The following is a 72,089-nucleotide window of genomic DNA, read 5'->3' as shown; positions in this document are numbered from 1 at the left end:
TGTTTCCGAACGGTTGACCCGAGAAGCTTTGACTGAGCGTTTGACCTAGGTGACTTTGACCAAAAATTACCAAACTTCACAAATTTCCATTTTCCAATATTTAGAAAATTGTCATATTTTTTGTTGGATTTATTGGAGATGTTTAGGAATAAGCTAGTTTTAATTAACGATACTTAATCGTTAATTAATAGTTAATTGGGTTGCATTGGGGTGTGTGCCTTATCCTCTTCCAAGCAATAAGTGCTGAGATAAGGTGTCACATGTTGGTTGTCAAGTTGCTAGGCTAGTGGACAAGAACAATGTAGTCATCCCTTACATCACCTACCCATTTACATCATCCCTTACATCACCTTCCACTACCCACTACCCCAAATTTTCCCTATAAATACCACCCCATTCCCATTCATTTTCTACACAAGCTAAAGAGCTAATTAGTTGCTGGGAATTTTAGAAGTATTCTCTCTTTCATCTCTACAAACACTCTCTACAAATACTTCTTCTCTAAAACCTCCTTTCTTATACATATATATTCATATATACAAGGTTTTAGTTATATAAGCTTAGTTCAACCAACCAAGCTCTCTCCCAACCCAACTAGCTCAACCACTAATATTTTAGGCCTCCCGTAGGGCTGCCCAAGTTCCGCCACAAAGCCAAAATCCGGCCGAACCTCCGGCGAATTTTTCCGGCGAACTTTCCGATCGTTTTGTAAGTGGTTATTATTTTTAGCTTCGATTCGAGTCTTAACCGACCATTATATATACAAGAGCTCTTTATTATTCTCGATCTATTCATCTTAAAGCTCTTCATCTTAAAACTCTTAGAAAAGAGATTTATTATTTCGAATTAATTTCAAACACGAACTAATAAGTCGTGTTATTCGAAATATAAATGTATACACGAACTATAGATTCGTTGTATATTTACACGAACTAAGATTCGTTATATTTGAGTTATATTACACAAGAACAAAGATTATATCATTCGAAATATTCAAACTCAAATATATATATAGATATATATAAACACAAACGCACTTTAATTTATATTCTTGTTTTTATTGTGTTTATAGACTTTCTCTCTCTTCGTTTTAAATTTGCTTCATCTAGTCCAAAAGACTACATCAAGAGAAGAGTTGTCTCAAGAAAAGTTAATAGCTAAAGAGCTAACCATATAGCTTTCTTGATTTTATTACTTCGATATTAGACATACAAACGAAGTAATAAATAATACTTGTCAAAAAGGACAAGTAACCAAGTCATAAGCCTTTGAGCCATAGACGACAATTTAAACTCCGAAGATCTTTAAAAAGCATTATCTAACTGGGAGTTTAAATTAACAAGTATTCGTGATTTGTAATATTACGAGAATACTTGAAAAAGTCTAAAGCGAAGCACGCTTATAAGGCTTTATTTACTCCAACCAAATACTTATCTTTAGTATTGGAGTAAGTTAAAAAGTATACTTATATTTTTCTATATCCTTAGGAAAGTATACTTTAAATATATATATATCATCAACATATATATATACCCACTATCGGCCTAGTTGTGTCTAGTCCAAAACCCTTTTTATAAACAAGGATTATTTGTAGTAGATATTGTTTTCTAAGTTTTGCAGTGAGGTGAAGTGAAGTGAGGTGATCTTCGTTCTAAGACCCAAGTCCTAGACGAGCTAACGGGGAGTTAGTCGTCTTTGCACCGTGAGGAAGAGGAAAGACCCAAGACCTAAGACCTAAGATCCAAGACCCGCAAAAGTTTAGAAGTTCAAAGACTACACCCGGAGTACAACGACTTTGAGGAGGTGACGGGGAGTTACGCTCCAAGAAGAGTCTTGTAAGTTTACATTTATAGTGAGGAGGTAACGGGAAGTTACGCTCCAAGATATATATTTGTAAAGGCTTCTCCGCCTACTGTAAAGGAGTTTCTTTATAGTAGAGAAAATCTCGAGTCCGGGGAGGAGCTCGGGGACTGGAGTAGGGGTGAGTGGACTCCAAGTGTTGAGTTAGCCACCGCGAACCAGGATAAAATCTCGTGTGTCGTATTACTCTTACATTGCTTCCACACACATAAACTGCCTATACTCTCGATAAAAGCTATTCAAAAGGGGGATAAATTTTATTACACCACATCAATTTTTAAATTGGTGATTAAGCTATTCAACCCCCCCTTCTAGCTTAAATTTCACTCTATCGGGACCTAACAATTGGTATCAGAGCAGTTGCTTTAAACGTGCTATTTGAATTTCAAGCACAAAGAAAAGTAGATCCCATATGGCTTATATAAATGCTATCGGTTGTAGTGAAGGTCTCTCAAATTCTAGACCTCCTCTATTTGATGGCACAAACTTTGCTACTTGGAAAACGAGATTTAGAATATATGCAAGATCTCAAGGAGTCAAAGTTTGGATGGCCATAGAAGATGGTACTATTATACCGACTAAAATGGTCGACGATACCATCATCGAAAAGAAAGTAAGTGAATACACTCACGAAGAAGAAGATAGAATGAATATTGCCGCAAAAGCGGAAATGGTTATCACAAGTGCACTTGCGGAAAAAGAATATAAACGAGTTAACAATTGCAAGTCGGCACAAGAAATGTGGAACAAATTAGTGGTAACCTATGAAGGTACTACCGACATAAAAGATTCTCGAATGGACACATTGATCCAAGAATACGAGAACTTTAAACTCCAAGATGGAGAAAATATCATCGATATGGAAACAAGATTTACTCGAATAATCGATGAACTATCTCAACTCGGAAAGAACTATACACAAAATGAAAAGAATCGAAGAGTTCTTAAATCTCTACCTCCGAGTTGGAAAGTGAAAGTCACTACTATTAAAGAGATGCATAATCTCAATGACTATCACATTGATAATTTATTCGGAAACCTTCGTGCTTACGAAGAAGATAATATTCCGGATGTTGTCATTCCCAAAGTGAAAGACAAGAAGAAAAATATGGCACTAAAGGCTATATTAATCGACGAAGATGAAAATGATGAAGAATTAAATGAAGAACTACAAAATCTCGATGAAAGCGAAATCGCTTTACTCACGAGACAACTTCGTCGTGTGCTTCAAAGCAAAGCACAAAGGTATGGAAAAGGCTTCCTAAAATCGAATAATCAACAAAGAGTTTTCAACTCAAATGGAAGGCCTAATTACTCTCAAAATTATTCTCCAAACTACAAGAGTAATTTTCCTACCAACTCGGGCTACAACAAAGGTAAAACCAATCAAAGCCCAAATGGTTATAATACCAATAATTACACTCCTCCAAAACAAAAAGAACAAACTCCGGAGGAAACACAAGAAGTGTGTTTCGAGTGTAAACAACCGGGTCACTATAAACGAGAATGTCCTAAACTTTCTAAAGGAAGGATTCTCGTGGCCGAAAACGGTTGGGATTTAAGTGAAGATGAGGAACCTCCCGAAACAAGTGAAGAAGTGGTTAATCTATGTTTGATGGCAATTGAAGATGCTCCTACATCAATGGATCCTTCCACTACTAACCAAGAGGTAAGTATTTCTTCACCAACTTTAGTTGATATTCCTCTTCTTAAACTCTCTAGTTTAAAATTGTCAAAAATGGAAAAGGATGAATTGATCAAGGTGCTAGTTGAAATGAATACTAGATATGATTATCTTGATCAATTATTTTTATCTACTTGGTCCGAGAAAGAAAAACTTGAAGACTTATATCAAACTCAACAAAAAGAGTTTTCTCGGATAAAGGAATCAAATATTAAACTTGAAGAAGAAATGGTATCTCTTCAAGATTCCTTTAATCTTGATAACAACAAGACCAAGAATGAAATTACAAAGTTGGAAATTGAAAATATTTCCTTGTTGTTGCAAACAAAAGAAATGGAAGATGAGAAGCTTAAATTAAATGAAAACATTGGAAAGCTTCATGTTGATTTACTAAATCTTAAAATATTAAATGAGTCAATGACTCAAGAAAAGTCAACTACGAGTTATCAAAAAGATAAACTCGAAAAAGAATTTGCTCATGTCCTTGAAGTAAAAGAAAAAGAGTTCAAAATAGAAACTCAAAAACTCAAGGATGCTCATTCCAACATCTTAGCACAATATATAGATCAAGAAAGAATTCTTAATGCTAAGATTGATGCCTTAATTAATAATAAAGAAGATCTTGAACGAACGATTCAAAGATTTACCAAAGGCAATGAAATGTTGGATAAAATGGTACATTCAAAAATATCCTACAACCGTGAAGGATTGGGATATGATAAAAATGCTCAAAGAAAGAGCAATGTTCAACCAAAAGTACAACCCTCAAAAATGGCTTCCAAATCACCTATGCTTAAATGCTCATATTGCAACAAAAATGGACATGAAGTTCAAAGTTGCAAATTCAAGAGTGGTGAATTTAAGGGGAAGCATATATGGGTTCGTAAAGGGTCAAATCAATACCCCAAGGTTGAAAAACATGTACCATACAACAAAGTTGTAAATGAGCAAAGGCAACCAAGGTTTAGTTTTCATCAACAATCTATTCCGTTTCAAAGAAGAAACATACGAAACAAGACCTTCTCTAATGGTCAAACTTCCAAAAATTATCATGTACCAAGTTATGATTTCTATTCTCAAAATACAATGCATTATCCAAGTAATAGAAATCATGTGTATCAATATGAAAATTCTCAAAGATATAATTCGAGAGATACACGGTATTATGATAACTCAAGGTATCAAAGTAGGAACAATGCACCTCAAAAGTATTATGCTTCAAGAAATGTGTTGCCTACTTCTAATCCTTATCTTTATTATGAAGTACTAACCCCAGGACCCTCAAGACAAAAGGGTACCTATAAATATACTTGATTTATCTTGTAGGAATCCTTTGTTGCTAAGCAAAACATGTGGTACCTCGATAGTGGATGTTCAAGGCATATGACCGGTAACAAGTCTCTCTTGAATGAAATTAAAAAGGTAACCGCTGGAGTCGTCACTTTTGGAGATAGCAGCAAAGGTAATATTATTGGCATTGGAAATATAGGGAATGAACATTTTAAAATTGCCAATGTACAATTAGTTACGGGATTGAAATACAATCTCCTCTCGATAAGTCAACTATGTGACAATGGCTACAAGGTAATTTTCTATCCATCACATTGCTCAATTCTAAATAAGGATGGAAAATTAGTGCTTACATGTCCTCGTAGCAAAAATGTCTATACTTGCGATATTAGCAAACATAATAATGTGTGCCTAATCACTACACAAGATGACCCATGGCTATGGCATCGAAGATTAGGACATGCTAATATGAAGTTGATTAAAACTATATCAACAAATGATCGTGTTAGAGGTATACCAAAATTGAACTATCAAAAAGATCATACTTGTGAGGCTTGTGAAATAGGCAAGCAAATAAGGGCATCTCACAAAGCTAAATTCATGGTATCAACCTCTAGACCTCTCGAGCTATTACATATGGACTTAATTGGTCCGGTGCCCGTACAAAGTCTCGGAGGATGTTCTTATACTTTGGTAATTGTTGATGACTTTTCACGCTATACGTGGACGGAATTTCTCAAAGCCAAAAGTGATGCTTTTGAGTCCTTCTCGTCATTGTGCAAAAAGATTCAAAATCAACAAAATAATACCATTGTTTATATAAGAACCGATCATGGTAAAGAATTTGAAAATTCTAACTTCACTCAGTTTTGTGAAGAAAATGGTATTACTCATAATTTTTCCGCTCCATATACACCTCAATCAAATGGAGTTGTTGAAAGGAAAAATAGAACATTACAAGAAATGGCAAACACGATGCTTAATGAGTATCGTCGTCCTAAGTATTTTTGGGCCGAAGCTATGTCAACGGCTTGCCATATACTAAATAGAGTTTTACTAAGACCAATTACACAAAAGACTCCATATGAGCTTTATTATGGTAAAACTCCAAAACTTAGTTACTTTAGAGTTTTTGGATGCAAATGTTTTATTCTAAACTCTAAAGATTACCTTACGAAATTTGATCCTAAATCAAGCGAAGGTATATTTCTCGGTTATTCCACAAATAGTAAGGCTTACCGAGTATTCAATCTCAAAACTCTTGTGGTGGAAGAATCTATGAATGTTGCATTTGACGAAACAAAACCACCCTCGAAGTATATTGATCTTGTTGATAAAGAAGATGCACAACAAGATGGGATTGAAGATATTATTCGACAATTCGAAAATATGGAAGTCGGGAATACCCCTCAAAATAATCCATTAGAATTGTTAAATACGGAAGATGAACTTCCTAAAGAAATTCCTACTATACGAAGTCACCCTTTAGATAACGTATTGGGTGATTTAAGTAAAGGAGTTCAAACGCGTTCACAAGTACAAAATGTTGTGAATCATCTTAGTTTTCTATCACAAATAGAACCTAAGACCGCTAAAGAGGCTTTACTTGACGAGGATTGGATCTCTGCAATGCAAGATGAATTAAACCAATTTACTCGAAGTAAAGTGTGGGAACTCGTTCCAAAACCCGATGATACATCCATAATTGGAACAAAATGGGTTTTTAGAAATAAATTAGATGAAAATGGAACGGTTGTTCGAAATAAAGCAAGATTAGTTGCTCAAGGATATACTCAAATGGAAGGAATAGATTTTGATGAAACCTATGCTCCCGTGGCACGAATTGAAGCAATTCGAATGCTATTAGCATTTGCTTGTCATAAAGGTTTCAAAGTATATCAAATGGATGTTAAATCCGCCTTCTTAAACGGGATTCTCGAAGAAGAAGTTTATGTAAAACAACCTCCCGGTTTTGAAGATCCTATTAATCCGGAATATGTATATAAATTACATAAAGCTCTATACGGATTAAAACAAGCTCCAAGAGCTTGGTATGAAAGGTTAAGCAAGTTCCTTCTAGAAAATAAATTTAAAATGGGAACTGCCGATAAAACCTTATTCACGAGACAAGAAAAAGACGATATATTACTTGTCCAAATATACGTAGATGATATCATTTTTGGATCAACAAATGATAATCTCTGCAAGGAATTCTCTGAACATATGAGTAAGGAATTCGAAATGAGTATGATGGGAGAATTAAATTTCTTTTTAGGTTTGCAAATTAAGCAATCCAATGAGGGCATTCATATTTCTCAATCAAAGTATTGTAAAGAAATGCTCAAGAAATTTGAAATGGAAAATGCTAAACCCATTTCAACTCCCATGTCACTCTCGGATAAATTAACGGAAGATCCTAAAGGAATACCCGTTGACACTAAGAAATATCGTGGTATGATCGGAAGTTTATTATATATTACCGCTAGCCGACCCGATATTCAATATAGTGTTTGCAAATGTGCAAGATTCCAAGTGGCCCCTAAGGAATCACATTTATCCGCTGTAAAAAGAATATTAAGATATTTAAAGGGCACTGTTGATCTAGGCCTTTGGTATCCAAAAGGCGTACCATTTAACCTAGTATGCTATTCTGATTCGGATTATGCCGGACATTTAGTAGACAGAAAAAGCACTAGTGGTACGTGTCAATTTCTCGGTGGATGCCTAGTTTCGTGGTTTTCAAAGAAACAAAATTCCGTATCTATTTCAACCACTGAAGCTGAATATATAGCTGCTGCTAAATGTTGTGCTCAAATTTTATGGATGAAACAAACATTGGCAGACTATAATATTAAATTTGATGTCATATCAATATTATGTGACAACACGAGCGCTATTGATTTAAGTAAAAATCCCGTGTTGCATTCACGATCCAAACACATAGATATACGACATCATTTTCTACGTGATCATGTCAATAAAGGCGACATAAAAATGACTCATATTGAAACTGAGTTCAATATCGCTGACATTTTTACTAAGCCGTTAAGTTCCGAAAGATTTGCCAAATTACGTTTGGATTTGGGAATGTTGGAACCGGCTAAATAATATTTTGGCATATACATTATAAAATAATAAATGAGTGTTAATCATTATTTTAGTTATTTCATGTACTTTAAATATCATTTTTAATTCGGTTCTCTCAAGTATACTCTAAAAATTCAGATTTGTCAATAAAGAAATTTATTGATCGGATTTTTCTGAGTCAAAATTTGGGAGTTCATAATTGATTATTATATTTATTGTACAAGCAAATATTGATGAGCTTTCAGAAATATTTGTGAAATTTCTAAATATGAGAGTCATTCACAACTTATTATGCCAAAATTAATTACAATGAATTACAAATATTATTGATCCCATAATATTATTCAAAGAAATTATCTAAATAATGGGAAATATGGTATTATATTATTCCATATTATTTGGAAAATTAATTTGGAATTATTCTATTTTACAAAATTGTCCAACAAAGCCATCATATTAAAATATTCATTTTTGGACAAAATTGTAACAAATTCCAAATATCATTTAAATTACTATTATTATATGTCTAAACTACTCCAAATATTTTAAAAATATTCAAAATTATCCAAATCGTATTTTAAATTATTTTTCAAAAAACTGGGTAATTTTATTTGATTTTTAAAATTATTTTTCAATATTTAAATGTTTATTTTACAAAACAGAAAAATCAAAAACTGATTTTTCGGTTTTAAAATGTTATTTTCGGGTTACAACCCATGGATCCAACCCGACCCGAAATAAAACCCTACGATCTCAGCCATTGATCAGTTTCCAAACAAAATCTGAGCCGCTCGTCTTTTTCATATAAAAACTCGAATATTAATATTATACTCATAATACAGCCGCTCCTTCTCTCTGTTTTCTCTCGAACTCTCTCTCGCCTCTCTCGTTTTCTCTCTGAAAACCCTAGTCGTTTCCGGTCAATTTCTCCGATTTCTCTACCGGAAATCACTGTATCTTTTCAAAAACATGATTCTTACATCGAGTTGCTCATTAGTTGTGAGTAGATTCGTGAATGCATGTCGGGTTTGGTATAAAGCGAATCGATTTATGTCGAAATCTTGATATCAAAGCAATTGATGTTGAGAATCGACTCAAAATCAACATTTACATACGGATTCGTATGTAATGCACTATGTTTTTGAGTTGATTTCGAAAAGCCCTAATTTGGGACTTTGATTTTTAAAACCCTAACTCAAAAACTATGTGTGTTTGATCGATTTAAAGGTATATCTAACAACGTTCTGCAGATTTGGGGCGATTTGAGTCGATTTGGACTCCAAATCGAGCTAGGGTTCTTGGCGGCGATTTCAGTCCGAAGTGGTTTGTGTCTAAATCTATCTAATTTGATGGCTAATCGACGCTACTCAGGTATGACTCGAGTGATTTAAGGCCTCGGGCTCAGGTATGGACAAAACCCTAATTTAATTTGGTTCGATTTTCACTATACTAACAATATTTGTCGAGTGTTTTTGCAGGTATGGCTCGGAACATGGAAGATGGAGCTGGAAAGAAGGGAAGCAGCTGGAATGAAGATTGGAGAGCGTTCTGTATTGTACTTTATGTACATGTTTGGCTGCGGAGGTAAGTCCCCAAGAGGCTTCAATGCCTTGGGGCTAGGTAAAATTCGAAAAATCCCTTATATATACTCTGTCTTTGTAAATTGAGGAGTTTGGGATTTGTTGGAGGCTTGTTGGCAGTTTGGTGGTCGTTGGATTGATTGTTGGTTTGGAATGCTTGACTGACTTGGTGGCAGTTTGTTGGATTTTTTTTGAATTTTTTTTTGATTTGTTTGTTGCTGATATATTTGAGATTTTTGAATCTGATATGTTTGAAGCATGAAAATTGGATAATTTGAATTTTGTGATGTTAATTGGTTTGAATGAATATATGAAATTGAGTTTTCTGGCATAAAACTAACCTGATTTTATTAATAATTGTTTTATCAGTTTAACTTGTTGACTTTGTATTTGATAAATGCTTGATTCATGATTCGACTCTACTGTTCATAACTGATATTTGATACTCTTGCTTATATATATATAATCTTGTTGTATGATAAGCTGTAAAATTCAAGTTGCAAAAAGTTGAGTTCAAATTGACTTCCTAGTCTGATTATTTGATTATAATATTAATATGACCACTGTTCTTCTGACTTATCATGTGATCTTTTCTGAATTTGTCTCCTGAGTGCATGCCTACACTTGACTTGTGTTATAAAATATTAACTGAAGTATGTGATACATGTTGATGAGGTGTCTACTTTTGTTTAATTAACCATGTGCTTAACTTTTGATGTGTCATCTGCTGGTTTATTCAAAAAACTATCTCTCATGAGGTGTCCTGTTTTGGTTAAGTATATGATATTAAGTGGTGAAATGGTGCACTGATGTTATGTACACATATCTCTTGTATTCTATTTGATTAAAAATGCCTACTTTTATATGTCTGAGGTATGTATGCTTATGAATTACTCTGTTATAGTGAAAAACACTTAAAAACACATAAAACTAGGACACACACACACACCTGCCCGTGCATTAAGACCTGGCTTGGGGGTCCTATGAGCCCCTGAGTATCTGGATCACTGGTGTAACCGGCCACTAGTGTTTAGGATTAGAAATTTAGACTTTTAGGAATCAGTTTCTGCAGTTAGTGACATGATATTTGCATAACTTTATACATATATGTGCTTATTGTCTGACTAAGTGATATATACATACTTACTTGCTCTTAAATGATGCTTGGAACCTTATGTGTGATATATGAAACTGGCTGCTCACATTAATTGGATGACTGGTTATCTGAAAAGTTTGTCATACATAGACATGCTTATTACTTGCCTATTCTGATAAGTTTCATCATCTAAATGAGCTTGACTTAATTAAATTGATTTGAAAACTCATACAAGCATGCTGAACTTCTACTCCCTCACATCTGATTACTCTGTGTTAACTGTCAGTGCATTAACTCCTTATACTCAAGGTATTTTTGTATGTATACACTGTTATCTGCACTAGTTCCACAATATACATGCTTAAACACTTAGCTGAGTTGCAGTTTACTACTTGCTTCATGACAGACATTAAATGCAAGCATGCTTGACCTGTTTATGTGATATATGGCTGCATAACACTTCCAAACTTCACTAAATGCATGTCTGATTACACACACACACTGCATACTTGCATACATATTTGCATATACATGTGCACAGCCTTTTATCTATAAATAGAACTATTTGCATGATTTCAAAAACACACCACCTTTTCAAAAACAAAGTATCTTCTGCATGGAGTTTCAAAAACTGCATTCCAACCCTTCTTCTAAACCTCTTCAAACCCTTCCCCTCTTGCATACTATGGAGAGGAAGTACCAAAATGAAAACCACCCTACTGATTTTCAAACTTATAAGCACAAATCTTTCTACAAAAAGCAAAAATACATGCATCACAACCCCTCTTCTCACAACTCTAGACAGCAAAGTCATCACACACCATCACAAAACACTCATGTTCCTAGGCAGATCAACACTCCATATGCTAAGCCTACTGTCACTGCACCTAAGAGCATCTTAGTTGATTTGTCCAACTTAGGAAAACTTGATAACATGCTGCTTAACTTGCAACCTGGCATGATGATTTGTGTTCCACAAAATGGTGTAGTTCATAATCTGTTTTTGGCTGCTAAGTGGGAAAATATGGTGTTCTATAGGGGTCAGAACTACTTTGTGCATCTCATTGGTGAGTTTTATGCTAATATGATAGTGCAGAAGGGTTTGGATGATGTGCTTAAGATTAGTACTGTGGTGCATAATAAGAATATGCTTGTTGATGTGAATACCTTGAATAGATGTCTTAAACTAGGAGAACATGTTCCACATCAACCATGCATTAACATTTATGAGAAATTTGTCTTTAATAAAAAGGAGTTTGAGTTGTTTGTTGGCCATTTCTGTGATGCTGATGTGCCTCTAGGTTTATGTGAAGAGAACTGTGCTATAGAATATCATCATTTTACCCCTCTTTACCAACAAGTTGCTATTATTGTGAGGTCTAATCTGTTGCCTAAGCCTAAGAATGCTCATTACTTTGATTTTGTGGATCTTAAAGTGATGTTTCAGTTGGTAACAAATCAAATTGAGTTTAACATTAACTATGTTATCTTGCTTAACATGATTATGGCTTTTGAGGTTGAATACTTGCCTTATGGATTGCTACTGACCTCCCTATTTGAACTTTATCACATAGCAATGCCTAGAATCTTAGCTGAGAAAATTGAATATTGTGATATTATTAACTTGGTTAAGCCTCAAGTTCCCTTAAGAAACTGTAAGCCCTTTGCTGTTAGTCCTGTGTGCATTTCCCCTACTGTGATGATAACTGGAAATACTCATGCTTCAGTTAAAAATGGTGCTGAGATTAATAAGTTAAAGGGTGAAATAGAAATTCTTAAGGAAATGACTACTAGTATTGTGGCTAGGCTTGATCTATTAGAAGGCAAGAATAAAGATGATTCTACAGTTGGTAATGTGGAGGGAATTGATGAGAAAATGGATAGATTATTTTCTGAGGAAATGGTTAATGAAATGGTTGATAAGAATGATAAGATGGCTATTGATGAGGCTGAAAAATCTGATAAAGAAATGCTTCCTGGTATGATTGACTTGACTGATGATATGGGATTTGTTTCTGTTGATGGGCCTGAGAAGGCTTAGATCTGTGTTCTGACTGCTGTTGGTTGGGAATGTTGGCTGCTTGGTCCTATTTAAGCTGGTTCTTATGTGTTTTGCTGGTTTTTCTGGCTGCTGTTGTAGCTCTGTTGCTGGCTGGTTTCCATTTTGCTGGTTCTATAACCACTGTTAGTGGTTCTGTGTTGCTTTAATCTGTTTTGTGAATGCTGGTATGATCTCAGTCTGCTGAGATATGTATGTTAGTAAGGTTCTTGTAAGGTTGCAGGTTTTAGTCCATGTTCTGGACTAATTTTGGTATATCTATATAAATCTGCAAATTATATATATCTTTGTTATAATTTAGTTTGCTTTCTTATCATGCCTATACTAAAATTTAAAATCCTATGCATGCTGGTGTTAGTTTTATTTGATCAATGAGACTTCCCTTACTTTGCTGATACATTTTTTTAAAACCATAAAACTCTTAGTGAACTTGTATTTTGCCATGATCTTTATGTTTATATACTCTTCAGTTAGTCTACAAGGATTCGACTTTAAACTCAGTCATTATCTAATGTCTTTCTAATGTTTTTCTTGTACTTGTTCAAATCATATAGTTTAATAGACTTGTATGTATTAAAAGAACTGAAACTGAGTTTTGTTTCTCACTTGGAAAATATTATGCTTTTAAGTATTAATTGAATATGATCTTGTAATATGATATTATATATGATTTGGACTAATTCGATTTGCAGGCTCTATGTACCTTTTTGCATTTCAAATTCTGTACTTTGTAAATTCGAATTGTACAAACTTGAAAGGATTAATGAAAGTTTGTCTTTGAGATTTTATTTCAGCATTTGTATTGCACTTGTCTCAAATAAATGATCTTAAGAATCTATCTCAAGGATCATTGAATCTCTCGTTTCTGGATACAATATTCAAGCACATATCTGCAGTTATCCTCAAAAACGAAAAACAATTATCACTTATAAATTTAAAAGCCAAATGCTTTGAAGTGATAAAAATCGAAAAATATGAATATGACTATCATTTCGATTTAAAATGCGACTCAGTTCCAAAAACATTACAAGAATTATACGAGCTTTCCAAGTTTATTCAGTTCTCAATTCAAAGAAATCCTGTTATACACACTTGATAAAACAAAAATAAATTCAATACCTCTGTTAATCGATTCAAGCAAACTGACTCGAATAATTAAAAGAATTACTCGACGTAAGAGTTCAAAGACAAGAAGAGCTCAAAGAAAAACATGGGCTTTATAACTCTAAACTTGACAAACGTCTTGAAGAAATTACTTCATTACCAAAAGGAAGAATTACCTCTATTTCTTTAAAAAAAGGATATTTTATATTCTTGACCAAAATATTTCAAGAAACACTTATAAATTGGTCAACTATTAAGGGGAAGCAAATCAAAGAAAGTTATATCTTTCTTACAAAAAGACAATATAATGGGAAGAAACGTACTTTTTGTAAGTCAAAGTACAATATTTTACGAAACAAACGTACCTATCTAAAAGGGAAATTTTTTTGGTTTTATCAACCAAAAGGGGAAGAGACGTGCAATACATCAAAATTTAAAATTTTGATTGCACGATCAAAAATTAAAATACATCAAAATTTAAAATTTTGATTGCACGATCAAAAATTAAAATTTTCCAAAGATAGAGAAAAGAAAATTTTGGCTTAAAATTTTAAAATTGTCTATGTATCTAACCAATTTCTTTTCAAGGTACCGCTATTGGAATTACGAGGATTACAAGTTTTGCTATCAGAATTGCGAGACCTACAAGTAAAAATTCTGAACCCTATTATGTGCCTATGTGAAAATTATTTTTCAAATTCATGCATACACTGAGGGGAAGCACACACTTGTAAAATTTAAATTTTAGGTTTGTTTGATAAATACCAAAAAGGGGAAGATTGAAAGGATATCTTCGATATTAATTTATTTTGGTATTTATAAATAAACGTAAAATTTAAATCACCTAGTAATCCTCCCAATAGGATCATTAATTTGCATGATTATCCTTAAGTGGAAAAGTTATTTCTAGCAAGTTATTTGAAAAATCATTTTATATTTCTTCGCATCAAAATACCTACTTTTAAGAAATATATTTTCACGCAATATTCATGCTGAGGGATATCGCCAATCTACGATATTTCCCTATCTTCATATTGCAAAATTAAACTCGCATGAAGATCGAAAAAGGATTATCAAGATTTGATATTCTTTAGAACCCTCATGTAACATTATTTTTAAAACTCTTAATTAAAGTAATTTATTCCCTGATTTATCAAATTTCTATTTTACGGGATAAATTATCTTTAAATAGTCAAAAATAAATCTTTCATTCCAAAAATTGTTTTCTATCCAAAAGAAAGATTTACTCTATCAAAACATTAATATTTGGATGGTCAAATATTAATATTCATTTTTCTTGGTTTATTAAATATTTTCTCCAAGGTCTCTCAAATTATTCATTTTTCGGAGAAAAATATTTTAATACTTAGAATGTGCTTTAAAATTGTCAAAACCATGATTTATCATGATTTCTATTATTTTAAGTATTTTGGTATCAAAAATTAGTCAAGGGTCTACTCGTTTTGACCAAATACTAATTTTCTCGGTTTTCGTACATTTCCTTTATTTATCAAAGGAAATTAATTTAAATGCTCAAAAATATTTCCATAAACTCCAAACTATTTTATTCTCAAGGAAATATATTTGTAGTATTTATCTAAGTCAAAATTCTAGCCAAAAACGTTTTACAAATCGTCAAAAGGATTTAAGTATTTTATTCATACCCGAAAAGCTGTTTTTATCGTTTTAATTCCGGATAAAATACTTCCACTTGCTAGAATGACTTGAAACTTTGGGGATGTCAATTTTATGATGTGATGTATGTTAGGTAAAAGTTTCGTGATTTTTGGCGAATGTTTGTCGGGGTGTGTTTCCGAACGGTTGACCCGAGAAGCTTTGACTGAGCGTTTGACCTAGGAGACTTTGACCAAAAATTACCAAACTTCACAAATTTCCATTTTCCAATATTTAGAAAATTGTCATATTTTTTGTTGGATTTATTGGAGATGTTTAGGAATAAGCTAGTTTTAATTAACGATACTTAATCGTTAATTAATAGTTAATTGGGTTGCATTGGGGTGTGTGCCTTATCCTCTTCCAAGCAATAAGTGCTGAGATAAGGTGTCACATGTTGGTTGTCAAGTTGCTAGGCTAGTGGACAAGAACAATGTAGTCATCCCTTACATCACCTACCCATTTACATCATCCCTTACATCACCTTCCACTACCCACTACCCCAAATTTTCCCTATAAATACCACCCCATTCCCATTCATTTTCTACACAAGCTAAAGAGCTAATTAGTTGCTGGGAATTTTAGAAGTATTCTCTCTTTCATCTCTACAAACACTCTCTACAAATACTTCTTCTCTAAAACCTCCTTTCTTATACATATATATTCATATATACAAGGTTTTAGTTATATAAGCTTAGTTCAACCAACCAAGCTCTCTCCCAACCCAACTAGCTCAACCACTAATATTTTAGGCCTCCCGTAGGGCTGCCCAAGTTCCGCCACAAAGCCAAAATCCGGCCGAACCTCCGGCGAATTTTTCCGGCGAACTTTCCGATCGTTTTGTAAGTGGTTATTATTTTTAGCTTCGATTCGAGTCTTAACCGACCATTATATATACAAGAGCTCTTTATTATTCTCGATCTATTCATCTTAAAGCTCTTCATCTTAAAACTCTTAGAAAAGAGATTTATTATTTCGAATTAATTTCAAACACGAACTAATTAATAAGTCGTGTTATTCGAAATATAAATGTATACACGAACTATAGATTCGTTGTATATTTACACGAACTAAGATTCGTTATATTTGAGTTATATTACACAAGAACAAAGATTATATCATTCGAAATATTCAAACTCAAATATATATATATAGATATATATAAACACAAACGCACTTTAATTTATATTCTTGTTTTTATTGTGTTTATAGACTTTCTCTCTCTTCGTTTTAAATTTGCTTCATCTAGTCCAAAAGACTACATCAAGAGAAGAGTTGTCTCAAGAAAAGTTAATAGCTAAAGAGCTAACCATATAGCTTTCTTGATTTTATTACTTCGATATTAGACATACAAACGAAGTAATAAATAATACTTGTCAAAAAGGACAAGTAACCAAGTCATAAGCCTTTGAGCCATAGACGACAATTTAAACTCCGAAGATCTTTAAAAAGCATTATCTAACTGGGAGTTTAAATTAACAAGTATTCGTGATTTGTAATATTACGAGAATACTTGAAAAAGTCTAAAGCGAAGCACGCTTATAAGGCTTTATTTACTCCAACCAAATACTTATCTTTAGTATTGGAGTAAGTTAAAAAGTATACTTATATTTTTCTATATCCTTAGGAAAGTATACTTTAAATATATATATATCATCAACATATATATATACCCACTATCGGCCTAGTTGTGTCTAGTCCAAAACCCTTTTTATAAACAAGGATTATTTGTAGTAGATATTGTTTTCTAAGTTTTGCAGTGAGGTGAAGTGAAGTGAGGTGATCTTCGTTCTAAGACCCAAGTCCTAGACGAGCTAACGGGGAGTTAGTCGTCTTTGCACCGTGAGGAAGAGGAAAGACCCAAGACCTAAGACCTAAGATCCAAGACCCGCAAAAGTTTAGAAGTTCAAAGACTACACCCGGAGTACAACGACTTTGAGGAGGTGACGGGGAGTTACGCTCCAAGAAAAGTCTTGTAAGTTTACATTTATAGTGAGGAGGTAACGGGAAGTTACGCTCCAAGATATATATTTGTAAAGGCTTCTCCGCCTACTGTAAAGGAGTTTCTTTATAGTAGAGAAAATCTCGAGTCCGGGGAGGAGCTCGGGGACTGGAGTAGGGGTGAGTGGACTCCAAGTGTTGAGTTAGCCACCGCGAACCAGGATAAAATCTCGTGTGTCGTATTACTCTTACATTGCTTCCGCACACATAAACTGCCTATACTCTCGATAAAAGCTATTCAAAAGGGGGATAAATTTTATTACACCACATCAATTTTTAAATTGGTGATTAAGCTATTCAACCCCCCCTTCTAGCTTAAATTTCACTCTATCGGGACCTAACAGAATCATAATTTAACTAATGCTCCATAAATTTGGGTTCTATTACAAAATCTTAGTTTTAAAACACCTTGTACTATAGAACCACAATTCTAATAAATTTGGTTCTGTTACAAAATCATAATTTATCTGTTGCTCCATAAATTTTGGTTCTATTACTGAATCTTAATTTTAAAACACCTCTTACTACAGAATCACAATTCTGCAAATTCTGGTTCTATTACAGAATCATAAGTATAAAAATAAGAATTATCTTAATTCTAACAAAACTAATTTCACAAAACTAGCTTCTACCCTAGAATCAGAACAAAATATGGTTTGAACCCTAAACTTTTCTACAACACACATAAAAATCAAATTAATTAGCTTATTTGTGTATAGAATCAGAACTATAAAATTAATTCCATCTTACAAACACATATGCATGTAGAATCATACCTAACCTACAAAAAAACATACACGCGCTTGTATTTTCTGCAATTTTTCATAAAAACAAGTTGAAATCAAAGAATTGATGATAATTAGTACCTTTTCCCAACAAGTCCTGCTCGATGCTCACAATATTTCACGGAAACAAGTTCAAATCTGAGAAAATATGCTTCTGATAACCTCCCTGTCTCGTTTTCTTCCTTCCTCTCTCGCGCTCCCACTCGCTCTCTCCGCGTGCAAGTGTGTTATCCTGTTGTTTTTGACTTTTTTATATATTTGTTTTAAATGTTTTATTTAATTAAATCACAGCCGTTGCTTTAAATTAAAGGTTAGATCATGGGTCTCCACGGTACTCCATATAAAAAGGGTCTCCATAGAGTGGGACTCTATATATATATATATATATATAGGGTTGAGTTCCAGGGAGACATCTCTTATCAAGAGACAAGAGAGACGGAATATCAGCCGTTCATCTTACTATTACTCCATCAATTGCTCCAGGGGCACGCTAGTCTAATAAAAAGTGCACAATACTGATGAAATTTATACATATACGAGTCGTATACGGGATAATAAGGAAAGCTGTATATTCTCTTTATGTCGTGCGTCAATCATGGGATCATCTAATTTTGGAAGCTTAGAGGGACCTTTATATCTACGACATATAACTCAAAAGCAAACTCGGAACGGCAGAAAAAAGGTTGCAGAAGGCCCTGATGTCAACGTCGATTGATGCTAATATGGATCAATCAAAGTTTGTTTTTACTCTTGATCTCCCTAAAACACACTTTATACACGATTTGCTTAAAGAACACTCTAAAGAACCCTGATTGTTCTAGGTTTCTGATGTTGATCTCTTGGAGATTTTTCGAGTTTGTCAATTTATTTGTGAAGTATAGGAATCTAGCTTTGATTTTTCTGGTTTTTTTAGACAAGCAGGGATTATCAGTTTTAAGAACAGAGATGAGCAACTGGGTTTTAGATTGCTGAGCTCCATTGATACAAAGGTAGCGATCTGGATCGAGGAGTATTTATTTCTGTGGGAAGTTTTTTATTGGTTGAGCCAAAGGGCTGAGTTTGCAAGTTTATTACAGTGAGATGATTTTCGCCGATGTATGGTAATGATGTGTTGGTTATTTTAATTGCAGTTGGGCTGAGTTTGTTTTTTTTGTTGGATTGCTTGCTGGGGCTTGTGGTTTTCATCATACTTGCACGTCTGTAATTTCAAAGTGCCTGAGTATGTTGGTTTTGTTTTTACAATCTGTGATTTTGATTAGTTGGTTTTTGTATGATCTCTACATAAAGAATTGGTTCTGGTCCGTCCATGGTGGACAGTCTGGCTTGGAGTTTTGGCTCGTATTTGTTTTGGTTGGCTGCGTTTTGCTTCTTTTCTCCGATGAAGATTTTGTTTATTTCTTTAGTCTTGGTATATTTATTGTTTTCTCTTGGAGTTTTGTTTTCAGAGGTTTATAACTTTTTATATCTCAGAGGACTCCTCTCTCCTCTTTGTAAATTCTTGTTTCTTGATATAAATTTTTTACTAAGTATTGCCCTAATTTACTCAAAATAAATAAATTAGTTTATTGAAAATTTGTTTTAAGGATTCGATGCATTAAACATTTGACAATAAAACTTCGGAGTATATATGATAGAATTTTTTTTTTTTAAGGAATTTAACATATTAGAACACCATATTTCTAATAGTATTATTAAAAATGTAACAAGGTATCCACTACTAATTTAAAATTTAAATATAATTTTTATTATGAATATAATAGAGTTTATTTAATAATTATATTACGATGCTATTAAAAAATTTATCAGTATTTCACTGGTCGAATTTGTTCATATAATATCATTCCATAACGTGTTCTTTTCTTATATATTGTTTTTTATTAAAATTAATTACAAGAATACTTATGTTTATAAGGATTCTCTTAAGTGATCTAATATAAAATCGACACAGTGTTTTATTATATTTAAATATTTCATATCAATAAATATTTTTTTAAGATTCTTTTGAGTATTCTAATATAAATTCAACACTATGCATAAATATACAAGCCTTTTCATTAGAATTTAAAAAATAAAACTAAAATTTTATATTTTTGCATTTTGCTATTCCATATAGTTTTATCAAAGATTCTCTTAAGTATTCTTTTAAAATGATCTTGTAAGTGTTTATCAAAATTTTATATAAGTGATCCTTAACATAGAATGATCTGTTGAGTATTCATCATAATATTTTGGAATGATCTTGTAAGATTCCATAAAACATTTATAGAATCTTTTAACATTTATAAACATTTAAAATTTTTAAATAATATTATTCAAAAACAAATAAATGACCCTGCATCATTTTAAGGAATCGTTTGGTTTTAAAAAAAAATTAATAAATGTACTCAATCTTTGAGAAAGATTGTTCAACGTTAAAGGTATATTTTAATTAATATCACGATCATTTTAGAAAATCATTATTATTATCGTTATTATGATCTTTAAAATAATCCCTAATATGATCTTTAAAATAATCTCTATTGTTATGATATTTATTACGGTGAGTTCTTAAAGTTCCTTAATGAGTTCTGTAATTCAGTTAATTCATAAACTTTCATAACAATAAAATATTAGTGAAGTCTATTAATTTTACAATGTCCTTAAAAATAAATTCAAGTTGTCATTAATAATCTACAAAAATTAACATTCAAAAAATATATATATAGTCTAAAAGAGCCATTATTGGTTATCAAGAGGTTGTTTGGGGCTGTATGGCTATGATGATCAATTTAGCTTTCAAAAAAAAAAGAAGATACAGTCGAGATTCCTTAGATTCCTTAAGTTGTTCTTGAATGGAGTGTGAGTGATACATTGTCAGTTTAATTTGAGTTGAATTTTTTATTTTTAAAATTTTCAAATACATAATACTACCAATAAATGTCTCTTTATCATCCGTTAAAAGTAGATAATATTTTATTTAAAATTTTAGATATTGATGTTATTAAATTTGAAAAAAATAAATACTTCAATAGATATTCATATTAATCTCTCATAAATTTATTATTTTTAAAATTGTGAAAAAAGTTATCTGGATTTTTTTGGATTTGATAAAGTTTGTATTAAGGATTTAATATTTTAATTTATATGGAGATTCCATAACGTGTTCATGAAAAGTGATAAAATTAATTAAATTTGAATATTAAAATTTTAAAATTAGATTAATATCAATAAGGTCTACTTTTAATATCCGCAAAATCTCTTGTATTATTATGAGTTAAAGAAGAAAATCTCATTCATTCTTTACCATTTTACTTAGACACAAGATAATAATTGACTATCAAAATATTTTGTTTTATTAAAATTTAGATGATAAGCTATAATTTTCTTAAATTATTAATATAAGATTTATATTAATCTATGAGTTATTCACCAATGTAACATATCTTATGGAATAATTTATATTTTCAAATTTTTTCTTACTCATTTCCTAGATATTCTTTAAGATGTTACTTACGAATACGATAAAAATTGCACCTTGTGTTTTATTTAATTTAAGATGGTAAATTTAAAAATAAATAAATTAATTCATTAAGTGTCTCTAGCTAATTTAAAATTTTCAGATATTAATTCACTATGTTCTTTTTGTAGACATTCTTTAAATTGTTACGTAGCCATATAATAAAAATACACGGTTGTGCTCTTTTAAATTTTACTAATAAAGATTTATTATTTTGATTAATATGGAGATTCATTAATGTGTTCTCAAAAATACTAAGTTATAATGGGAGGTCTAACAACATTTTTTTTGCTCGTAATATTTAGGTTTGTGCATTTTTCAGTTTTATACATTTTTCATATTTGTTTATATTTTCACTTATCTTATCATGGATTCATTTGAGTGTTCTGGTGTAAGATTCAATATTTAAATAGTATAGTATAAGATTCAATATTTTATTATTTTAAAATACAGAATCTATTAAGTTGTTGTTTCTTTATTTGTTAAACTATAACATTTGATTTGGAGGTAAGAATCTGAAGAGAATCCTCAAAGAATGGAAAGGTTCTCACTTGTAACAAATAAATCGTACTGAAAAACACAAACAAGGAAACTAATAAAGAAAAATTAAATTTCAAAATCATTAAATTAAATGCATACATACATCATGGGATTGTAAGCGTATATGCATTAATGTAAACCTTGAACATAAATATGGTAAAATTTTAATACAATCTCCTAATTATAATAAGAACATTGATTGACTAGGTACGTTGTATGTATGTAAATAAAATCTGTATGTCATATGTATGGAATCTTCTTAAAAAAGGCAATTTATTGATTGGATTCAATAATCTTAATACATCTACGTATTTTTAAAAAAATACGATACATTGTTCTCAATACTACCCCTGTACAGAATCTATGATTAATATATTGCATTAATTGATTTAACCATGACCACTAGATTAAAACAGATCCAACGGTTGATTATATGGTCTCCCATGTCTCTCGCTAAGTCTCCGTCTCTTTTGAACCTCTCCCTATATATATATATATATATATATATATATATATATATATATATATATATATATATATATATATATATATATATATATATATATATATATATATAGGGCATTGCTCAAAACAGAACACCCTTAAAAGAAGAACAAAGAAGAACACTTTTGAATCGAACATAGAATCTCATCTAAAACTTGAATTAAATTCTAACTTTAAGCTAATTAACCATTTATTATGCATGATAATAGTATCTAGCATGTTTAACAACAATTATGAATTAAAAAATAACATGATTCTATGTGATATTAATCATGTAAAGAATATATACATGATTCTATTCTAGATTCTGTTTTGGATTCTGTTCTGGATTCTATAATATTTCATATTAATAATTTGGATAGATTTGGATGTTAGATTTCATATATTAAGTTTAGTTAGTGCTTAAATATGTAATTATAATCATAACAAATCATTTTTTATGAAAGAAAAAGTGTTATGATAGTGTTTTGATAGTGTTCAGTGTTGTTCTTTTTTTAAAGTGTTTTGTGTGGAATGCAACCCTATATATATATATATATATATATATATATATATATATATATATATATATATATATATATATATATATATATATATATATATATATATATATATATATATATATATATATATATATATATATATATATATGGGGTTGCACTCCACACAGAACACCTTAAAAAAAGAACAACACAGAACACTATCATAACACTTCATTTTTCATAAAAAATGATTTGTTAAGGTTATAATCACATAGTTAAGTAGTAATTAAACTTGATATATGAATTCTAACCTTCAAACTCATCCAAGTTATTAATATGAAATATTATAGAATCCAGATTAGAATCAAGAATAGAATCCAGAATAGAATCATATAGATATATCTTTTGCACGATTATTTTACATAGGATCATGTTATTTTTAATTTATATTTATTGTTAAATATGGTGGATACTCTTTTTATTCATAATAAAACGTTAATCACCTTAAAATTTGATTTTAATTCAAGTTTTTAATGAGATTCTACATTTGATTCTAAAATGTTCTGTGTTGTTCTTTTTTTAAGGGTGTTCTGTTTTGAGCAATGGCCTATATATATATATATATATATATATATATAATTTGGTCCTTTGCTGACACTCTTCGTGTCGCATGCACCAATTATTAGGAGAATCCAGCCTAGCCTATATCTAGCACACCAGGATCGATGGGGGCATAACTAACTGAGCCCCACAACCGGGACTACCACTTTTGCTTAACAAAAACTAATCTGAATCACACTTAAACACTTAATTCATGGATGTTAATTACTTCTTCGATATAGTCTATTTCTTTATATTTTTCTTGAAATATTCTTCTCAATTATTTATATTTTAAAATATTGTAATATAAATTAATCTCTTTCATTACTTTCATCCACTTTCTCAAAATAAATCAATCAAATACTAATATAAAATTCTACCACTTAATCTAATATTCTAATCTAGGATCGAACCTCTAATTACCACTAACTTTTTTCAACAATCTCCGCAACGGTTTTATACATTTTTCTTCCCAATCCTAATATCAAAAATCAGATGGAACCGAGGAGCACCATCTTGTAGCTGTACAGATTTATACATGTACCGAAGGAATTGGTTGGAGTTTCACAACTACATATTTGACTTATAAAATATTTCAAGTACGTAAGATGATTATTAGTTAAACATATGTTATTACAAAATGATTGACACTGGACACAAACCCTGAACTACAACATATAAAGGCATTCAGAATCAAAAAGGCATTCAGAATCAAAAAATGAGACACTGCTGTTTATTATTACATATGAATAAAGATATCCAGTACTGATGGTTACTCATTTTTATTTATTAATATTCATACATGACACATACAGTACATGTAACATACATGAACACAAACAGCTCCAATCACTACTCTTCATTCTGGAAATTTTCATTCCTGGATGGGCACATCATGGTGGGAAGAAAAAAAAAAGCATAAAAAGGTAAAACTCGGACTTCCCCCAACGATATAATACTCCAAATCAGGACACAGGAGGATGAAAGTAGAGCTGAAAACTACTCAGATATAACTTAGTTCCAATGACAACATGAAGCAGAAATTCAATAGGAACATTCTCAACTATATATCTGGTAATTAAAAATGGACATAATCTTAATTAGGACATATAATTACTTCTTTCCAGGTCATTGTTAATTAATTAGTAGCTTATTGGACTGTCCGGGAAATTCAGAGCTGCAATTGCATTTTCAATTTTTGCCTTGAGGATATCTATCTCCTCCTCCTGTGCCTGCAAATTAACGCATATACAGACTGAGTTCAAATAATGGAACATAAATAAATCACAATTAGATGCATGTCACGCTCACGCGGACCCCGCGGTTGAAAATGATTTAGAATGCGTAGTTTATTTTTGAGACAAAAGGCAATGAACATGGAAATTGGGACCTAAATAATTCTCCCTCCGTCCCAATTTATAGGTCCATTTTGGAATAAACACACATATTAAGAAAAAAGTTGGTTAGATGGAATCTTATCTCATGTATCATTAATTAGTGCATTGATAAGTGAGAATTTTGTTGAGTTTCAAAAAAATCACAATAAATATAGAGATTTAATGCATTGAGAAATGAGAATAATGTTGAGTTTCAAAAAAATCACAATTAATATGTAGATAAATTTGTATTGAAAGAAGAGAGAGACAAGTATTTTGGGACAAATTTTTTTTTCAAACTGGACCTATAAATTGAGACGGAGGGAGTATAGGACAAACAGGCATTAAAAACATGTGAGTATTTAATTTGCTAGTGAGCTGAAAAACATGTTACTTATGAGATGTGTGATCAGTGGGGACTAAGAAAAAATAAGAATCACATTCCAAACGAGGCTATATTATATATTTATATCAATGAATTATTGACTAATAAGATGTGATGGATGTGAAATACATATTTTTTGTTTGTTTCGCAGAAGTAAGCGTTTCAATTTATGGGAATGGGGGGTACGTTTTCGTAATATTCTCAACGAGAATATATGATTCTTTTCTGTCACGATGATATATAATAAAAAAAATCAAGTAATTCGGTTTAGCTTGTTTGGAATCAATCCCCTACTAAAAAGATTTATAAAGCTTGAATCAAACAGATTTGACAACCAAATGGAACATATAAATCATCCAAATGACACTCTTAAGGCCTACCACCTATATATCTATACATATTTTAATAAAATACTATCCCAATAATTAATATGCTCACGATACTTTAATTGGATACCATTTCATTCGGCATAATTTTAACAAAAAGTATTTCAAAGTTGCTCTATTGGGCAGGGCCCTCCCAGCAGACCTCGCTATTAGCCAAAGCAAAAAACATTGATCCCCATCAATTTCTCAAACAATTCAATATACAAACCTATCAATACTTATGCAATTCAGATAAAAAAGAGCATCGTTATTAGACATAATTCACCCTTTTTACCTCAACAAGGACGGTCTTCCAGAGGGTCCCCGAGATAGAGGTAATGTTGGCGGTAATGACTTTAAGCTTCAATGATTCGAAAGCTTCGCAAAGCCTAACAATGGTGTCCCTTTCTTTACTGCATGTAATGGTCACCACAACTGTCTTTCTTCCCACATAGGAAACCCTCAGCTACACCAAAATTTAAAAATAAATAAAAATAAAATCACAAATTAACCCACATGTAAATATTCGTAAGACCTGATTTTGTAAATGTTATAAATACATTACTGTATCGTGAAGTTATTTAATACCTACAAGTATTTATATATTACAATATCTACCTCAGTGACTTGCACAGGCGATGGTAATGACCTAGAACCCCCAGAATAGTCACAGAAGAGCTGCTGCTGATCAGTTCTCTTCTTCTTCGACATAGTCAACGGTATCATTGTATCATCAAAGGAGTTCCCTGTCTTATTGGAAGCCATGGACTCTAGCTGTGATATTTCACCTTGAATTCTTGTCTCTTGTTCTTGCAATTCTTGAATATAGCTTATTGCATCTTTTATAATCGATGCCCTGTCCAGCTAATATTCGATCCCCAAAGTAAAGAAACCATTAATTAGGTTATCCTTTTATCAAATAACTAAAAAAAATGGGGGTAAATTAATACTTTTATTTCAAGTTGGGACTTGGGAGATGATGCCAGTACTAGTTGGTTATATATCTGTAATTTTGATTGTAAATGCTGCCATGTTGGGCTTTAAAGATACGCATTAAACTAATTAAACGTAAACAGTATGTCACACTCGGAATTAGAATGTCGGAAGTTGAGAGAAGTCCACAGTACTCTAGGTGAGTAACAAGATTTCTCAAGAAATTGAGTTCATACCTTACTTATGTTAGGAACAACAGCTCGGAGAGCATGGAGTCTATCGGTCAATTTCTTCCTTCGGTTTCTCTCGGAAACTATGTTTTTGGGTGCCACCCTGGACTGCTGAGCTCCATCCGGTGAACTAGAGTCATAATATGCTGAAAATGTCTCATCCAGTACCAAACTGCACATCAATTCAAATATAAGTATCACAACAGATAGTAAAACAAATTCAAACATATCATTGAAGTTCGCAATCTTTTAGATAAATGAAGCAGATGAACCTGTCGAGTTCTTCAGTTTGAAGATAGCGATGGGTTTCCCAGTAGAGCGTAAAATCTTCCAAGCTCTCCATTTCTCAGCTATTTCTCTGTGTGTGTGAAAGGGGAGTGAAGACTGAAGGTGGTTCATACGTGCTATATATAGAGACGAACCTGAATACCACGTGGATGATCTCAACCGTACAATCTAAAAGTCGAATCTTGTTTAATTATCGTAGCGTCGTTCAGTTCGGGTCTTCAAGACCGTGTAAAGATTTGATAGATGGAGTGTTTGGCCAATTAGGTGGGCCTGTCATTATGTCTTTAGTCTTTTCTTTTTCGTGTGTTAAAGTGATTAATATTATATTATTTAAATATTGATGATGAAGACTCCAATAATTTAACTGTTGTAGACCCGCAGTATTATTTTAACATTTATTTAACTAAAATAATTAAGTGTTAGCAAATAAATCACAAAATTTTAAATACAAAATCAGTTAAGGTGAATACAAATATATCCTTATGGAATTGAAGTTCATTTAAAATTTTAGACATGGTCCTGTGATATACATATATAGAGAATTTTATCTAACTACTCCCTTTGTCCCTCTCAGAGCATCTCCAATGGGATTCTTAAATCATTCTTTAAAATATAATATAATATTTGGCTCCTAGTAAATTAAGATATTGAAAAAGATTTCATCTCCAATGCTCCTCCCTATACTTACTCCTTATTCATATTTTATTCATATAAATGAGAGAAAAAAGTAAAAAGAGAGAAATGTTGGTGGTAAAGTTGGAGGGAAAGTAATATTATATTCATGAAAAAAATGTTAAGACCTCCTACATGCTCTTTAAAAGAGAGGAGAGATGATGAGCTCTTAACTTTTTAAAGAGTTTCAAGGAGCCCATTGGAGCTCTAATTCTTGGCTTGCTCTTAAAATTTGAAGTTAAGAGCTCATTAGAGAGCCCCTTGGAGATGCTCTCATTTCTTTACAGTTACTATTTTGGGAGGTCCTTCTCATTTTTTTACGTTACTATATATAGTATGTTTTTCTCATCATTACACCCACTATCTTCCCCTACAATCTCATATTTAACAATAAAAACTACTATTACACCCACTATTTTCCTCCACTATCTCAAATCTATTATTAAATATTGATAGGTCCCACCATTTTACATATAATTTTATTTATTTTTTATACATTATCTTGGTCTCCGTGTCCCTTTCAATGGAAACAATTGAGGGGGACGGAGGGAGGACAAATTAGCTTAGTCTACAAACTACAAATTGCAGTTAGTCTACTAATTTTGTCGCCCGGCCCTTAATCTTACAGTTGTTTTCCACAATCTTTTATAATGTTACATGGTAGTGACTAGACCGGCAATTTGGTATACGACACGATTAAACGACAAGAAAAATTCGTGTTGGTGTTTATGTTTTAAATACACGACACGAAAATATACGAAAACGAAAATACACGACTTAATTTTTATGTCGGTTTTGGGTTTACCCATCGGGTACACGACACGAAGTACACAATATAATTAATTAAATATAATAATAGATGATTAATAATAAATAGTAATAACATGATTTATCATATATAATCTAATTGTAATATTAGGTTTTATAAATAACATATATATAATATCAAATAATATATAAGACTTAATTAAATATCAAGTTTTAAAATATTAAAATGTAATTTAATATTCTATTTTTTCAATTCGTGTACATTTCGTGCACTTTTCGTGTACATTCAGTGTCGTGTACTTTTCGTGTATATTTCATTTCGTGTTCAATTCGTGTCGTGTATTTCCAAGCCATAAAAAATTCGTGTACTTCGTGTCGTGTCGGGTTATTTTGTTTTTTTCATATCGTGTTCGTGTTTGGATTTCATGTACACGAATTCATTTCGTGTCGTGTTCGTGTACGTGTACCAGGTACACGACACGGCACGAATTTTCAGGTCTAGTAGTGACTATAACTGATGACGATGATCGTGAAATCAAAGACAACGACATGGATGAAAAGCTGCGGATGTTACAGCGGTGGTGAGTTCGGAGAGGGCAGAGATGGGGATGCTAAAGAGATGACTATGAATCAGAATTCTTATCATTTGATCAAAGTAAATTTAAATTTGGATAAGTTCAAAATTGATGTTATTATTACACATATAAGGATGCCCATGATGTTTATAAGAAAAAATTCATAACTGCAATTAGATGAAATTTATCACTTTGAAAAAGATTCCAAAATAATTTTGGGAACAAAATACCCTCCTAACCTTAAAGTGCCATGTGACTCTAATCTCCGATCCAAATTAGCCCTTTTCTTTGCAGAATGCAACAAGGGGAATTCCCTGTAGGGGAGCAGGATTGGCCATTTTGTTTGTGCAGCATGAATCAATTATTACAGACCAGCAGAGCGTAGTGCGTAGCTAGCTAGCTAGCACAACAGGATGGATGCAATATGAGTACAAATAAATTCACTCCACAATTTGAGTGCCAACACGTGCTTTAATTCGACATCATCCACAGTACTACTACTGTTCGCGCACATGTTTTTCCTGACAGAATTAGGACCGTTCGTGCACCATTTCCTAATTCACAGGTAATCCGACTATCGCCATAAATTAGAACGGTTAAATTTATAAAATTTTCATTCGGATTGTAAATTTTAGATATACTAACAACTTTTTAGTTGCTTTTTTCGTTTCACACTAATTTCTTCCGATGCCTTGCAGTTATATTGAATTGTTCTCGACATTTTCGCAGAATATATACGTGAACCAACAATATGAACGAGACTTTATTCCACAACTTGACGTCAACATAGGTACCTCAGCCAGCCTACGCCAGCAAATTCATAAATACCCGGCAGGTGCGAACTTTTTTTTGGGGGGCAAGACCCGAGTCAATCGATTCCCTGCTTTTCACTGTTGATTAGTGGGGGTGTTTATGAGCAGTAACTGATTTTAAGAAGCTTCATTGTAGAGTACTTCCGAAATTACGTAGAAACTTTCGAATTTTAAAGAAGTGCAATATCATTCATCATTGAACATATATTTTTTTAAAAAGTTATTTTTATTTTATATTATTATTTATTATTAGAAAGATACAGTACATAGCAACAATATTATCCCTATATATATTAAAAGTTATAATAATTATAACTTTTATTTTAAGACTTGTTAAAAAAATCTGATATGGACAGGCTCTCCGATACGTGAAAAATGGACCACCTAGGGTTTTCATTTCATGGCCCTCCGTTTTGCAACGAGTTTTTCATGTTGCACATTCAATTTTTCTAAAGTGAACATGGGTGTGGGGTAATGCTAGACCAGGGAAATTAATGTAAACGACAAACACTAGGATTGTGAGAGCATAGATATTTTATCCTTCACCAGACTGAGTAGACTGATACAAGAGAGTCCTTGTGTTTACACTTTACGTTGATTATCTGTGTCAATAGACACGTAGTATGTGTCTTCACTAACCTGCAATGCCCTCGTGATTTAAATTTATAATTTTTCTGCACATGCTTCAGATTTTTGTTGCCTCGATCGTGACAGATAAAAAATACAGTATGTCAATAATGCAATCGAGTGCATTGGATGCTATTATTCCTCGATCTTTCGTTAAATCAAATATCAATTATGCACGTGTGTAATTTTGCGGTTCATCCTGGATAGGAAAGAAATATGTTTGTTGAACAAAAGGATAAAGCGCAATTATGTCATCCTAGGCTTTGTATATTAATGAATATATTAAAGTTATTTAGATCAATTTACTTATTACTTCATAGAATTTAAATATTATTTTGGAAAATGTTCTCAAAATAATATTGGTCTATCGAGTTTTTTTACAACACTTATAATATTTTGGATCGAGTTTTCACATGCGGTGAATGTGCAAAATTGATATATATATATATATATATATATATATATATATATATATATATATATATATATATATATATATAAACCTTTTTAGCGTACAAACTACAAACCAAAATTAAAAAATCTCTAAATCAAATCGGAATATAGCACATATGGTATGGAAATTGATCGTTGCGAGATGAACAAAAATACAGTGAAGTCGGATTTCAAAAAAAGTTCACCGATTGACGGGAAAATTCAAATTAAAAACGGAGGGGATTCTGTGGATCATGTGTGGCAGAGTGTATATTAGCTGGTGTGTGGTTGCCCCTGCGGGGCCATTGGATTTGATTCATCCAAGGGCTTATATTGAGTTTGTAGTTTGTACATCAACTTAGTTTGTATTTGAGCACTTCCCTATATATATATATATATATATATATATATATATATATATATATATATATATATATATATATATATATATATATATATATATATTTACTTGGATCGATAATAAAACACGTATAAATAATGTAGTAGTTAGTGGCGTGTCCAAACATATTCGAGATGTGCAACGGCACAAGGTCTTATTTCTTAACTGTAGTCGATTTAAATAAAAGAATGTTTTTCAATGCTCTTTGTTCTACGGAAAATATTGATCTCTGTGCAGATAAAAATCTAAATCTATTTTTGAATACTGCTACTTGATAACTCTATTATACATTCTTATCCCTCAATTCAAAATTATGTTTTGATGTGATTATGTACAACAACATATATGCAGTAACGAGAAAAAGTTGTTGCAATTATGGAAAATTTCCTAAATGTAGGAAGAAGATAACGAATAACAAGAGAAAAAAAATGATTGCCAGCTGCGCTGAATTTGTATTTGATCCCTAATAAAATTGGAGAAAGTACTCTCAAATTTTCCAATCTAGAATCATAAAAATGATACAACAAGCATATGTACCATTTATAGGGATTCAAGTTAACATGTAATTCTTTGGCAACAAATATTCTAGATGGTCTAAGTTTTCTTCGGTTCATCAGGATCCAGATTTATTGGACTGTTTAAGCCACCTTGAAGAAGCCTGTAACTCGCATGCGAGCCAAAATCCAGGTGGTTAAAAAGGCTAATATGGAACAAGCGGAGTATATATAGCGATCTAGTAAACGAAGTTAGAGACCTCGTATTGGAGGAGGTACATACCTCGAAAGATATAATCACCTGGTTCGAGACAGGACTAGTCATGAGTTTTCATGCCTTCTACATCCTCTTAAGGAGTAAGGGAACTTAAAATAGAGGGAGTATCTTTGAGAGAGCCCACAAAGAATTTAGTGTCCAAAACATGTGACCCCATAACTCAGACCATCTTGAGGCGAAAGGTGAAGTCATAAGCCTTGTTAAAAAACGTGCCTAAGCTAGGGGAGTGATCCCATGACTAGCGACCCCAAGACTAGCAACTCCGGGGCATATTCAATTCATACCCCTCCACTATGAGAGCCTAGGTCATCTTTTGAAGCTAGCGGCTCAATTGTACCAAGTGGCCTCGCATAATTTTAAGTTCACAAGTCTTGGTCCTATATTACTATGAGGCTCGGATGCTAGCATCGTTCACCGAACTAACTGAATGAGCCTACATTGATGGGTCATGTTCAAATGTGGGCTTGTCGAAGTTCATAATGATTTTGAACATAAAAGACAAAGTATTAACTTAGACGATGAGGGGAGTGTTAACCCAATTAATTGTACCCTAACTTTTTCTGTAACCATCAATTTATTTACTCAATTCAAACTTTTTCTTATGAGTTACTCCCTCCATCCCAAATTAGATTAGCTCGTTGACTTTGGGCACGCACTTTAAAGTCCATTGACTGCATAGCTACATTACTTATCTTTGAAATTTTATTTTTGCAGATAAAAATTTAAATATGAAATTTTCATTTACAAAAGAAAAATTATAAAATTAAATTTCAGAACTATATGGTCAATGCACCTTAAGTTACGTGCACAAAGTCAATTAGCTCATCTAATTTGGGATGGAGGTTAGGGGTGAGCAAAAATCCGAATAAATCCGAAACCGAAACCGCTAAAAACCGCTTAAAATCGAACCGTATAAAACCGAACCGAAACCGAAAATTTAAAAATCGAACCCGAAGCCGAATGTTCGGTTCCGATTATAGCTAGAAACCTATCCGAAAAAAATCGAACCGATCCGATTTTTAAAATATAATATCTATATATATATATATATATTATATATATATATATATAATATTTATAATTTATATAAAAATTTAGATTTTAAATTTATGTCTGCATCTTATTCTTAGTCTGATTTACAGATGATTTGGTGAAGCAGAGCAGAAGCCATGCTCTGTTCACTAAGTTTGTGGGATACTATGGATTCCGGTTCCTTTGTGCTTAAACTTGTATGAAAGATGTAAAGTTCACTGCAGGATAATGAAGTTTTAAAAGAGACTTGCAAAAACTTAACACCAGTGAAATCTGATTTTGGCTTTAGTTTTGAAACTGAGATGGTTTGGCCTTAAGTTTTAATTGTTTATGTATAACAATTCATTCTTTTTTTCGTGCGGTTTTTTAACCGAAACCGAACCGATAAAAACCGAATCCGAAGTTTGAAACCGAAACCGAAACCGACAATGAGATTGCGGTTGAGGTTTTTGATTTTTAGAACCGAGGGCATGCGGTTTCGGTTGCGATTTTATCCAAAAACCGCACTGAAACCGCATCCACCCCCCCCCCCTAATGGAGGTAGTAAATCACTGTAACACGCGCGTCGTCCATAATAACACGTATATAAATTTTTATTCTTTTATTGTTAATTTACAATATGTATATAGATTTGCTAAAAATATTGCCTCCTGTGTGGTTGCATGGATACAAGGAATGCGGAACGTTCCAGAGATTCGCGAACCAAATCGTCCGTCCCGGAACACGGTTCAATTCTGTACCAAGTCGCTGTGATTCGCGTTCAGTTCGTCACTTCCGGCGATTTACAGAAATTCCGGCGACTTAGTCTTCTAAGGAAAAAAAAAATGAAGAAGCAAGAAGAAGAGGTAAATAGAAGGCTTAAAAGTTTATTGAAAAAGGGAAAACAGAAGAAAGAAGATGGAGAAGAGGAGATGGGGAAGCAGAGAAGACGACGATGTCTCAATTGTCGTAAAAAGAGTAAAGGAGGACTTGATAATACATCACAAATCTCAACTAAAGTGTACTTATTATTGAACTAATCCAATGCTGGGTGGGCCTAAGCTACACGCACAAGTACATTTTCATATTTTCTATTAAGCAAGGAATATCAGCAGTCAAGTATTTTATCATTTTTTAATTTATATTACAATTAAATATAATGAAAAATATTCTATTGGTTTCAAAAGTTCCGGGATTGAGTAATAATTTTATTAGACGATTCGCGCGTCCGAGAATTTTGTTTAATTAATTACAATAATTTAAAAATAATATATTCATTACATTATATTTTATATACACTCGAGCATTTCATATTAATAGTAATGAAATAAAGTTAAACCAAATATGATACTTAAAGATCATTTAAATCATATCGAATTATATGCACTCTTCCATTTTAAATACATAGTCATATTTTTGGGCATTCTAGGTGATCGAAATACTAATCAATTCTTATATAAAATATTAGAAAAATAAATTGATCTTTATAAACAATATTTTAAAAATTAATTGGAAAACTAATGTGCAATGTTCTTAAAATCAATAATTGGAAAACTAATCGGTCCTTCGTTAATCTAGAATTAACCGAAAAATCAAAGATTAATTATAAGGATTATATACACTCCAGCATTTCATATTAATAGTAACGAACCAAAGTTAAACCAAATATGGTACTTAGAGGTTATTAAAATCATATCGAATTATATGCACTCTTCCATTTCAAATCAATAATCACATTTTTGGACATTCTGGGTGATCGAAATACTAATCAGTCCTTATATATAATATTGTAAAAACTAATTGGTCCTTATATACAATATTTTAAAATTAATTAAATTTTTTTTATGTGTAATGTTCTTAAAATCAATAATTAGAAAATCAATCGGTCCTTCTTTCATCTAGAATTAACCGAAAAATCGATCCTTCTTTTAATTTTTTATTTTATATCTAAATTTTATATTGGTCAAAAATAAATATTTTATATCCACTAATTATTTTAGTTTATATATTGAAATAAATGATAAAATTTTGATGTATAAAAATAAAAACTTCCGTAACAACAGAAGAAAATTTGTTTTTTTTTAAAAACATATGAGAATTTTAAAGGGCACACAAAAATACTGACCGTCATATATTCAAGTGACCTGGATTTATATCTCCTTCCACCCACTTCCAATCAGTAAGCTAGTTTTGAAAATGGCCTTCGGCAAAAAATTAACCCAGCAAAGAGAGCAAACAACAGAAGCACAACAAACCCAGAATCAACAAACCCATAATCAAGCATCATCTCAAAATTACATTGATGTTGAAGAGGAAATTCAAACAAAAGAAAATGCAAGCCAGGAGGATCATTCACAAAACAACAAAAAGCCTTTGTTACAAGAAGTGACGATGTTACCAACACAAAAAGAGAAAAATGCCGGAGGAACAAAGAGATGGAAGTGCAAGCACTGCAACAAATCTTACAGCAGCTCATACACAAGAATACATCACCATTTTTTTGGTACTCCCGTGGGTGTCAAATCGGAAATAGATCGTTGCACGGCGTTGTTAGCAAATCGACTCCTGCTTCAACAAGTAAGGTACAGAGTTGAACAAGCTGAAAAAACAGGTTCTCCCCATCATTAACTCGGTCTACTGTTAACAATAAGATTCCATCCACTAGTAATCCCATAGAAAAAGCTTTTGGTGTTTTGGAGAGACATGAAATCGACATTGCAATTGTAAGATTTTTATGTGCTAATGGAATTCCATTCAATGTTCTGAGAAGTTCAGAAATGGCCGCAATGACTACAGCACTAAAGAATGCTCCTAAAGATTACAAACACCCTTCGGCCGATAGAGCGAGAACATCATTACTTGATGATTGTAAGAGAGAAGTTGAGAAAGAGTTTGCTCCAGTAACTGATACTTGGGTGACTCAAGGGAAAACCATAGTCTCTGATGGGTGGACAAACATTAAAAAGAGACCACTTATTAATGTTATCGCATCTAATAGTCGTGGTTCCATGATCTTATATGCTGAAGATTTTTTTGGTGTGGAAAAAACAGGGAAAGAGATAGCTAATTTTCTGCTCAAATCTATCGACGAGATAGGTCCTACAAATGTCCTTCAGGTGGTCACAGACAATGCATCAAGTTGTAAGTTGGCAGGGAAGGAGATAGAAAAGGTACACAAACACATATTTTGGTCTCCATGTGTCGTACATACCTTGAATTTAATATTCAAAGACTTTGCTGTTACTTTTCCATGGATGAGAAATACCTACATATAAAAAATATTGTCAAGTATTTTATAAATCATACCCATGCTCATGCTATTTTAAGAAGTTATTCTGCACTTGAATTATTGAAAGTTGCTAAAACTCGATTTGGATCTCATCACTTGTTGTTGAAGAGGCTAGCACAATGTAGGGAAGCATTAGCTACTACTGTTGTTGTTAGGTCTTGGAAAGATTGGGTAAATTGTGGAGATAAAAATGCAAGGGAATTAGGAAAAGAAATTACGTCAACTATAAAAGATGAAGAGTTTTGGGAAGAAGTTGATAATATTCTGGCTATTACTAAGCCAATAGATCATATGATTAAATTCGGTGATGGTGAAGGACAAAAAATGGGGCAGATCTATGAAAAAATAGACTGCATGATTGGGGAGATAAGTGATATAATGAAAAATAATAAACACCAATCTGATCATGGGAGGATGAATGATATTTTGTTTTCTAGTGGGAAAAGTTGAATGTCCCCATGCATTGTCTAGGATTTGCTTTGAATCCTTATTTGTATGATGTAAATTACTTGCAATCTCCTGCTCCCGGTGGAGAGCCCAGGCGTGCGCCAAATTGTGATTTAGAAGTTGTCCAGGGAGTTCTCAAGGCTTTTGATAAAATAGGAGAAGACGGGGAAGAACGAAGAATCTTGCGTCAACAACTAGCAAAGTTTCAAGAGAAGGAGGACATGTTTGGCACGCTAGCAGCGAAAGTAGATGCTGTGACAATGTCTCCTATATCATGGTGGTCTACATACGGGGCAGAAGCACCTCAGTTTTCAGAAATTGCTATTAAAATATTGTCCCAGCCTATAAGTAGCTCTTCTGCTGAACGCATATGGAGCACATATTCTTACATTCACAACCTCAAAAGGAATCGACTAAATTCGGTGAGGGCTGACAAGTTGGTTTTTATTCATAGCAATATTAGACTTCTTTCTCGTTTCACATCAAGTTACAAAGATGGGCCATATCGAAAGTGGGATGTTGATGCTGATTCTTCGTATTTTGATGATTCAGTTGCAAGACTCGAGGATTTAAGATGGAAAGAAGATGAACTTGATCAAGAAGATGGTGTGCCTTCATCTAAAAGGCAGATATATGAGGATTAGATTTTAGCCTATTGAAACAATCTGATATTCTATGCATTATGTATGTTTTACCTTTGAATCTTTAAAGTTTAAAGTACTGAACTCTATCAAGCTAGAATTTTAAGTTGAATGTTTATCACTGAGTGAGTTAATATGAACTTTAGTTTTTTTAAGTAATGAAATTTATATATTTGATTATCAAATTTTGATATAAAATATATATTCTACAATTTATATATTCTAGAAAATATGCAAGTTGTAACGTACCCTTACGTCCCACCGTACCCGTGCGGTCCCTCTCGTACTTATACGTTCCTCCGTACCCGAACGTTTCTACGTCCCCATACGTCCCTTCGTATCGGGTTCACCTTATGTCACCTTCCACGTATCCGTTTCAGTATCCCGTTTCTCATCGAATCTCATTCTATGTAATAACACTGTGTGGTTGTATATATCAAAGCGAAGAAATTATCAGATCGTTGCACGTGTCTCATTATTGAGCTACTCGGACTGCATTAATACTGTCTACAGAATGTAGATAACAAGCATATCCTGGGTACATTATTAGAAAATAGATTGTTCAAAGATAGACAGGGGAAATGCATAACAAGTTTATTCTTGTTGTGGTCCTGAATGTGAGAGAGTTGACAGGAGAACACACTCTTTGGTTTGTTAAATATTAACTTAGCAGACGAGAGCAGCATTAACACATTAATTACACCCCATTTTTTCTGTACGCTAATTTATTTACTCTATCTCAAACTTTTCCCATGATTTAAATCACTATAACAGACCTATCATTCACAATACCACATATAGGGCTGAGCATTCGGTCAGTTCGGTCCAGAACCGGACCGAACCGAACGGACCGAAGACCGAACTTTGAAAATTTTCAGGACCAGACCGGACCGAAGTTTGCATATGGACCGAACCGGAACCGAACCGAAATAATTCGGTCGGTCCGGTCCGGTCCGCCAGAACCGAATTTTTTTAAAAAATCAAATTAATCTGTATTTACAAAGAAAATCAGCAAGCATGATAAACGAGAAAAAAGATAATACCACCAATCCACCACGGATAATTTAGATAGCTAACATTCAAAATACAACTCCAAAATAGCTATAAGCATCTCCAAGAGCCTCCTTGTTGGCTCCTAAATATAATATAAAAAATGTGGCTCTTAGCAATTTAGAACAAAGTTAAGAGTGTACACTCCAACAATACTCTCTACATCTCTTCTCTATTTCATATTTTATTCATATATTGGGCTCCACTACAATAAAAGAGAGTGAAAGATGGAGATGAATTGGAGGGAAAGATTTTTTTATTGTAAAAAAATAAGTTAGGAGCCATGTGGTGGCTCTTAACTTTGAGGAGAGAGGAGAGAGAAACAAGAGGCTCTTAAGATTTAAGAGCCACTTAAGAGTCTCTTGGAGCAACATTTTTCCTCTCCCTCCTCAAATCTCAAGTTAGAAGCCTAAATAAAGAGCCTCTTGGAGATGCTCTAAGCTTGCAAATTTTAAAAATCACAACAGTAGTCTCAAGTCTGCTGGTAATAAGCCAGTGACCAACTATTGCTTACAAACAGAAAACAAAGAAACCAAAAGTAACAAAGCCTTCTTTCAGGATTCAAATGCTATTTAGTACTTCTGTCCGTAGAACAGAAATCTAATTCACTGTCGTTCACATATTTTTTAAGCTATGATACTAGGTGCATTCAACAATTTGGTCTAAACCAAAAGGTAGATTCTTCAAACAGTTAATAATCTGAACACTGCATAAGATTCCAGACTATATAAGATTAATTAATGAAGGCCTATAACTCTCATTATTTTGTTATTCAATTTAGATCAACTGCATAACAAAACAGTTATTGGATAGTATAATTATAATATGTTATTTAATATATAAAATAAAAATATTATTTATAATATATGTAAAAGTTCGGTCCATTCGGTCCAGGACCGAAATTTTTCGATGGGGACCGGACCGGACCGTATTTTATTTCGGTTCGGACCGAAATACCCGAACGGACCGAACTTTCAGAAAATTAGGACCGAACCGGACCGAAATAATTCGGTCCGGTCCGGTTTTTCGGTTTCGGTTCGGTTCTGCTCAGCCCTAGACCACATATATGAGTTTCTATTTATATTTTTTGTTACTATATAATATGTATATAGATGCTAAAAATGGTCCTCTAATTTGTCATGTGCGGCTTGATATTTCGAATTTATGAGACAAGAACGAAGTAGGAGAATCTAACACTTTTCATAAAAGGGAGAAACAACGTAACAGAGTAAAGAAATGTGAAACATAAATAAGCGATAAATTTATTTATTATTTTTTATTGTAAAATAGAAAACTACTCCGGAAAACTAATATACAAAGATATATAATAAATCTTAATTCCAATAATCATTCGAAGCAGCAAAAGTGAATTCTACTAATTAGAAAGGCTTAAACAATTAGAACACAAATCTTTCCAGGTCCATTATTATTCTAGCAGCTTATCGGACTGTCTGGAAAATTAAGAGCTGCAATCGCACTTTGAATCTTTGTCCTCAGCAGATCTATCTCCTCCTCACCTGCCTGCAAACATACAAAAATTATATTTCAGTAATATGAATTCATTTTTGGGAAAACCACGAAAACATGGATTGGACTTGTTTGTTCATGAAACATGTTGTATAATGAGATTAAATGTGATTCATGGAAAAGAAAATTTTGGTGGGAAGAACGCATAAGAAAAATAGGAAGCACATTTTAAACGTTTTGCAGATGACTACATTGACGAGTGATATAACTGAGAAATGTGAACATCAAATTTGTTGCTGTTCGTGTCAAATCTTTGAGCACTTCACTTTGCAGGACCCTCAGTTTAAGTGGGACTCGGAGTCTCCGTATATGTGCTAGATATTTAATAGTCAGCTTTGTCCCACTCAATAGCTAATGTTTCGATTAGACACGGAGATTAAGTTGGATGGAAAAAGTGAAAAAAGTTATGTTGAGTTAATATAAGAATTACTAATTAATCAGGATGTTTGGATGGATGGTGGAAATGAAAATCGGGAATGGGAATGAGATGTATGAGAAAGGGTAACCCGAGGGTGCGGAAGGAATGATTTACCCTCTAAGAGGGAATGAGGTTCACATATCGCACAAAAATTTTGTTAATCCAAACACAATGTATTGATATGAGGTTCCGATATCCATTAACCGGGCTCATTGTCCATGAACCAAGCACCGCCTAAGTTAATGGAAGGAAGGAAATAATTTCTAACAGAATCCGGCAACAAATTAATAGAACTAAAAACATAATATGACAGATTCAGCCATATAGGAGGTATTTTTGTTTGCAAAATCAATACTCGTATTATGCATACACCCTGAATCAACATTCTACTATCAAACAAAAATCTGAAATCTGAAAAGCTCAACATGGCCCTAGATCTCACTCAGAATTATAGCCCATCATTTAAGCTTTATTAAAGTCGCTTCCTTATTGTCGAAATAATCACTGACCCCACCAAAGCAGACAATTCAAACGATATCTTATCATCAGCTGAAACATATACATTAAATTCCTCTATTCATGTGCATCGTCAAGGCTGTAAATTTGTACTAGTTGTACATACCTCAATAAATACTGTCTTTAAGAGGGTCCCCGAGAATGAGGTTATGTTGGCTGTGATGACTTTAAGATTCAGTGACTCAAAAGCTTCACATAGCTTAACTATGGTGTCCCTTTGTTTACTGCATGTAATGCTCACTACCACTGTCTTTCCTCCCACATGAGACACTCTTAGCTGCAAAGGGTTGGATCAAATTTGTTACTTAATAAATAATCGCCGAGTAGAAGCAGAGGGGTTAGCATAGACTACAGTCACGAATGAATCTCAAAAATTGCTAAAGCAAATATTCAGACATTTCAAGAATATTTAACAAGCTGCTGTCATTATCTTACATTAGATAGTTTATGCCTTCCTTTCCTCTCTTTTTGGTCCTCTCAAACTCAAGAGGGATATCATTATAATTACTAGCCACTAGTTAAAAACTATTTTATCCTAAAAGAACTGACAATATAATATGCCGAAATGAGTAAAAGAAAACGACATATACCCACCTCAATGACCTGGACAGGTGATGGAGATGACCTGGAACCTCCGGAATTATTGGAGAAGATGAGCTGCTGCTGATCAGTTCTCTTCTTCTTTGACACAACAGACGTCGTCGTATCCGCCCCTGCTTGATTGAATTCATCGACGGAGTTGCTTCTCTTGGAAGCCATGGACTCTAGCTGTGTTATTTCAGTTTGAATTCTGCGCTCTTGTTCTTGCAATTCTTGAATATAGCTGATCGCATCCTTTATAATTGATGCCTTATCCATCTAATATTCCAGCAAGTAATTAAACATCCCCCGTGTTTCATTAATTTAACTTAACCAAGAACAATTGTTCTTCATCGTCTAATAAATTAATGCCATTTATTTCGTGTCGGGAAATGATGACCTCCGACGAATTTATAACTTTTTGTATGGCATTAATGCATATGTTACTATGTAGGGTAGCTGACCGAACCAAACATGAATATAACTCGGTATGTCCAACTCAAAAGAAAGTAAAATGTACGCAGATCTTACGACTCATAAATTGTATGTTTACCTTGGTTATGTTGGGGACAACAGCTCGGAGAGCGTAGAGTTTATCATTCAGTTTCTTCCTTCTGTTTCTCTCGGAAACTATGTTTTTGGGAGCCACCGAAGAGTGAGGTCCATCTGGTGAACTAGAATCATAGTATGCTGATAATGTCTCATCCAGTACCAAACTGCAGCATTAGTTTATAAATAGGTTAGCAATGGTGAAAGTTAGCAATCTATAGACAAAACAAGCTGATTTACCTGTCGAGTTCTTCAGTATGTAAATATCTATTAGTTTCCCAGTACAGCTTATATTCATCCAAGCTTTCCATATTTGTCTTGTGTGATATGTGTTGGTTATACAACACAAAAGAGATTGTGACTATATGCTTTCTTGAGGTGTGAGGAGAATCGGCTTCTTGCTTTATTTCTGTTGGGAGAGAAGGGAGAAGTGAAGAGTGAAGGGGGGGCTTAATTAATATATATAGTCCTAAATTACACGTGGCAAAAGCAAAACCACTGTACTCCAATAATTCATTAGATGAGGCGTGACTTTTGGATCGTGTTTTTTTGTTAATGAGAACATTTGGAATTGGTTATATTTGTCCAACTCTCCGTCATCTTATGGGGAAATAAATAAATATATATTATAATTTAATAAATAATTATAATATATAATTTTTAAAATATAACTCATTATCATAACAAATTCATTAATAACATATAATTTTTGAAATATAACTCATCCCTCGTTATCTTATACTGTATAATTTAGATTTAATATTATTATTTATACTTATTATTTTAAGCACATTCCAAATTACTTCTATAACTTGGGCTTGTATAATTGTGGTAGTACCTGACCGTGAAACATATAATTTGATGTACAATGTAAAGCGTGTTGACTTCTCCTGACAGTTTCCACAAACTCGACCATCAAGCTCAGACTACTACTAACTTAGAGTTATTAGTAATTCATCATGTGATTCAGAATCAACAGGTAACACTGACTTGATTAGCACAAAGGAAAAAAAGAAACCAGGAGAAACTGTAAAATGGCGAGGACCTGATAAACCAGGAGGGCTTGAAAGATCGAACCCCACATATCTGTTTTGCTGTGTTTAGTATTTAGCACCATCATGAACAAAATCAGTTCGAATTCAACTTTTTTGGTGATGAGTCGAGTATATCCTATTCTTTTAAATTGAAGAAAAAATAGATTGATATTTAAAATCAGCTGCTTTCTTAACATGGGGTGCTATAGAAATTGGCTTATAAACAACTTAAATCGAGCTGAACTTGAACCAAACTTGAACAGAGTCCAGTTGTACACGTTCGTGTATATTTTCACATAATCGGTCCTTATTTATAAGAGTAGTGCTACATGCACAAAATTGGATACATAATTTTACATAAAATGACATGACAATATAGATGGGGAGTTTTAATTGGTGCTATTAATGCATGTGCAGGGGGCCTATTCCAATCACAAGTTAACACATACTCATTCTGTAAATATTTCTGTACCCAATTCTGTGCATGTAGCATTTCCTATTTATAAAATCTAATACTATATATACATAATACAAATTAATATAATTTAGTGATGTTTATTTTTAAAAATAGTTCTCTCACAAAATGGGTAAAAAAAACCTTTATAAATTGGTGAAAATTTCTAAATTTGTCCCTTGTTGTTAATTTTAGTAATGATAAGTAAACATTGAAAATCGCAGAGACGGGACATGGATTAGTATCTTCGTCCCGATCCGTCCAAAAATTCATATATAAAATAAATACTATATTTATATATTATATAATAATTATAAATATATTATACTCTAGAATTATTGTATTTATTCTTTTAAAACAGATACATCAGAATTATTTATATCAATGTTCCAAGAAAACATAATAATTTAATATTTCATCTATGCCTCTCATTTATTTACAGTTTTTTTACACTACTCGATACGCATTTAAATGCGCGTATAAAACATAATTTTATAATTTATTTTTTTAAAATTTCGTTTTTTATAATAAATTTATTCAAAAAAAAAGTTCAAAATAATTTTTCAAATTACGTTTTATGAGAGATTAGAATGCATTCCGTATATTTTTAGTTAATACTTACCCACGTCAGCGAAATGAAAAATGAAAGCGCACCTAGCAGGCTAGCACTGGTGGAGTGGTGGGCTCTCAAAGTCCGTATGGCTGCAAGACCCGAGTCAATTCGGTCCACCGTTTTACACTTGTGACGGGAACATCTGAATATGACGGAGTGAACTTTCCTTCCATGTTCCTCATTTTGCAACGTGATTTTTATATCCATTTCTCAATTTTCAACATCTACGTGTGTGATATATGCCTAAATGGGAACGAGACGAACCCCGCTTTTCTTTCGATTTGGTTGGTATCAATTTAAGAGGTAAAATTCAATTAGATATTCTTAGATAACAAACGAGTGTCATTACATGTGTCTGATTTTCTGTGTGAATATACATCTGCCTGCACTAATTAGGGGCCATACCCTCGTGATTTATGTGTGTACAGTTCTTCTTTTTTTTTTTTTTTGCGTAATTGTTATTCTTTTTAGGAAATATATCAAGTATAGTAGTTTCTTGATTTTATTTGTAAATATATAACTTTTTTTATAACATATAATTAATTAAATTACAAAACACTATTTTCACCTTTTCATTTTTTTTATTTCTTATCTTTCCTCTCACTCTTTTCCGTATCCTCACACTTTCTCTCGGCCGATCTTCTCATCAACTCAACCCCTTCCCCTCGCTATTTTGACTCGCTACTCTTATTTTGTAATGACAATACCAATCATGACGCTGGCTATCGCTGATCAGTAACGCGGCTATGCCGTCGGTCAACAACACTCGTCTTTACCACCTCCGGTCAGCGACACATAGCGTCGCGGCCGGCGTTAAACCGCCGCCGCACCCTTTCGGAACAAACACCGATCTTACTCTCTCCTTTTTTTCTTGATTCTGTCACGCCACACAGCGACGTCGCGGTCGGCATTCAATCGCCATCGCACCCTTTCGAAATAAACACCGATCTCACTCTCCCTCTTCTACTCCGTTTTGCCGCGCTTTACTTTTTTTTATGACACGCGTGAGGTCCGCGATTCAGGCGTCTCCGCCAAGTTGATTGCTTTCATGTTGATTTTCAGTTTGTTGATTTTGCTTTTGTAATTAATTTTTTGATATTAGTATAGATCCACGAGGATATTAATTTTTCTAACTTTACAACTAGTTGCCATTTATTATGCAAATAAATATAATTTTTATAAAATTTTCTTTAAATTGCATATATGTTTGCTCAGTTGCAAATATAATTGCATATTCAATCACCGTATTCTTGCAAATACTTTTTGGAATAGTTTATTTTAAAAAATTACAATATTTTTTTAAAAAAAATTGAACATGATTATTTATGAAAAAAATCTCAAAAGAATATTTGTAAGGCCGTGAACCGGACAACCTGGAACCTATCGGAGTTCATTCGGAGTAATTATAGATAGATCCTCAGTCAACTAAATGAACGAACAAACAAAGAAACCCCTCTTTCTCCTGTTTAGGCGATGAAATCTCAACAACTAATATGGATCCAGTCTTTTGTTTACGTCATTTTAATCTCATTTTGCTTGTACTTAATCCAAACCTTAATCTCTCCTAAATTATTATTAGCACACCTTAACAACAACATCATCCTCCGTAAAAAACAGCCCACTCTCCCTCTTCGTTTTCGCTCCGATGGAACTTTTAAAATCCTCCAGGCATCTCTCTCTCTCTCTCTCATGTTCTATTAATAAGCTTGTGATAAAATGGATTGAAAAACTTAATTATTGTGAAATTTGATTATGAGTTATGGTTGAAATTATAGGTGGCTGATATGCACTATGGGAATGGGATAACAACTCGGTGCAGAGACGTGTTAGCTACTGAGTTTGATTATTGTTCTGATCTTAACACAACTCGATTCTTGAAGAGGATGATTGAGGCAGAGAAGCCTGATTTTGTTGCTTTTACTGGTATTTATCTGTTTCTTGTTTTCACTTTATCAGGCATTTTACATTTTCTATTAAGAATTGGAATATATCAATCGAATGCCTCAATGTGTTGTTTGTGAACTTGAAATTCTGAAATTGGTCCAATGACATGTTTGGATAACGATAACCAGAAGAATTTGCATTTTGAATTGATTCACTCCAAGGCGTTCAAGTAATCTGACAGTACTAATTTTTAATTTCAACTCAGTTCATATAATTTGAAATCTATCATTTGATCTCAAATTGCATGTTTTTAAACACAGTTTAAATGCTTACTTACTATGCAGTAGACAAACATCTGTGTTTGAATTATATTTGTTTCCATGTAGTATAATTACTTCAGTATTTTCTGAGAATGAGGTGTGGATGTCTTCTGTCATGGTGTTCTGCATATGTTGTAATTGATGGAGCAGAGGTTGAAGTTTAAGCCTAGTAGTGTTAATAATTTAATATTTAGATGTTGTGTAAAACTTCTTAATATATCAGTATTTTATATGTATGTATGTGCACTGCCGCGATGGATATGTGAAGTTTAAAGAGAGATTTGTTCTGGATAATAAGCGGAAAGGCTTGTATTAAGTATAATTTTATTTCAAGCAGCTAATCTTTTGTGTTTTAAAAAGTAGTTACATATAATATTGTCCTCGCCATTTGTAACTTCCATCACCTAGATCTGAATAACGCTTGCAATAATATACATCCAAACACAACAATATCTTTATGGACCCTACTTATAATTCTGTTGCTTAATTGGTTTGGTTAATCTTCCTGCATATATTATCGATACCTTGTTTATACTGCCATTTCTTTAGGTAAAATAGTCCCACGGAATTGAGCTCCAATTTAGTTCTTAGGATATTTTAAAGATAATATATAAAGAAAAGTAGAGTATAATTGCTAATATTTCAGGTACTTCTCTCACATACTAGTTCACTAGTTCAGGAATCATAATGCTACTGTCACATAGCCAATACTTTTTGTGTAATCAAATGAAGGGGGAAATTGAACATGTGACTTATTTTACTCGGTACCCAATCCTCAGTTTTTCTTGATTGCCACTAGTCTTGAGCTCATCACTGTTGTTTTCAGAAGTTAATTGCATTGTGTTAATTTAAGTTTTAGATTGTTCCCCTATATTATGAGTTCAGAAGAAAAGGATTGGGAGTTGCAGCAGAATATCCGTGGCCAATAACATTCCTTACTATTAGCATTCACTCTGTAAACTTGTTTAGTTTGAATAGGATGCCTCATTCCAAGGCTCATTTGCCTAACTGTCGCATTTCTTAAGATTGTTGATTGAAGGAAAATATGATTAACACTGACCTTTTGAACTTTCAGAAATAGTTGGCAATTTGCAATGCATTTCAATATAGCTTGTAAGCTTGTAAGCTTCTTTATCCTTCTCGTAAGTCCAAAATACAAACAACTCTGTGCTGTTCTGGTAAATCCCTTAAATGGATATGTGAAACAGGTTTTCTGTTATAAATGACTTTATCCCTCGTTGTGTCAGACAGCAACTTCTAGCATTTTATAGAATGCATTCCGATATGTTATTACAATTAAATTTGCTCACTAATCCTTTTTGCCTTGTAATTCTATTTAGGGACCTGGAATTCTTTAATTATCTAATGATTCTTGTCACTTGCGTATGTACGAGAAAACCTAACTGGAAAGGCATCATAACAATTCCTCCTATGTGACCCGAATTTCTCTCCGAAAACTTTAAGGATGTTTCCAGCTGACCTTATGTTTGCCTTGAAACTTACTATATGAGAATTATTATCTTTATGTCACTCAATGGAAAGAAATGGTGAAGGTTTGCATTTGAGATTCCCTATCAGATACTTGAGCCATGTGATGAACAGAGACTTTTTTACCAAGGAAATGAAGTCTGAACATTTCTTTAAGCAAGTTATATTAGATATGGATAGATATATATGTGGTGCATACTATTTTGATGTCATTTGTACATCGGATGTTGTGGCTAAATTAGTAAGTATTCCAATTTTACTTTTTAACCATGCCGGCATGCGTATAAGGCCTCTGCTGGTTAATGATATTTATATTTCTATGTTGCATAAGGTCTATCCGTATTACTGCATCTCACTCTTTTTAGCTATGGTGACCAGGTGATAATATCTTTGGGACAAGTGCTTCTGATGCTGCAGAATCGCTGTTAGAAGTTTTTAGACCAGTTATAGAATCTGGACTTCCTTGGGCAGCTGTCCTTGGAAACCATGATCAGGAATCCACCATGACTCGTGAGGAATTGATGTCTTTCATATCTCTCATGGATTATTCAGTGTCACAACCAAACCCATTAGCAGGAGATACCAGAGAACACCGACGGAATGACATTGATGGTTTTGGGAATTACAATCTTCAAGTTTTTGGTACATTTGGTTCTCCATTGGCAAACAGCAGTGTCCTTAATCTCTACTTTCTAGACAGTGGAGACAGAGCTATCGTTGATGGAATCAGAACATATGGATGGATTAAGGAATCTCAACTTGTTTGGCTACGTGGTGTTTCTAAACAACTACAGGTATAACTGATGCCAAATGGCAACCTTTAATATTTAATATTTTACTTTTTCTCTAAAATTCAGGATCTTGACATCTTGTGGAGTATCTTAAAGCTTTGAGCATTAAGCAAGTAAAGTGAAAAATGACTCGCATGGATATCAGTTGTATACTTGGCCTAAAATTTTTACCTAAGATGGTGGTACCATTTTGTTTGTAGTAAGAAATTCATCCTATTTCAGGACTAATAAAGTACATAACAGTTTTGGTAGATATAATTGATTTATTCTTCATGTCCCTTCATGGAAACAGTTGAGCCATTTACAATCTTAGGGATAGTTTTCGTCACAAATCTAAATGCTTATTTATGATTGCTTCTTGGTTTGTAGATTTAGATTCCATTAACATGTTACAGGTCACACACTAACAGGGTCAAAATCAGGATTGTGATCAGTTATTTGGCACTTCTTCTCATGTTGTGCCTCCATCACTAGCATTCTTCCACATTCCTATTCCAGAAATCCGCGCAGGGCCTTTAGAATCTATTGTTGGCGAGTATCAGGAATATGCAGCCTGTTCATCTGTGAACTCTGGAGTTCTACAGACTCTGGTCTCCATGGGCGATGTAAAGGCTGTTTTCATTGGTCATGATCACACTAACGACTTCTGTGGGTATTTAAAAGGTATATGGTTTTGTTATGGTGGCGGCTTTGGATATCATGGTTATGGCAGGGCTGGAAAACCAAGACGAGCTAGGGTTGTACTAATGGAACTTGAGAAAGGGGACAAGGAATGGATGGGAGTGGAGAGGATAAAGACGTGGAAGAGATACGATGATGAGAAGTTAAGCAAGGTTGATGAGCAGGTCCTGTGGGACATTAGGTCTTCAAGATGACTGTGATTGCACTTTTCCAGGTATGCTAGTTTAATACATTGCAGGAACCAAATTGCTTAACGATGTCATAGAATTTTGATTTTATGGCGAGATCCTGAAATTGAGTTTTAAGTGAATTTAACTTCAACATCCTACATACATTGAAACAAGCCTATCTGTCTTAATAATGTTTCGATACAAGTGTTGTCGTCTGTAGTCATTTCATTTGTTTTATGCTCAGCTCAGTTAGATACTTGTATCTATTGATGGTTTATGGTTGAACACTTTAGGATATGAAGATTCAAGAACCTTCTAGGTGTGCTTACTTTGGAGGTGTGCAGTGCTCCGGATCTTTTTACAAGCTGGATAATTTCTTTTTTGTGAGGAGGGGAGGGTGCATGTTGCTCCTTTGTAATTTATTGGTAATGGATATAGGAAATCTATGTGTCCGAGGTTTCATTGAACTACTTTTGTTGCCCTGTCCAAATGATATTCAGGAAGCTGGGAATTCTTCCACTGTTCCTCATGTATGAAGTTGAAATGACTGTACTTCGCGGAAAGAAATGATCATTTATTAATATTCATATAGTTTACGTAACTGATGAAGAAAAATTATTTTGGATGCAATTGTAGTGTGATATACAAATTAAGGTTGCTTGGTTCAAAATTAAGTAGAAAACACATTACAGATAGTAAGTATATAATTAAGAGTAATGTTTAGAATCCAAATTTTGTTCCAAATTTTTTCGCAACTGATTTTAATCGATTGGTTTAACTTATAATTAAGTTGAATCTATATATCTTATGCATACAATAAAAATTGAAACAGGATTTGGTAATTAAATAAAGTGACTACCTAATTCAAAAGATGCCGAAGGAAGCAAAATTAGTTCAGCTCCTCCAAGCATCTTGAAATAAATAAATTCATAAAATTCAGGATTAAATACCTCCTGAACATAATTTTATAAAGAGAATATTCCCTTGGTCCCTTTGTACATGTCCTGTTTGAGGAAGAAATTTATTCCAAAAATATTTATCTCATTTCTTTTTCAAAACAATTTTTAAATGTTTTTTCAAATAATATTCTTTGAATACAAGTTTTAATGTTTGACTACCACACGTGTACACATAAATTAATTTAAACATATACTCCTTCCGTCCCCTTTTACATGTCCACTTTAAAAAAAAAATTGTCCCAAATTACTTGTCCACTTATCTTTTCAAAGCAACTTTTTGTATGTTTTTTCAAAAAGTAACAACTTCCAATGTTTGACTAGTATACACAACTCTATCTAGTAATTCATTACATTTATTAGGGATATGTATGAAAACAAGATATCCAACTAATATTTTCTTAACATTTTCTTAAGATGTACTCCCTCCGTTTCAAATTAGATGTCCACTTTTAAAAAATCACACAGTTTAAGAAAAGTAGTTGTTCACAAATTAATTGCATTAAATGAGCATAATATGTGGTGTGAGATTGATTTAGGAAATATAAATAAGAGATATGTGGAGGAGAATTGACTTAGGAAATATGATTTTGCATTGAAAGTTGAAGTGGACAAGTAATTTGAAACAAAAAATTTTCTTGAAAATGGACATGTAAATTGAAACGGAGGAAGTATTATTTTTTCAAAAAGTACAAGTAAAAGAGGACGGAAGGAGGATACACATAAATCAATTTAACTCCGTATATTTATCAGAGGTAGACAACGATATCAAATACTCACTAACTAGCACCTAACTCGGGTATTTATGAAACATGAATGATGCCACGGTCAGATATTACAAACTTCTGCATAAATATATACAAAGAAACAAATAAAATTAAATATTCAAAGACTATTGACAAGCAAGCACAAATGCATAACGTATAGAATGGTCCCAACACATATTTACACACACTAGGATTCGGTCCCGTCATTACCAAACAGCATTACACCGATTCAGTTCCATTCCGACAAACGAAGATCACAAAATCAAGAAATAAATGTGTCTGATAGTGTGCGATGAACAAGGAAGCGAGGTGGAACGAAAAACAGCGTCTGGCAACTGCCCGCATTGCGGAGGCAAAGTGGAGGCCGTGGACGTGGAGACGAGAAGCAAGCTATGTTGTCTCATCCCCGTTTGTTTTCAAATCAAACGTAAGTTTCAATGTGCTGTTTGTTTTAAGCGTCTTGTTTTGAGTTACTATCCCAGTTAGGTGAGGCCGCTGGGATCAAATGTAGGCGCAAACAATTAGTTCTTGGCTAGTCGTAGCTTGAATTTGAATGCAACGTTTGTTTTATTGAGAATCTGCTTATGTTCGGTCAGCAATTCGAGTAGACTTCACACACATGGCTGGGATGCCGGCACATGTGTTTTGACTCTTGTTATTTCTCTTGTATAGAGTAGTTTTTAGTTTAGTAATAACTAAATTATTTTAACATTTTGACCTTAGTAATTATATATTTGCACCTAAATATAAGTTGAATTTTTTCTTATTTTAAATGTATAGTGTATGTTCGGACATTCAAAAGTGGAGCCTTTTTCATAAGAGCCTAAGAGGACATCTTGTTTTTTTTTTTTTACATGTTTGTACAAAAAGGAAGAGAACTTTTAAAACTTATGCTATTAGAAGTAGAAAGTTAATAAATAAAAAAAAAAACGGCATTTGTTGTTGTGTATTACTACGCTGCGTTTATGGACATACTACAACTATATTTTTTATTCGAAATTTTTATTTTTAAATTTTTTGTGCATACGGAGTTATCATTATTAATAGAATTGTACCCAATAAAAATACGTCACATAATTAAAAAAATATTGTAAAAATAATTTTATTGTTTACAACTTCAACGTCCCTTTTGTCTTTTTCTATTAGCACAACACCTTTTTAAATTACCAAACATTTTTACTAAAGTTATATGGACACCGAAAAGAAATTATAAGTCACATTATCTATAAACTTATAAAGCACAATATATTTATTATTTATAATTCAATTACCAATAAATAAATATATTTAAATTTAGTCAAAATCCTCATAATATTTGATGAAAACAAAAAAAAGTCGTATAAACATAGAGGTTTTACAAAAATATATCGGACAACTTGCTTTATTATATATGAATAAATAAAATGCAAATAGTAAAATAATATCTACAAAATTGTGAATATTCACATTTGATAACCATTTTTACTGTTCACTATCGTATGAATAATTAGTTTGGGTTTTTTTTTTCTGACTATGACTAAAACTTTTAACTTAAAAAAATTACGAAAAAGACTGATTATGAAAAATGGTGAATGCCAAATTTTACTGCAATCCCCAAAGAATACTGAATACTTCTAAGAGAAAACACAACATTGTTAATGATTTTCATAATAGCAATATTTTTATTAAAATACTGTAAACTTCAATCCAATCTGAATTTCATATAATTTATTTATTTTTAGTTAAAAGTCGGGTCTAATCCGGATTTTAATCTACAAAGCCCCATAACGATTTAGAAAAAACTCAAACTTTAATATTCGGGGAAAGAATCTGTTTGGGCTCTTTTTCTTGTGTTATGACGCAAAGGCCAGAGAAACGAATGGAAATAAATGTAGCTCACCTCTTGATATTCTCATATCCTATCCGTATCCCGTGTCCATATCCTCTAGCTGTATCCATGATCTGTATGGCCCACTGCACATGCCCCAAAATAATACTAGTGTTTATTTCACCAAAAATAATGTTTCGTGAAAACACACATTTTGCAAAATACTTTGTTAAAAACAGTTTCAAATAGACACTTCTGAAAGAATTTTACTGAAAGATATCGTTTGCGAAGTGTCATAAATTTTACGGAATAAATGAAAGACTATAGGGTCGCTTGGGTTAGCTTAAAAGAAGTGACTTCTTGCTTATAGTAAAGAAGTGGAGTAGAAATGAGAAGTAATAAGTTAATAAAGTGTTTGGAAAAAAAGCAGAAGCTGTGAGAGAGAAGTTAGCATTTCCAGCTTCTTAAAAGTGCTTCTACTTTTTTACACAAACGGGTCAAGAAAAACAGAAGTCGAAAGCATGATTTGATTCTTGGAAACAAACACCACCTATATAAATGACTCTATGGAAATGTTTTCTTTACTATCAAGATTTTAATCAACTTAATTTATGAATATGTAATAAGTAAAATGTATTCATATATCATGACCGATTACAGAGCACGAATAACAATGTGCAAATCTTCGATCACATATCACTAATCACCTCTGTTCTAAAAATCGGTGATTAATTACGATTAATCACCGATTAATCTATGTTCCATAACTCGCTGAACTGATTAAGTCTCCGATTAATCACTGATCAATCCGATAAATCCCCGATCATTTCAATTTATCCCGATTAATCCTTATTCCGTAATTTTACCGATTAAGTACGATTCCCGCTTTTTATAACAGTGCTAATCACTATTAATACACACTACTGACGAAATAAACTGTATATATTCTGACGGAGAAAATAATTGTGCCGAAGCACACTTCCAAACTACTATACAGTGCCAGACTGCCAGCTGGTATCTTGATAACAAATTTTGGGAATTTTCCATGGCCGATAAAATAATTTAATAATTATGTAGGAGATGGTCTCTGATAAACTATTAATAATAATAATTCTAATAATTTGTTATTATGAAAAATGAAAATTATAAAATGTCCATCTAAATTGTGTGGATAGATTTATGAGCGTACTTCAAATATATAAAAATTTTAATATTATTGTCTCTGTTTAAAAATGATACGGATATTTTGGATCCTGATCCTAATTTCATATTTTTAAAAATATAGTATTCTCTCGATATTTTAATACTTTGCCGTTTGTCTTTATTATATTTGTCAAAATATGTTTTTGATTGTTAATATATTTAAGTTTGTATCAATATTAAATATAAAATTTTATGATAATATTTAATCTTATACATTAAATATATATTAATAATTTGTCTCATATCCTCAACTACATGTATCAAATAACAAAAATAATAAAAGAGGAAGGAATAATAGATATATATACATCTAGCGCTAGCGGTAGCGGGTGATGGATTGTTAGTTACGTGGACATGAGAAAGAAGTGTGGGACACAAAAATGCATGTCCATGTCCCATCCACATGATCATAACAGAAACCTCCCGTACACCTTTGCGTCTGGTCCCCCGTCTTTTTTTTTTTTGTAAAAAAATGTCACGAATATGCAAACAAACACGAGTGATGATTAGCTATTACTTCCTATGTCCCATTTAATTCTATACGGTTTTTTTTCACTGTTCGATAAGAAAAAATATAACATTCAAACTTTTATTCAGAAAAGAAAAATTTTAAAAATAAATTATGAAACTATACTTTACGGGAGAATTAAAGTTCGTGCCGTGTCCCTCCCCCAATGTATATAACTCAGGGGGACGGAGGGAGTAATAATCACTGATTAGCATGGAGAGAAGAGATAGGGAGTAACACCAGTTTAAAATTGTGTAACCTTCTAAGTTCTAACTCTAAAATAGTTTGAAATTATAATAAATAAATTGTGTAACACAAAATTTAATGTCAAAATTAAATTTATAATTTTTCGAACTATCCACTATACTATCGTAAATAGCAAACAAAACAAATCTTTCCTTTTATGATCCATTAATTTTATGACAAATTTAAAATTTGATTCCTCACTATATAATTCAATTTTTAAATTTAATCCATAATATTAATAATACCTAAATAGCATAGCAAGTTTGAGCTATTATAAACTATAAATAGAAATTCGATTTAAATTATTAATTTGAGATAGAATATCATTTACATACATTTTTTTATCAAATATAATGTCCATAAATTGAATATTTACTAATAAAAGATGGTCTACCAGGCCGGGCAAGTATAGGTGTAGAGAGGACCCTAAACTAGCTGATGCGCTCGTGAATAATTTGTGGTTCAACTCCATATATAAAAATTCTCTCTCAACATAACTGAAACGAACTACACTCCAGTACTCCACCTCGCAAATAATATTAGTGATATATATTGAATTCAGTGCACCTGTAGTATTTCAATAGTTAAAACATTTTATTCGATATAATTTCATAAAATACTCAAACCCGTGCAGAAGTCACCAAATAATTCCGGGTCTATAAAAGTATCTGTGTGCGCTCTGTGCTGCCACTACCACTCCACGCACACACTACGTAGCAAGTTGGATAGGATAAGAGCACCTTACTCTCAAGTCTCATCTCTGTGTTCCAAATAACCAAACCATCAGATACATTAACATTATTCAAGCGGAGCTGCATATCAATCAGCATTAACACCCATCATGTGTGTGACAACGTTGTACGTCTGTGATGAAGAGGAAAGAGAACTCGGGAGACAGCAAGCCTCAGGAGCCTGCCCCTACTGCGGCGGAAAAGTCGAAGCGATTGATGTTGAGAGCAAGTGGAGGTTCTGTTTCCTCCCTTTCTGCTCCATTGTCAAGCGCAAGTTTCTCTGCACTCTCTGCTCTCGTCGCCTCGTCCTTTATTCTTAGCCACTTGCCCGTCTTCGTCCTCCGACGTAAACGTAATATATGATCCCAGTAATTCCTCGTCCCAATAACCCGAGATTTTAGGAGAACTCGTAGCTTAACCACGCCGCGCTCTGCCAGTCTGTTTTACCGCAACCTAGATGTGTCACTGTGTGTCTATTATGTTGTGGCTACTGCATGTTAACTCTAGAGATCAGTTTTCACTGTTTGATTATGTACCCCTTGCTGTACTCTGTCATGTCTTTGTTCTTTGTTGCTTCATTTTGTTCCTTTTTTCCTGTTTATGATCAATTGATAAATGATGGTTGGTCTGAGATCATCTGTGCGCGGTTAAATTTAGTTATATTTTTTCAGATGACCGATTCACCAAATCGAAAGTTCAAATTTCTGAAAAACATAAAAATGGGCTTGTGGTAAAATGGTATTTTGCCATCATCCTCCACTAAACCTGCAGGGTTTTACTAATTTAAATTTAGACGAATTTTAGATGCCAAAAGGTATTAAAGTTTCGGACTGCGGTAAATCTCAAGATATCTCAACATCAAAATCAATAAAAGTGAAAAAATGTGTTGAAACATAGTATAAGTGTAACATCCATTGATTATTTTTTTTAATATATTAAGATTTTACCTGGACTTGTTCTCAACAAGTTTGACGAAGATGGACGTTCTAAATACTGAAATATAGCATAGCATTCATCTGCATTTTAAAATTTTTGATGTACGAATTCTCAACAAAACCTCTCCAAATTATTGTGAAGTACGTGTTCTCTACTTCTATTTGTATTAGCAACTAATTTTAGATAACTCGACAAAATTTTATAAAATATATAGCGAGGTACAGAACCACAGAAGTGTCGATGGTAGCATAAAAGGAAGGTGGTGGGAAACTTCATTATTAGTGTTGTGTAGTTAAACCTGAGGTGCTTGAAATGGACCAGCCGAAAAGGTTGAGTCGGCCCCTAGCTCCTAACATCATATCCAACTGATATCGATGCCTGTTCGATTGTTCAGTGCATTCTGGACCACTGCATTATTAGTATTACTTTTAGCAACGATTTATTTGTTGGATTCAAATCGATTTTGCTCAAACATGGAAACCGAGTTACTGGAGTGATATGGGTTCAATTATTGTCGCCCCACAATTAGGGCCTCGTTTGCAGGCCTATACAACAAAGGCCCACTGTAGTACACTTTAACTTATTATCAACGTAGTTCAACTACTGTCTCCTTGCTAGAGGCAGCCCCTATTACATTAACTCTATCACAGAGGACAAACAGCAAACAATAAATGTATGGATTCTGATATTAATCTATGGACTTTGCTTCGGTGAGTATTCTTGCAGTAAGGTTGATATCGAGGGACTTTGATAAGTTAAATAAAGTTGCGGGTGGTAATGATCAAGTGACATTGCTTGTCCAGGCTTACCCGAGTTCACATTCTCGTATCATTCATAAAATCACCAAAGAGCCTTGTTGACAAACATCAACAACCTATATAAGAGTATTTCTAAAACCGGAGACACTTGCAAAAGTTCGCTTGAAATGAGAATAGGCTGCCTACTTCCCAAATATTGCATTGCAGAAACAGTTATCTTTCGCTACATTATCCCGACTGTTCATTTTGTCTCGAACACCTGTATTGTACACTCAACACTCGGACATGAGTATGGATATTCATGGATTTTAGAGGCACACACTTATATAGTTATTTGTATGATTTAAACTGTGTCCTTGCTAGAGGCATCCCCAACCCATAACTCTCTGTCAGAGTGGACAAATTTCGCACAAGATTCACAGTATGTGACATGGACTACACATCAACTTTCCAAGAGAACAAGATTGCAACTAGTTTGAGAATTATTTACTAAGAGCATGTCCAATGCAATGCTAAAAGTGATGTCATTTCTGTAATATAGATATAGCATTAAATTAGAACTCACATCTCCAATGCAATGCTATATATGGTTCTAAAATAGAAAAATGCTATACTTAGTTCCATATTTAGAATCAAGTATAGATTGTGTTATAATTATCACATAAGCATGCAAGTGACAAAATGCATTAATAAAGTAATAGTGACAAATATATTTATGTACTTTAAGATTATGTAATTAGAATATACCTTTATTTGGATATGTTTGGTGCTATTTTGCATCTACCATTGGACCATAAGTTCTATTTTAACATCAAAAACTATTTTTTGATTTCAAATTATAACAATGACTACATCTGTTTTAACATCACCATTGGACTTGCTCTAACATCTTTTTTATAAGCCTGAAACAACTTATCAATCACCGAGCACGGAAACAACTCGGAAAAAGCTGTTGAACCTCTGATTACAGAAGAAGTCAGAAACCGCAACACCTTCACCGCTAACTCTTGACTGATATAGCCGATCCCAACATAGATCACCTCCAGAAGAATTGGCAATGTGTTAAAATTGTGAAGATTAATGAACTTAACCATCGCATATTGTCACCAATCTCGCAAAAAGTCACGTGGTTGTTCTTTTGTATTCAACAACATATTATTGTACAAGATAAGATCACTCATCGGGTCAGGACTCGGGCCGTCGAGATGCATTTTGCCATCCACAATAAACTCCAAGTCAATATAAAAACCCGCACAATAAACTTGAAGGTCAATATAAAACCCATTGAAGACACCAACAAGAAGCTACATGTACTCAAAGTCTCAAACACATCTATGCTCCTACTCATCAAGAAGTTTTTAAGACCACGGAGAACTAAGCAAACAGACCGATTTTCGATCAAACAAGAAATCATATTCATTTCGTACCTTTGCTCAATGAGAAAATAGATCCAGGTTGCTATGCCTGGGAACTTCCCTTCAAAATAGAATTCAGATATGATCTCCTCCAATTGAACTGCCATCAGAGTAACATATTCTACCAAAAACCTCATGAAGCCTAGACCCTAAACCAACCAGAAAGCTACTTTCTGTATAGGACTTGAAATGATCCAAACAACCAGCATCCCTTCTGACTAGCTCTGATGCCCATTTTGATTTGTTAATGGTAGATTGGTATTATCCTATTAGGTATTAATTAAGGAACAAGTCTCACATTTCGATTTCAAATTAGTAAAATTATTTAAGTAAACTGGGATCAGGAGACCATAGATTTAAAGAAACATAAATTAATAAAGATACATTTGAGCATACTTGTCAAATATGGCATTCAACAAAATATTCAGAACACAAACAATATCCAAGTTCTCGAGAAAATTTCAATAACTGCTGCAAAACATCAGGGTAATTTCCGTCTAACCTCAAAACAAGCTCAAGTACAATGTCAGAGTACAAATAAACAGAGCATTCATATTATAACTAATGAACATGGGGATACTATGGTGAACCTAGTTCATCCTTCTAATAAGCTCATTAACGAAATCCTCACGATTTCCAGCATCACCACCTTCAACATAGTGGTTCCTCTTCTTTTTAAGACCACCTAATGGTGCCTTGAGCTGGAATGGCCACAAGAAATTGTTGGCTTCCTTAAAGTGAGGCCCGACTGTCATGATTTCGTGGATCAAATCTTCAACACAGATGATGCCAAACTTGCCTAAAGCCTGTAAAATAAAGCATGGTCCTAAAATTTATATTTGCATATAATGTAAACTAAAAGCAGATAACTATAAAAAACCAACAAACCTGCTCGACAATAGAATTGTCTGTCAATGCAATCCTTTGGCCTTTAAGTTTACCATGGCCCCTTTTGTAAATCAATTCCTTCACACTTTTCAGGTTAGGGTATCTGCACAATTTAACACGTTACTGATAAGTGAACTGCAGAGTAGAGGACTTCAGATCATATCTTTATTCACATGGAATTTCTACATACCCATATGTCACATATGGCTCCACTCGTCGCAACATGTTTAGTGTGGCTTTGTTCACTTTCAAAAATACACCATTAAATATCTGGAAATGGCACAGATTATCAAACACAGTACAACAACGTTAAGAAAAAATAGAACTGCAAAAACGGAAAAACAAATTGCAACAGCCAAAAATAAGACACCAGGCCATCTAAACATTAATCATGGCCTCATAAGCAATACAAGTTCTAAAATCTAAGCCTCATAACAAGTCTTTCAACCAATCAATCACTAAGCAACAGTTACTATTGGTTACACCATGTGATTTCATTTTATCATGTCTTTTCCAGATGATTTATGTTCTATATGTGGAACTAGAAAACCTATACACCAAAAAGCATTCAAAAAGTACTTGACCACTACTCCAAAATACATATATTGAAATGTTGTAATACTTGTTTAGCTATTTAGGTATGTAGAGGGAATGATCTGTAATATTTTGGATATGTTAAGCTTGAAATGATGTAAATGATAAATTTTTATGTGCAGACATTATAGAAATACATGTAGCCCTCTGCAGGAAAATACATCTTTCTTAAAAACATCTCAATTTAATTTGATAATGCCAGACAATTGAAACTACTGACCATAAACATAATACGCAGTCAGGAGCATATAAATATAATGTGCTTGTCCAACCACAATTTCATTATAGTCGATGGCGAGGAAACAACCACATTACCTGCCTCAGTCGAAGAAGTTGGAGGATCTTCTTGGTCTTTGGGTCAATAGCATTAATACTGGAAATGGAAATACAAATGTAAGAAACCAACATTTTAAACCCATTTTAATGTTCAATAAACATAATCTGCAGACTACATACCCACGAATCCTGATGATAAACAAGAGCTTGGCCTCTGGACTAACATAGAATCCACCCTTAAGACGTGCCTCACGCTTCAGGCGGATCAACTCCTTTTGCTATAAAAAATAATATAATAAACACACCATATCAGGCAATTAGATCATCGTACAAGCATTACAAAGAACAAGTACAATACAATAGCCATAGTTTATACCTGCTCATCATACTCCTTAGCATACAACTTAGCACGGTTAAAGATCAACTTCCTATTCTCGGCATTCTTCTTCTTAGTTGCTTCGAGTTGTTGCTTCTTTGCAAGAGCCCACTCTTCACTTCTCTTCTGCTTCTTCAAAAATGACTCGGGAACCACAGCACCTTCACCCATTTTCTACAACACAAATCCCACAATCACTTGCACTTCGAGAAAATCATAAACTACACCCCTAATTATCAAAAACTACATACGAGCTACGACTACAATTTCTAGGTTATAAAATCAAAATAAAAACATTACTCTTGCAAAAATCAATATATCAACTAACACTAGCTCTCCATAGCATCATCATTTCATAAATATCAAAATTAAACATCAAATCTCAGCAATTACAATTATATAACAAAACACACAAAAATAGATTAAATTTTAGGAAGAGGTGTAAAATTAAACAGCTAGTGAGTGTAATAAACATCATATGTAAACGATTAGAAAGATCTGAAAGCAAGATGAAAAGGATTGGATAGATAATACGGACCTTGGTTCTGCAATGCTCTGGAGGCCAACGGCGAAATATGTGAGCTTCAGGGTTTTATAACATAGATTCAACGAAAACCCTAGTTTTAAAGATATGAATGGGCTTGGCCTTGGGCTTAGATGATGTTTCTATAAAATTCCGATATGTCATTTTGAGCCCTGTTTGATCGGCTCAAGCCAAGCCCACGTTAGCTTTAAATTAAATTGCAATCTTATATTGCGAGCTTTTATAATTTAAAACTTATCTCGGGTCAAATCTACATTTATAATTATAAACTAGTTGAGAATTCATAAACTAGTTGAGAACACGCGCGTTGCGGCGCCCTATAAAAATTATATTAATAATTCAAAATTAATATTTGTAAAATGTAATAATTTTGTGGCTGTCTATAAAAAGTATATCAGTGATTAAAAATTAACATTTGTAGGATAAAATAAATTTTATTTATAAAAATCTTGATGTAATATCAATATTAATATATAAAATTGCAAAATTGGACTATAATTCATGGTGGAAAAATGAAAATAAATTTTTACACGTAATTAACAATTTAAAACACGACGAATCTTAATTTTATTTGTGTTTTTTTTAAAAGTAATCATGTTCTTACATTGTCATCTTCCTCCAATTTTTTGGATTGATTGTGCACAAAAACATCTAACTTAAATCCGTGAGATAGCGGTCTATAACTACCCTTGCTTGTAACAACCTTTATTTTTTAATATTGTATGAACAATCTTCGCTTAAAGGTTGCTTGAACTTGAACGGAGCAAACAGATAATGCATGAATAATATTTTCCTGCGTACAAAGTAAATCATATAAAAATTAACAACAACAGACATGTCCGATGAACAAAACAAATATTATAAAATAAACACCAACAAACATACATCACTAGTAGTTAATTTATTGATATCATCCATCAATATCATATCAATATCACGTCTAGACTATATTTTTCTCCCGTATTTGGATTTATCGACTCCCACGTACAATACCGTATAAACAGCCTTCACTTATCGTTGCAGAAGAACGGCACCACCGAGCTAGAAATCAAGCAAGAGAACGATCACTAGAGAGAGGTAGGGTTGTGGTATTGAGAGAGAGTAGGTCGTGTTTAGATGATCCAAAACCCTACAACCCATAGCGGTATATAAGTGAAGAAAGACTTGTGTGCTACTCTTTCCCATAATTAAATAATCTAAAATAAAATCTGATTAAAACTTTCAAGCTGCTATATTCCATAAATAATCTGAAACAAAATCAGATTCTGAGCTACTATATTCCATAAATAATCTGAAATATAATTAGATTCTGAAACTTGCTTCTAATATATCCGAAACTAAAAAAAGTAGTTCTAATTTTTGATATTTTTTCATCCAAAAATTCCAGAAATTTAGAATAAAACAACAGAGCTATCTGAGAGGCGCCACCTAGACGCCCCTCGCTTCTCCTTTATATAAGGATATTGATTTACAAATTTATAGATATTATAAGTTAAACATGAATTTTGAAAATTTTATTTTCATTACATTTCAATGAACTTAATCAACGCCAGCTATTTCACATATGTTTTTGTCGATGACAACTTCGTTTTTATAAGACAACAACTCAAAGTGCTGATAATGTTCTTCAGATGCTAAGGATTTTTGAAAAAGTCTCGGGACAACAAATTAACCTGGACAAGTCATCTGTAATTTTTAGCAAAAATATCAACGTGAAAGCGAAATTTAGCTTATTATGATATCTCCAATTTCAAGAAGCGGGGGATCAAAACTTGTATCTAGGTTTACCAAGCACCATAAATATAAATAAGTCTGCTATGTTTGGGTACATTAAGAATAATCTACAGGAGAGAATTCAAGCGTGGGCTAAGAGAACTCTATCAAATGAAGGAAAAGAAACTCTTCTTAGAATAGTAGCTCAGTCATTCCTTAATTATGTAATGAGTGTCTTTCTCATAGTGACCTTTTTGTTCATTCTCATAGTGAAGCACTAAACAATGCAACAGGTTCATCATTAATTAATATAAACGGCAACCAATAGGATCAAGACCTTATTCAGGACATCTTTGAGTAAAAAACACCAACTTGATATTGTCAATACCTGTTAACATCAAGAGAAAGATGCATGGTACTGAAAATACGAGAAGACATGACATTATTCAGTTAAGAGCGCTTACAAATCTTTATGGGATGAGAAAGAAAAATATCATACTACAAATAATTTTGGGTTCTAGAGGCAACTATGAAACTTAGTGATCCTTCCAAAGGAGAAACATTTTGCGTGGAGAGCTATAAATAAAACATGCCCACTAAAGACAATTTTTGATGCAAAAGAGTTGATGTCAATACAAGATGCCCAATACGTCAAAAAAGTGATGAATTAGTTTTGCATACATTAGTTATGTGTTCTTTTGCTGACACTTGTTGGGGCATCTCAGGACTATCATGTGTGATAAACGAGTTCATCTCTTTTAAGGAATGGATTCAGTTGGTATTCCAGTAGTGTAGAATAAAAGAGATTCAAGGTATTGTCATGATTTATTGGATGCTTTGGAGAAATCAAAATTATATAGTGTGGAATCAACATAGCATGAAAGTAATAGAGGTAGCAGAGTCAGCAGCATATGTCATTAACCAATAAAGAAATGTTCAAGACAAGTTTTTTGACAATTTTATGGGATATATGATTCGGGATGATGGTCACGATCCTCGAATTCGTCTGTCTTCTGGGTTATTGACAATTACCAACGAGTGATATAGTCAAGGCAAATTCTGATGCTACAATCTTTGAGCATTTTAATTGTTATAGCCATGTTTTTGTCGTCATGGATCATTATAGACAACTAATCGAGGCACGGTCACGATGTATGCAAGGTAATGTATCACAAGAACTTGCAGAAACGACAGGAATTCAGGAAACCTTAAGCTGAAATGCTGAATCAAGGAATGTAGATTAGCAATGTAAATGTAGAGGCTGATTATCTACATGTGGTGCAAGCCATCAGATCTTCAATTGTCAGCCTATCATATTTAAGTAGAATGGTTGGAGAGTGTAGACTTTATTAATAAGGTTAAATGCAAAGAATGTGCTTATTCAATTTGTGAAACGGTTAGTGAATAGAGTATCCCATTGTATAGACAGATATAATTGTTCAATAGTCGACTGTATTTGATGAGTGGCATACTGGAAGATGTTCATTTGGATTTTCATAATGTACTTGTGAACGATATGAAAAATTAATAAAAAAATTTCACATTGTGGCAAAAAAATAAGTTCAAAAACCCAAATAAAAATGAGTACAAAGTTTATATATTAGTAGTAATTAAATATATATATAATAAATAATTAAATATATTTTGAGTTATCACTATATTTTACTGGTTTGTGGTGAAAGTAACATTTAACAAAAGAGTTTTTTTTTTTTTCCTTTTACGGTCCAGGTTTTGTATTCTTGTGTATACTATCAAGTGGGCGTACAGTAAAACCCAAACCCTAATTCCTGCAGTTTCTGGTGCGCCACTTTGACAGCAAACAACAAACGAGGCGGGTGAAGTTTATATATACATACTACATGTATATATATGCTGAAGCCGACCAACAACGTTAACTCAAACCCTAATTCAGCAAATCTAATCTTCTTCAAACCTCGTCAAGTTTTGTTAGCCGAGCACAAAACAAAAAGTACCACAATGTCTAAGAAGAGTCAGCCCAAAACCAAAAACTTAACTCAAGAACAGAAGACCTGTCTTCTCCATTCTGTTGTGAAGTACCTCGAAAACAACGCCCTGTCTAAAACCCTTAAGCGGATTTTGTCTGAAGCTCAAATTGAGGTATGTGTTGTGATCAATTTAGCTTTATTTTCATATGGGTTATGCATTTTAATTTATTTGTATGTATATGTGTGTGTATTGCAATTTGTAATGGTTGTATTTGATGGGGTTTTATTAATGTGTATACTCTGTTGTGTAGGGTGAAGAGTGGAAGTCTTCTTCTGTTGATTTGGAAGATTTGTATTGCAAGTATTTGGATACGTGGTAAGACTAGAAGTAACCCCATTTTGCGATTGTGTTTCGGTTAGAAATTAGCTTTTTTTTATGAAAAGATATGACCTATATTGGGATATACTATGGGGGGGGGGGGGGGTTTGGTTCATGGTTAATCGGAACCTCAAATCCATGTGTTGGTGTTTGGATTAGCCATTTTGTGGTATGACATTCCCCCTTGATGGGTAAATCATTCCTTCTACACCCCTTGGGATACTCATTCCCATTCCCGCTTCCCAAGTCCCATTCACATCTACCATCCAAATGCCCCCTATATTTGTATGAAGTGAATTTGTAAGATGTTAATTTGAGTTTGAAAATAGAATGGGAAGGGCCTTTGGATTTTGCCAACCTCGTACATTTGTTCAGCTTACTACCATCATTATGCATTGCAAGGTTTGTGTCTTCTGAGCGCATGCCTAGTTGTTGCATAAGTGTTTTCTTTGTGATACCTGTAATTACCAGATGATATGGGGGTAGTGGTGTATTATCGTATATATGATTCCAGTGATACCAGATTATTTTAGGTGTCCTGTGATATGGAGTGAACAGCTTTTTTGTGTAGAGAGTGAACTAATATTATTTGCATTTTACCCTCTGATTGGGTGAATGGAATGAATCGAGATTAATGAAATCGTAAAGGAATTGAAAGTGGAAGTGTAAGATTTAGGAGAGGAGATTTAAAAAAAATGAGCTAGCTATTCTTTTAAACACAACTTCATTTTTTTTGCTTCTAATCAGTACAGCCTTCTTTTAAACACAACTTCATTTTTTTTGCCTGGAGCTGGCTTTCTCTTTAGCTTGACATAATAATGATAATGTATAGTAGCAGGAAGCTAGCTATTTCATTTATTAGTTTTTTTGGCTCATGCATTAAAGCCTTCGTTTTTTTTTTTGCGCAGTAACCATGTTGAAACAACTGACAACATTATCAACAACCAAGGTAATTTATTATTTAAGCAAATATCTTCAACGTAATCAGAAATATTTAAATTTGAACCATTAACATTAACTGTTGCTACAGAATTACAAACAGAGGGAAATACCAAGGATACTATGAGTGGCGGTGCTGTATTGGATGAAATTGTCAAGAAGAAAAAGAAAAAGAGAAGCGAAACTGAAAAAGGTGCTGTTGCAGAACAACCTGATATTGTAGAGAAAGAAGTTGACAACTTGAAGAAGAAATCTGAGGAGCTTTCAGATGTTAATGATTTGATCGAATCTGCTAAAGTGAAGGGTAAAAAGAAAGACAAAAAGAGTTCTGATTTTTCTAATGAAAGTGAACGAGTTCAGTCTCTTGCAGATACAGCTGTTGATGAAAATAACAAGCTGACTGATAAAATCAAGGACAAAAAGAAAAAGAAAAAGTCTAATAAAGTTGACCAAGAAGACAAAGAATTGATGGAAGTTGTAGTTGAAGAGCAATCTAAGGATCTGTCAACTGCAGCATGTGATGTTGCCAATGAGAAGAAAAGTTCCAAGAAGAGAAAAAGATTGGTTTCTGATGACAATGAGATCGAGTCCAACAGTAAGGAAGCAGATGAAGAAATTAAACCAAAAAAGGCCAAAGGGCTTGAAAAAACAACAAAGAAAGGCAAGAGTATGGTAGGTGGCGAAAATGAAGAAAGTGCAAAGGAGAACAGCCCAGTTGCCCATATTGACAGCACCAAAATATCGAAGAAAATACCTGATGAACATGAAGTTGGGGACCTTGAGAATACAAAGGAAGTTCAGCTTGATCATTCTAATGGAAATCTTGAGAAGAGTGGATACAAGTCTAGCAATCAAAAAACATCAAAGAAGCAACATAACGGTTCAGCCGAGGTAAGGATTATACTGGCATTACTAATGAAACAATAAAAAATAGGGGAATTTTCGTTAATTCAGATAATACTTTTTGGATATTTTAAATTCTTGTAGTTTTCTGTGTACCTATTGCTGTTTTAATATAGAGTAGTTGGTTTTAAATGATGGATGTGGTCTTATGTACATGTCAATGGTTTGGTCTAGCAGACTTTACACATTTAAGTTCTATTGTGTCTGCTTGCAAAATTGAGAAAGGCTTAACCATTTAAATTTATGTAAAAAAATTAAATTGATGGGTGTTTTTTTTCCAGCCGAAGACGGTAAATGCATTTCAAAGGGTGAAAATTGATGAGGTGGAATTTGCTGATGAGAAGCTGCAAGATAATTCTTACTGGGCAAAGGTATTCGCAAACCGTTGTGCTTTTTTTTGCATCTCCAACTATCAGATTATATATTTACCAGTATTTTCATTTTTAAATTGTCTGCAGAGCGGTGCTGAGATTGGATATGGTGCTAAAGCACAAGAAGTCTTGGGGCAGGTTAGAGGAAGGTATGCATGTTTACCAGCATAGTACGCACAAAAGGGTTAAATTGAATGTTGCTCCCTTTATTTTATACTTTTTAAATCGGTAAAAACTCATTTGAATTGATATGAAGAGAACAACAATTTCTGTATGGTCCACTTCTTGTATTGGGTTTATTTGTCACTTCTTTTGCTCTGCAATAACATTATATGGCCGTCCTGAACTTATTTAAATATCTAAAAGAGGTGTCTTAGTGATCTTGTTGTTGATTGTTTAGTGTGTTTTGTTTTGATTTGCTAGTTAATTTTTATGGACCCTGAACCTTTCAACCATATATTGCTAAAATTTTAAAAACCAAGGTCCGGGCGTGTAGCTTTTTGCAGATAGGAAATTCTAGTGTCTGAGAGAATTATCAGGCAGGAATAAAGTTTCTCTGTTATATATTTTGTGTAAATTACCAGTTTGTTCCCAAAGGTATGTCTATGTCATACCCAATGATCACATAAGATGTTTGTAGGAGTGAGTTTATCCTGATTGCTAAGTAGTAGTTGCCATGTTGGTAAAAAAAAATCTGTGGACATGTGGGAATTGGGGATATTACAATATTGCTAAATTCAGTATAGTCATGAGTATGAGACGATTCGTCGATTCCTTATTCATTTTAACATTTTCATGATACATCTCAGGAGTAGTTTATTATTTTGGGACGGAAGTTCTGTGTAATTGTCTTGGACGTTATTCTTCTGGGCCTTGTATATGGGCTTCTTAATTATGTGGTGATCAAAGCAAACCTCATAAACTTAATATCCAATTTGCTATTTGTAATTAACCATTATATCTTTTTGCTCCTTACAGGGACTTTCGGCACGAGAAGACGAAGAAGAAGCGTGGTAGCTATAGAGGAGGAATGATAGATCTGCAATCTCACTCAGTAAAGTTCAATTATTCAGATGAAGATTGATGACCAACAGTTAGGGTGGTTCATCAGTTTCAATCTATACCTCAATGGGTTTTTTTTGGTTCGATATACTTTAATATATTTGTGCGGTTACAATTTTATTACCCCTTGAGACATAAACCAAACTTTGAGCTCAATTGAAAACTTTTGTGAAATTTGAACTAAAATATATTAAATTTGGCAACAAGTCTGATCTTTGGTGGACATTTCTGCCCAGCTGCGAAATTATTATTATGTGGATGAACTTATATTTGGTAGTAGTGCATTAGTTTTCCTGCTTTTAGCTAATATTTTTCTCCTGGAAAGAAATTATTCGATCATTTAGTTTCCCTTGTGTATTCTCTTACAGACATTTATTGTTTTATTTACATTATACTATTTCATTTCTTTCGCACTATTATCCCCCTCAGACACAGTGCCTGTTAAGCAGCAGGGTTTTATTTAAAAATTAAACGTGGACTCTTGCAGAGGTAGTTTTAAGAAACCCAGGAGATGGATTTAAGTTGAGGAAGTTTTTCTTTCTTCTATGACTCCGACTTTTCTATCTTTTCCCCCCTCTATTTGTCTAAATTATCAAAAGCTCTTAGTGATTTTTCAAAAACTTAAATAATTTATTAATTATATTATTCAACTACTTTAACAATTTATAAATCGTAACTTTCTCATAATTTATAATCCATTTTTTATTTTAAATAATAAGTAATTTTTTTTTAATTCAGCACTAGCCTTGCGGGTATATAGTTCGTAAGTTATTATTATAATTTAAATTATAACATCATTTTATTAGTATTTTAGTATTAATGGATTATATTTTAATTAAATTATATGATTCAACTGACTATATTTTCTCCCGATTACTTAAAAATGGACAAACCCTAATATTTTCTCAGTGGGTGACTAATTTAATTGAGTAACTAAGTACCCTATATCTTGACCACTATATTATATAACATCATACAAGATGATAACTGCCTGCGAAGCATAGGAACACGCCTTTTTCTCACGTCCCATTCTTTCTACGTTTCTCCCCGTGATATCTGCCGGTCATTCTTATTTGTCTACATATTTGGGTCAAAAGAAAATATTATCATTTATTTTTTGTAATCTTGCTAGCCAATGATATATTTGTAAAAGAACTTTATAATGCTATAGTTTTTTTTATATAAATTTGAGAAGTTGAAGAAAAATATTATAACTTTCCTTTTCGCATTAACATAACATACAAAATATAAATTAAAAATATGAAAGAATATAAAATAATTAAAGAAAGAATAAAATTACATAACATACATATATAATACAACACATAATATAAAAAATACAAAATATGTATAAAAGACATAACACAAAATACATAACATTAAGAACTACAGATACATAACATGAAAAGATATAATACATTTATTTTTTAATTGGATTATAAAACATGAGTTACTTTAAAATTTGTGTAATAATATAAACATTAAAATTATAAGATATAGAAGAAAGTATTGAACACAAATAAAAGAACACAACATACATACACAAAAAGGTACATAACATCAAAAATTACATAACAAAAAATACAGAACTTACACAAAAAAACATAACATAATTAATTTTTACATAACAAAAAATACAGAACTTGCATAAAAAATAGAGAACTTACATAAAAAATACATAACATAATTAATTTTTAACTGAATTTTTTGAGATACTGTATTCTGTACTTTAATACAAAATTACATTTTCATTGTTCTGTATTTTTAAAACTATATTTATATTACCGAACTTAATCATTTAAATATTCTATATATCTGTTTTGATATAAAATTCTGAAGCAAATAATGGTTAATTTGTTTTCACGTTTTTTTTTGGAAAAAGAGAAACATATATCTTATTTTCAATAATGTACATATATATTACTTTTTTTGTTTAATATTTTTATTTTCATGTAGAAAATACAAAACATTAATTTTCTAATATTCTATTAACTATGTCTAATACAAAACACAGTGTTGACAATTAATACTTTTCTTTCGTATAATAGTTTTTGTATAAGTTTTAGTTCTTTAAGAAAATAATATAAATTATTTTAATTTTTACGTTAATGATTACATAATATATCGAATGTAAAATTCATATAATATAAAAATTATAAAATAAAAAATAACTACAAAACATATTTTATTTTTAATGTTATTTTTAATTATTATGTTTTATATAGGATTTTGGGATTGAATATTACTATTTTTTGTGATTTGCACACAACATTATATATTTTCAGAAAAAATAAACTAATTTATTTATACAATATTATTAGTTGCTCAAAAATGAAAAATCTATTCTAAAATAGAAATTTTTTATGTAAAAATGTGCATTCGAAAAGTGAAAAAACATATAAAAAGACAGTTGATGGCCGTGGTTTTGACGTGAAAGACGTGGGGTGTGGGGTGATGCAGATCCTCTACATTACCCTTTGCTTAGTCTGTGCACATGCAATCTAGACCGCATGTTTATTTTTTAATCCAAAGAATGGAAATTAGTTACTGAGTTACCAGGATATATTGGTTCCTCGTTGAACCATCCCCTATATATATATTTGGATTTTAGTACATTTAATCCGAATTTAGTACACGTAGATTTAAAAATCAGAAAATTCTAATCTTTTCCAAACATAGCCGATCGTGTAATATCTTTGAAAGATTCAGTAATCTAATCAATCGAATTTCAACGTAAAGGGTTATGTAATGGTTATATTGAAATATAACACGTTAAAGTTAAAAAGAGTTATATGAAAGTTCTTGTTAAAAAAAGATATTCAAAATTGTATAT

The 72,089-nt window shown here is 32.8% G+C and overlaps 7 protein-coding genes across 8 annotated transcripts; 4 read left to right on the top strand and 3 right to left on the bottom strand.

Moving 5' to 3' along the window:
• Window positions 1-24,600: 24,600 nt before the first annotated feature.
• On the bottom strand, window positions 24,601-27,565 carry LOC108219782 (transcription factor bHLH35). The gene is made up of 5 exons (XM_017393295.2): window positions 27,404-27,565; window positions 27,138-27,303; window positions 26,587-26,832; window positions 26,264-26,434; window positions 24,601-25,074 (listed from the first exon to the last, which is right to left on the bottom strand). Exons 1-5 carry the CDS (start codon window positions 27,472-27,474, stop codon window positions 24,985-24,987), a joined length of 744 nt encoding a protein of 247 aa, XP_017248784.1. The 5' UTR covers window positions 27,475-27,565; the 3' UTR covers window positions 24,601-24,984.
• Window positions 27,566-36,264: 8,699 nt separating this feature from the next.
• LOC135152864 (uncharacterized) lies at window positions 36,265-37,867 on the top strand. Its single transcript, XM_064093994.1, has 3 exons — window positions 36,265-36,657; window positions 36,885-37,146; window positions 37,248-37,867. Exons 1-3 carry the CDS (start codon window positions 36,265-36,267, stop codon window positions 37,865-37,867), a joined length of 1,275 nt encoding a protein of 424 aa, XP_063950064.1.
• Window positions 37,868-40,153: 2,286 nt separating this feature from the next.
• Window positions 40,154-42,937, bottom strand: LOC108220920 (transcription factor bHLH35). Its single transcript, XM_017394814.2, has 5 exons — window positions 42,744-42,937; window positions 42,508-42,670; window positions 41,970-42,233; window positions 41,482-41,652; window positions 40,154-40,435 (listed from the first exon to the last, which is right to left on the bottom strand). Exons 1-5 carry the CDS (start codon window positions 42,812-42,814, stop codon window positions 40,346-40,348), a joined length of 759 nt encoding a protein of 252 aa, XP_017250303.2. The 5' UTR covers window positions 42,815-42,937; the 3' UTR covers window positions 40,154-40,345.
• Window positions 42,938-45,927: 2,990 nt separating this feature from the next.
• On the top strand, window positions 45,928-50,539 carry LOC108220002 (probable inactive purple acid phosphatase 28). 2 transcript variants are annotated; one of them, XM_017393631.2, is made up of 5 exons: window positions 45,928-46,272; window positions 46,380-46,527; window positions 48,675-49,090; window positions 49,510-49,982; window positions 50,232-50,539. In XM_017393631.2, exons 1-4 carry the CDS (start codon window positions 46,078-46,080, stop codon window positions 49,960-49,962), a joined length of 1,212 nt encoding a protein of 403 aa, XP_017249120.1. In that variant the 5' UTR covers window positions 45,928-46,077; the 3' UTR covers window positions 49,963-49,982; window positions 50,232-50,539. The 2 variants fall into 2 exon arrangements, with proteins under 2 accessions (XP_017249120.1, XP_017249119.1); XM_017393630.2 differs by having other exon boundaries at window positions 45,929-46,272; window positions 49,498-49,982.
• Window positions 50,540-56,063: 5,524 nt separating this feature from the next.
• On the top strand, window positions 56,064-56,787 carry LOC108222053 (uncharacterized). Its single transcript, XM_017395941.2, has one exon. The coding sequence runs from the start codon at window positions 56,267-56,269 to the stop codon at window positions 56,474-56,476; it is 210 nt and encodes a 69-aa protein (XP_017251430.1). The 5' UTR covers window positions 56,064-56,266; the 3' UTR covers window positions 56,477-56,787.
• A 2,833-nt stretch (window positions 56,788-59,620) lies between these two features.
• Window positions 59,621-62,078, bottom strand: LOC108219736 (large ribosomal subunit protein uL30w). The gene is made up of 7 exons (XM_017393240.2): window positions 61,938-62,078; window positions 61,400-61,573; window positions 61,204-61,301; window positions 61,063-61,120; window positions 60,344-60,423; window positions 60,154-60,256; window positions 59,621-60,071 (listed from the first exon to the last, which is right to left on the bottom strand). Exons 2-7 carry the CDS (start codon window positions 61,568-61,570, stop codon window positions 59,856-59,858), a joined length of 726 nt encoding a protein of 241 aa, XP_017248729.1. The 5' UTR covers window positions 61,571-61,573; window positions 61,938-62,078; the 3' UTR covers window positions 59,621-59,855.
• A 3,297-nt stretch (window positions 62,079-65,375) lies between these two features.
• LOC108224060 (suppressor protein SRP40) lies at window positions 65,376-69,479 on the top strand. The gene is made up of 7 exons (XM_017398609.2): window positions 65,376-65,774; window positions 65,914-65,978; window positions 66,890-66,930; window positions 67,012-67,811; window positions 68,105-68,194; window positions 68,282-68,343; window positions 69,173-69,479. Exons 1-7 carry the CDS (start codon window positions 65,526-65,528, stop codon window positions 69,276-69,278), a joined length of 1,413 nt encoding a protein of 470 aa, XP_017254098.1. The 5' UTR covers window positions 65,376-65,525; the 3' UTR covers window positions 69,279-69,479.
• The last annotated feature ends 2,610 nt before the right edge of the window (window positions 69,480-72,089 follow it).

The sequence above is a fragment of the Daucus carota genome, chromosome 5 (genome assembly GCF_001625215.2).
Source record: "Daucus carota subsp. sativus chromosome 5, DH1 v3.0, whole genome shotgun sequence".
NCBI classification, from domain to species: Eukaryota; Viridiplantae; Streptophyta; class Magnoliopsida; order Apiales; family Apiaceae; genus Daucus; species Daucus carota.
Note: the sequence above shows the minus strand (reverse complement) of the source record. Positions and strands in the feature narration are given on the sequence as shown.

Bases quoted from the DNA above. Each gene is read 5' to 3' on its own strand.
- LOC108220002 (XM_017393630.2), top strand. From the start codon at position 46,078: ATGAAATCTCAACAACTAATATGGATCCAGTCTTTTGTTTACGTCATT. The intron at 46,273-46,379 runs GCATCTCTCTCT...TTGAAATTATAG, and splicing joins GAACTTTTAAAATCCTCCAG to GTGGCTGATATGCACTATGG. The intron at 49,091-49,497 runs GTATAACTGATG...ACACACTAACAG, and splicing joins GTGTTTCTAAACAACTACAG to GGTCAAAATCAGGATTGTGA.
- LOC108220920 (XM_017394814.2), bottom strand. From the start codon at position 42,814: ATGGAAAGCTTGGATGAATATAAGCTGTACTGGGAAACTAATAGATAT. The intron at 42,234-42,507 runs GTAAACATACAA...CTGGAATATTAG, and splicing joins TTGTCCCCAACATAACCAAG to ATGGATAAGGCATCAATTAT. The intron at 40,436-41,481 runs GTATGTACAACT...GTATGTTTGCAG, and splicing joins TAAAGACAGTATTTATTGAG to GCAGGTGAGGAGGAGATAGA.
- LOC108219736 (XM_017393240.2), bottom strand. From the start codon at position 61,570: ATGGGTGAAGGTGCTGTGGTTCCCGAGTCATTTTTGAAGAAGCAGAAG. The intron at 61,121-61,203 runs GTATGTAGTCTG...TTCCATTTCCAG, and splicing joins TTTATCATCAGGATTCGTGG to TATTAATGCTATTGACCCAA. The intron at 60,072-60,153 runs GTTTGTTGGTTT...TTTATTTTACAG, and splicing joins ACAATTCTATTGTCGAGCAG to GCTTTAGGCAAGTTTGGCAT.
- LOC108219782 (XM_017393295.2), bottom strand. From the start codon at position 27,474: ATGGAGAGCTTGGAAGATTTTACGCTCTACTGGGAAACCCATCGCTAT. The intron at 27,304-27,403 runs GTTCATCTGCTT...ATTGATGTGCAG, and splicing joins CAAACTGAAGAACTCGACAG to TTTGGTACTGGATGAGACAT. The intron at 26,833-27,137 runs GTATGAACTCAA...ATCGAATATTAG, and splicing joins TTGTTCCTAACATAAGTAAG to CTGGACAGGGCATCGATTAT.
- LOC108224060 (XM_017398609.2), top strand. From the start codon at position 65,526: ATGCTGAAGCCGACCAACAACGTTAACTCAAACCCTAATTCAGCAAAT. The intron at 66,931-67,011 runs GTAATTTATTAT...CTGTTGCTACAG, and splicing joins CAACATTATCAACAACCAAG to AATTACAAACAGAGGGAAAT. The intron at 67,812-68,104 runs GTAAGGATTATA...TTTTTTTTCCAG, and splicing joins AACATAACGGTTCAGCCGAG to CCGAAGACGGTAAATGCATT.
- LOC135152864 (XM_064093994.1), top strand. From the start codon at position 36,265: ATGGCCGCAATGACTACAGCACTAAAGAATGCTCCTAAAGATTACAAA. The intron at 36,658-36,884 runs GTACACAAACAC...TTGTTGTTGAAG, and splicing joins CAGGGAAGGAGATAGAAAAG to AGGCTAGCACAATGTAGGGA. The intron at 37,147-37,247 runs GTGATATAATGA...TGCATTGTCTAG, and splicing joins CTGCATGATTGGGGAGATAA to GATTTGCTTTGAATCCTTAT.
- LOC108222053 (XM_017395941.2), top strand. From the start codon at position 56,267: ATGTGTGTGACAACGTTGTACGTCTGTGATGAAGAGGAAAGAGAACTC.